The sequence below is a fragment of the Gymnodraco acuticeps genome, unplaced genomic scaffold (assembly GCF_902827175.1).
Source record: "Gymnodraco acuticeps unplaced genomic scaffold, fGymAcu1.1, whole genome shotgun sequence".
NCBI lineage: Eukaryota > Metazoa > Chordata > Actinopteri > Perciformes > Bathydraconidae > Gymnodraco > Gymnodraco acuticeps.
The window spans coordinates 7,853-79,941 of NW_022991810.1; the positions used below are offsets into that span (position 1 = coordinate 7,853).

Consider the following 72,089-nt stretch of genomic DNA (forward strand, 5'->3'; position numbering starts at 1 on the left):
AATGTATCCATGTTGACCCCTGGTTCTTCATCCTTATATCCTGGATGTATGCTGGTGTCCCTGGAAGAATGCAATGAGGAGTTCCAATGCAAATCGGCTTAAGTCCAGTCAGGGTCTGGACATGTTGCCATGACTGTTACCCTGCTAAAGAGACACTATTTCGGGGTAAAATGTATCCATGTTGACCCCTGGTACTTCATCCTTGTACACTGGATGCATGTTGGTGTCCCTGGAAGAATGCAATGTGGAGTTCCAATGAAAATCGGCTTAAGTCCAGTCAGGGTCTGGACATCTTCCCATGACTGTTACCCTGCTAAAGAGACACTATTTCGGGGTAAAATGTATCCATGTTGACTCCTGGTTCTTCATCCTTGTACACTGGATGCATGTTGGTGTCCCTGGAAGAATGCAATGTGGAGTTCCAATGAAAATCGGCTTAAGTCCAGTCAGGGTCTGGACATCTTCCCATGACTGTTACCCTGCTAAAGAGACACTATTTCGGGGTAAAATGTATCCATGTTGACCCCTGGTTCTTCATCCTTGTACACTGGATGCATGTTGGTGTCCCTGGAAGAATGCAATGTGGAGTTCCAATGAAAATCGGCATAAGTCCAGTCAGGGTCTGGACATCTTCCCATGACTGTTACCCTGCTAAAGAGACACTATTTCGGGGTAAAATGTATCCATGTTGACCCCTGGTTCTTCATCCTTGTACACTGTATGCATGTTGGTGTCCCTGGAAGAATGCAATGTGGAGTTCCAATGCAAATCGGCTTAAGTCCAGTCAGGGTCTGGACATCTCCCCATGACTGTTACCCTGCTAAAGAGACACTATTTCGGGGTAAAATGTATCCATGTTGACCCCTGGTTCTTGTTCCTTGTACCCTGGATGCATGTTGGTGTCCCTGGAAGAATGCAATGTGGAGTTCCAATGAAAATCGGCTTAAGTCCAGTCAGGGTCTGGACATCTTCCCATGACTGTTACCCTGCTAAAGAGACACTATTTCGGGGTAAAATGTATCCATGTTGACCCCTGGTTCTTCATCCTTGTACACTGGATGCATGTTGGTGTCCCTGGAAGAATGCAATGTGGAGTTCCAATGCAAATCGGCTTAAGTCCAGTCAGGGTCTGGACATGTTGCCATGACTGTTACCCTGCTAAAGAGACACTATTTCGGGGTAAAATGTATCCATGTTGACCCCTGGTTCTTCATCCTTGTACACTGGATGCATGTTGGTGTCCCTGGAAGAATGCAATGTGGAGTTCCAATGCAAATCGGCTTAAGTCCAGTCAGGGTCTGGACATGTTGCCATGACTGTTACCCTGCTAAAGAGACACTATTTCGGGGTAAAATGTATCCATGTTGACCCCTGGTTCTTGTTCCTTGTACCCTGGATGCATGTTGGTGTCCCTGGAAGAATGCAATGTGGAGTTCCAATGAAAATCGGCTTAAGTCCAGTCAGGGTCTGGACATCTTCCCATGACTGTTACCCTGCTAAAGAGACACTATTTCGGGGTAAAATGTATCCATGTTGACCCCTGGTTCTTCTCTCCTGGTGTCCATTTCATGTACATTTCCTCGTGTCCATTTCATGTACATTTCCTCGTGTCCATTTCATGTACATTTCCTCGTGTCCATTTCATGTACATTTCCTCGTGTCCATTTCATGTACATTTGATGGGGCAGTGACATGTGGATGAAATGGACCCAATTCCCGGAGGTTCCGGGCCGAATTTGGGAGCTCATATGCGGCCTGCCGTGCACCCCCACCCGTGGAAAGCAAAACAAAGTAAATAAAACGGTCAATTATATCTTAAATTCATCAAAAACTACGTTTTTAAAAATTCTCGAAAAACGGCTAAGTGCCAACGGGTGAGGGGCTCAACTCTTCGGCGCTTCGGGCGGAAGCCCCGGAGACATTTCCACTGACCCGTTGCACTTTTCAACGTAGAGGGGAATTCAGACCTCCCCTCCTCCGTTAACAATTTTCATTCATCTTTTCCAAGCTACCTTCTGCACGAAATCGGAAACCCGGTTTTTGAGAGCACTTAGAAAAAAACGGCCTATTTCTCATGATGGGGAAATCATGGAGGAATGCGTCCGATGAGTGAGCACTTTGGATCGGACACAATTGTTGCCCGGAGGACCCCCAATCACGGTTCTTACAAAACTTTAAGTTTTTGAACTGGCCTCTGGAGGAATGCAAGGGGAGTTTCGACGGAATAACGAGACAGTATTTTCGGACACATTTTCACCATTTTAACCCCTTTCTCTGGTTCTTCCAAAAGTTAACTTTAACTTTTTCTGACTCTGGAGGAATGCAAGGGGAGTTGCCAGGGGACTCTACCTGCATTATGAGGCACTATTTTCGGACACATTTTCACCATTTTCAACCCTTTCTCTGGTTCTTCCAAAAGTTAACTTTAACTTTTTCTGACTCTGGAGGAATGCAAGGGGAGTTGCCAGGGGACTCTACCTGCATTATGAGGCACTATTTCCGGACACATTTTCACCATTTTCAACCCTTTCTCTGGTTCTTCCAAAAGTTAACTTTAACTTTTTCTGACTCTGGAGGAATGCAAGGGGAGTTGCCAGGGGACTCTACCTGCATTATGAGGCACTATTTCCGGACACATTTTCAACATTTTCACCCCTTTTCTGCGGTTCTTCCAAAAGTTAACTTTAACTTTTTCTGACTCTGGAGGAAAGTAGGGTGAGTTGTCAGGGGACTCTACCCGCCTTAGGAGGCACTATTCCCGGATACATTTTATCCATTTTAACCTCTTTCTCTGGTTCTCTGGTTGCATCCGTCTCTGGATCATGGAAGAATGCATCCGCTGCATGAGGACTTTGGATCGGATACAATTGTTGCCTGGATGACCCCCAATCATGGTTCTTACCAAACTTAACGTTTTGAACTGGTCTCCGGAAGAAAGTAAGGGGAGTTGCCAGGGGACTCGACCCGCCTTAGGAGGCACTATTTCACCCAGTTTTGGCTCCCGCCTTGCCTGGATGATAGGACCGATAGATGACAGGGATCTCTGCCCGCCTAACGAGTGCCTAAATGGGACACCTTTCGCACGATGATGCAAATGGGTTATTTATTGAAAATAAACCGGAGAGATTTGACATGGGGTCTTTCTAGTTCGCTGAGTGCAACTTTCTTATTTTCACCTATCCTTCTTTGTCCCCCCCGGTTCTATACATTATACTGGTGACACTTCCCGGTACCGAAATGCTCAGGCATACAAAAATGATGGCGATCGGTTGTCCTATCTGTAATAGTCCCTACCGTGCCCTGAGCAAGCACCTGCTGAGGAACCATAGTGTGCGTAATTTAGTTGAAAGAAGAATTCTGCTGTTGTTGGCGAAAGGACGGATAAACATTAGGCTCCATCCCTGCATTATTGCAGGATGCGAGTACAACGGGACAAGGCTGGACCGCCACTTGTACAGAAACCATGTTGAGCTGTCCCGGCAGGAATTACATGTGGTTTTAACTAAACTAAAAATGAAAGTGGCCACGAAGAAGCTTCATGAACTCAGTTTGACAAACCCCACAGTAGCAATGATTACCTCTTGGGATGTGGACACTGTGGGTGATGATGTCCTGTCACAACCTCCACCCTTGTCCCCAGTGATTAAATGTGACAACCCGGACTGTAAGGAATGGAGGATGGATGCAAACAGAATGAAGGCTCAGAGGGACATATATGCTGCTGAGGTGAAATCCCTGCGCTGCATGCTGCAGCAGAGGATTAAACGTAACCGAAAGAGGATGAACCAGAGGGCCGAGGACCAAGAGCGGGTGTTTCTAAGGAAACGATCCCGAACAGAGTCAACACCAAAGAGGCTGTCCAAGTCCAAAGGTCCCTCCTGCAGGAAGTCCCCCATTGCCTCTCACACACCTGTATCCAGCTCCTCAGAACCTGCATCCATAGATACCGAGGCCTCGTCATCCTCCCCTCCCATACATTCCCCCTGGTTCAGCGGCAGGGGCCGGGGGAATCGAATGCGGGACATTACATTCCCACGCATCATGGAGAAGTATCTGCAAGGCTACCGGGACCATTATGAGGGCATCGATCCAACAGTGAGGCTCCAAGAAAACGCAGTCTCCAAAATAAGCAGAGTCAAATCATTCCTAAGCTTCATGGCACACGGTTTCAATCGCCTGTCTGACTGGCTCTTTTTGAGGGATCTGAAGAGGATACGTGGGTGGTCCCGGAGCCTGATAAAGTCAAGCCTACAGGTCACGACATCTGACTTCTATATAAAAAATATATCACACTTTCTCAAGTACATGAATGAAACACCATGCAAGGGGAGCAGGCTCAACCAGAATGACATGATTGTAATCACACGGGAAGTTGCTGCCATCCTGAAGTCCATGAGAAAGAAGGTGTTTATCCACCAGATGCAGGTGAAGCGGGACAAGATGGAAGGTCTGCCAAGCCATAAAGACATCATGGCATGTTTGACTGCGGCCAAAACTCGCATCCCTCAGCTCCTGGACGTGATGACCAGCAATCCGACTCACGCAACCCGGAGCCTGCTCTATGGGTACATGACCCTCAATTGGAGCTGCATTTATGGGCACCGTCCGGGGGTCTACTCCAACATGACCAACACGGAGGTCCTAAAGGCGGAGATAACTGGCACTGCCTTTGGCCACCTCATCCACGTGAGTGAGCTATTAAAACATGTGTTTATTCTGGCAGTGATACACATGTTGTGGATGATTGATACTTGTATTGACGCTCTCTAACTCTGTCATAACAGGTAAGCAACCACAAGACGGCCAACGCGTTCGGGGAAGCGCAGATGTACCTCACCATAGAAGAATTTGGATGGATGAAGAGATGGCTGGAAATCAAGGGGACGCTGACCGGCACCAACAACCGCTACTTCCTCTGCATAGCGGGGAAGAACCCATCGAGGAACCTTGCCACCTTCCTGAGGTTGGCATGGGCTGATGTTGGACTAAAAGGTCCCATTAACTTCACCGACCGCCGCACAGTCCACGCCGATAATGCGAAGAGGTTTCAGGACATAAGCAACCGCCAAAGAGTGAGTGATTTCATGTGTCACAACACTGCAACTGCAGACAAATGTTATGCCAAGAATCCTTCTTTGAAGGAGGCTGCGGACATACAAATGCTCTTCACAGAGTCACTGCAAGCAGCGGCCGCAGCAGCATCAGGGGTGAGTGAAGACAATTTGGGGGACATTGACATCCACAGTGACCGTGACAGCTCTGGAGAGGAGCATAGCCCTACTCCCTACCAAGACTCCACCGATACCGAGACGTCAGATGAATTATACAAAGACTTCAACGCTTGGAGAGCGGCGAAGAGGGAACAGTCAATGGCCGAACACAGTCCCTCAGACACGGGTGAAGAGAGGGTGCCAGCCTCTGCACCAACTTCACCCGATACGGACAATGTTGCCAGTGACCAACTTGTAAATATGCAATGTTTTGTTGTACTCAGTCCGCTTGTGCTGGATGAGTTAATAATGTTATAATGTTATAAAGTGTCAATGTATATATTTCTGTAAATAAAGTTTGTTAAAATTACTTAATTTGTCCTCTTTTTTATAACCCAATATGGGTGTTTCCCCATTAAGATCCCCAGGGGCACGAGGTTCTGGTGGTGTGCATGAAGGGGTTTAGTCCACGTGAGGAGTGCTCAAATGTGGGAGGATGTGTAAGGCAGCGGAGGGTAAAACAAGTTAAAGTGTGAACCTCCAGCAGGGCAGGTGGTGCTGCTGTGAATAAGGCCGACTATGGAGTCCGATGGGCGGACTGTAAAGCACCGCAAAATACACCCCCTGATAGGTTACCAGGGCCATGAGAACATCCTCCATAGGAGGGTGGGTGCTGCTGTGAATAAGTCCGACTATGGTGTCCGATGGGCGGACTGTAAAGCACCGCAAAATACACCCCCTGATAGGTTACCAGGGCCATGAGAACATCCTCCATAGGAGGGTGGGTGCTGCTGCTGTGAATAAGTCCGACTATGGTGTCCGATGGGCGGACTGTAAAGCACCGCAAAATACACCCCCTGATAGGTTACCAGGGCCATGAGAACATCCTCCATAGGAGGGTGGGTGCTGCTGCTGTGAATAAGTCCGACTATGGTGTCCGATGGGCGGACTGTAAAGCACCGCAAAATAGACCCCCTTATAGGTTACCAGGGCCATGAGAACATCCTCCATAGGAGGGTGGGTGCTGCTGCTGTGAATAAGTCCGACTATGGTGTCCGATGGGCGGACTGTAAAGCACCGCAAAATAGACCCCCTTATAGGTTACCAGGGGCACGAGTTTCTTGAGGGTGTAATCATCTGGGTTTAGTCCGTGGGGGAGTGCTTAAGTTCGGGGGCCCGGGGTCCCAAGGTGCGCGAGGTTATGGAAGTACGCATGTCAGGGAGATATGCTGGAGGTCTGTAGTCCGTGTTTTGGGTCTCTGTGAGCGGCCAAAGTGAGGTGGTTTTCCCGGTGTATGTCATGGAAGTCTGAAATAGCCTGTTTGCCCATGTCAAATCTTATGAGGCACTATTTTGGGATACATTTTATCCATTTTAACCCCTTTCTCTGGTTCTTCCAAAAGTTAACTTTAACTTATTTAGCCTCTGGAGGAATGCAAGGGGAGTTGCCAGGGGACTCTACCTGCATTATGAGGCACTATTTTGGGATACATTTTAACCCCTTTCTCTGGTTCTTCCAAAAGTTCACTTATACTTATTTAGCCTGTGGAGGAATGCAAGGGTAGTTATCAGGGGAGTCTACCTGCATTATGATGCACTATTTTGGGATACATTTTATCCATTTTAACCCCTTTCTCTGGTTCTTCCAAAAGTTCACTTATACTTATTTAGCCTGTGGAGGAATGCAAGGGTAGTTATCAGGGGAGTCTACCTGCATTATGATGCACTATTTTGGGATACATTTTATCCATTTTAACCCCTTTCTCTGGTTCTTCCAAAAGTGAACTTTAACTTATTTAGCCTGTGGAGGAATGCAAGGGTAGTTATCATGGGACTCTACCTGCATTATGAGGCACTATTTTGGGATACATTTGATCCATTCTGTACATTTGGCTTACCGCGACTGGTAGTTAATGTCGCTACGGGGGACGCGTATATCCCTAAGGTATGTAAGGGATGCTCCGATCGCCAATTTCGGGGCCGATCGCCGATCACCGATCGCCGGAATCAGTATCGGCCGATACCGATCGCCGATCCGATCGAGTGGGCGGGGCCTAAATGGAAGATTTAAACATCACTTTAAATCTTCCATTTAAAATGATGTTTAAAACTCAGTTAATGGGGCTCATTCACTGGAGCTTCCACAAACAACAATCAACTTAATTATTACATTCAAATGATGGATAAGTTTACATTCACTTTGGATAATAACACGGGAGAAATTAGCGGAAGCGCTCTCTTTTCCTCTCTCCCTCTCTCCCCTCTCCTGACAGCCTGTCAGTATCTCATGCAGCTCACTGATCCAGTAATGAGTGACCCGACAATGAAGAATAAATATATTTATAATAACTAGTTTAGCTTGTTCCAGAGGTAGATAAAATAGCTAAGTGTGTTAGGTCTAACTCTTACGGTACGTCCACACAGCAGCTTTTCAAAAATCTTGAAAATCTTGGAGCTGGGCGTGTCTGAAAGCTTGGGGATTTTTTGCGAGCAATGCGACCAACAACCAATCACATGAATCTCCCGCCCCCGACATACAAAGCAAAAAACCCCGGGGATTTTATGCGAGCAATATATATATATATATATATATATATATATATATATATATATATATATATATAAACTCCCCAAACAGGCGAAAACTTACCAGTTTCACCCACTGTCTCTGCCACCTCCCTCCATGCCTGGTTCCTCCGGTTTGTATCCCGTTAATAGTTCTCGTCGTAAAGAACCGGGTGATTTGCTACCGTAATTTCTCGTTTGGAATATGAGGAAATGAACTGCGGTCTGGTTCTCCCTGTGTGTGTGTTTCGCTGCGCTTACCTGTCCGGCGGGCGGAGCTGCAGGATTTCTGCTTCACACACGTTGCATACCGCTATTTTACTGTCTTTTTCGGACACCTTAAAATAATGCCAGACCGGTGAAGCCATTTTGGCGAGCTTGTTTTGCCGCACACAGAGAAAAGTGTCATGTATTTTACGTCATGCGATCGGCTCTCGCGATCGGCATGTTTAGAGAGCACCGATCGATCGGTAGAGAGTGAGTATCGGCCGATATCGATCGGTGACCGATCGATCGGAGCATCCCTAATAAATGTTAAATTAATTGAGCAATTCTTTAAAAGTATAATGTTGCAATCTCTTTAAAATAAGTAATTAGTTAAAAAATAGATGTTTTCCAAGGGCCTCTCTTTCACAGGCCCACACTTTGAATCATAACACTTCCAAGTCCTACAGAAACTCAGTATCATTTTGAGTTGCAAGTCAAATCCAGGGGTTCTACTCGAGCCCAATTTTAAATACCATAAGAAAAGTATTGAACCCAGCTCGTGCTAAATGTCAAATGTATTTAATTAATGTGCAAGTGTTTTGATTTATTTAAAATGTTTCAGTCTAGCTTCCTTCGAGTTTAGTGTAAACAACATATTGGTTCTCATAACATTCTCACTGCTGTGCTGTCCCAAATGTTTTAAACCTTGGACACACACACACACACACACACACACACACACACACACACACACACACACACACACACACACACACACACACACACACACACACACACACACACACACACACCACACACACACACACACACACACACACACACACACACACACACACACACACACACACACACACACACACACACACACACACACACACACACACACACACACACACACACACACACACACACACACACACACACACACACACACACACACACCACACACCACACACACACACACACACACACACACACACACTTTGGATGAGTAATCACTTTATCCAAATTGTAAATTGTTGCCTTCTTTAAAGTTATTAGTAATTCAAGATCAATTATTAAATTAAATGTGGTACATAACAAATAATAAACAAAATAACTTTGACTTGATCATTTTGTTCACAACATTAGACCTTGTCCTCTAATCTCTACTAGAATAAGATAAGTGTGCATGTGTGGGTGTTTTAACACTCCTGTAATGTACCTAATCTTGTTATCCTTTTCATTACAGAGCTGGAAAAATGGTGTATTGATTAGATTCTGATCCGTGCAAGTCCAATTTTGACTGATTTTAGTTCTAATGTTAATTTGATTTCAACTCATAAGTAATTATTTAGATTAACTCAACATTTCACATGATGGATTAGTGTTCCACATTTTTCCCACTAATGTGTTGTGCAATTAGGCCAATGGTAAAGAGAGACATTGATGACCTTGTGTCCCTTTTGTTGGTACGTGGTTCCATTCTATCTATGGCCTTGGACGATTTCACTAAGAGTCACCCAGTTCTGACAGTCCGGCTGAGTGCAGTCACAGAGATGCTATGGCTGCTCTACATGAAATGACATTGATGGTCTGGTCCGAGAATGGACACCATTCCCTGCTCCCAGAGACAATGCCGCTCCTCAAACTGAACAATACTGTCTCACGTGGGCCACTCCCCCCACCAAGCCATGAACTGAAAGCTTGAAATCGGCTTTGAACACCTAGAAGCCTCCCGGTCACACCAGCACCAACCCTTGGGTCAGTCAGATGGGACTAACGGCTTAATTTAGGGCATTTGGTTCAGAAATATGACTCTCGTTACCACAGAGTGGGTTGTTTTTTTAAGGCTATTGATACTGCTATGCAGAGGATGCCTGTAAGTTGGCAAGCTGTTAAAAGCCCCTACTATTTTTAAAAATAGGCCTAATGTCAGGGGCCTCTTAGTTCTACATGTATTCACATTATATGGACAATGTTTCCACCTGGTAAAACTAAAGGCTGCACGGTACTCAGGCTACAATACCACCATTCTGTTCTGCTCTAACGATTCAATTGATATATTCTACATCAAAACAATTAGCTTTTATTGTTTCCAATGATAACGTCATTTTAAGTGGAGGAATGCAAACCTGTTTTCAAATGTAAGGTTTTGAATTTGTTTGACATTTCTCAGTAATAACACCCTCAGACACCCACTATCATTCATGCTATTCCTTCAGTGGTAACTCAGATGTTAAGGGGAAGAAGCTTTTCCTCCCAAATCAGATATGCTTTGTTTTTCAACAAAGGTATACAGTTCCTGCATAATATATGTTTCTCACAATTGTTTTTTTGTAAGCTGCACACAGGTGATACTGAGTCTTCTCGAGTAATAGATTACACCATGCTTAAATAGACTCCTAAGTTATTATTTCATATATGACATATGTAAGAAAAGGGAGGGAAGAGTCAATTATATTGAGTAATTGATTTTATATTGGAACATTTATTTCTCAAACCTGTTTTATGGAAGAGGAAAATATTTCTGATAAACTAATATGTTATCAAACGGTAAATGGTGAATTAATATAACATTTAGAATCATTGAGAAGGGGTGATATCCACAGGGACTAGCTCACCTTTAACTTAAAAATAAAATCTCTCTGCTTTGGACTGATGAGTATATGATTCTTGCATGTTAAATGACTAACACAAACCTTACATTTATGCATGTGCATGTGTCAGAAAGGCTCCCAAATAATTCTGAGGGGCCTATCCTATTTTTGTAATTAAATGATAATGTGCTAATCCATTACTTTGAGTTGTCTGCACTCAGGAAAACATCCCTATCAAGTGTTAACCCAATAACTAGGACAGCTCTGAAGGCCAAGGGTCAGAGAGAGAGGGTCACACTCTCCGGCTGCAGAGGGCACCCCCAGCCACGGGCAAGGAGGCACGAGGTCGTTTGAGATGAGAGGATTCTAATCTTCAACTATCTGAGGAGATGGGATGCTTCTTCACCATTCTGCTCGGTGGGCCCAGGCAGACAACCATGCGGGACGAGCGAGGACTTCAGAGGCTTCATACAAGGTTCCTTGTTTCAAAGATGATCCTTGAATTGATTTTATATCTTGGATGTTTACATATGTACAATTAATGACTGTCTTTATATTTCCAATGACCAGACATGTGTTGAATAATGGCGATTAATATATTTTTGCCGGATCAGATTACACTTTCGCACTAAACAAAATTAATTCAGATTATAAAGTATTGAATCATAAGATATTTCTACTATTATCACAGATTACACTTAACACTTAACAACACTACTCTTTAATGTATTATCCATGCACAGAAAGACCTACAATGTTTCAAGTACTGGATTAATTTCAGTTTTGGCCCAAAACAAATATTTATAATATTTCATATAACAATTATGTAGCATATTTGATCCTCGAATTAGAGAAGTATAATTTAAAGAAATTGATATTCTATATTCAACATTAGATAAACACAGAAGAATCCTTTCCAAGTACCATAAGTAGATGCTCAGGTAAGTATGGCTAATAGGAATAATTGATAGACTTAATTTGGTACAGATCAGTGGTAGCATTTACAAATGTAATAATTCAAGTTTTAAGAATGTTTAATCCTTCCTTTCCAGGTTTTTACAAAAGTCTTTGAATATTTGCCTAACTTTTCCTTTTCAGATTTTGAACAATGTACTTGACTAAAATGAATGTATTGATTTCACTAAGTGCCTTACTCTTGACTAAAGCGTATTTAAGTAAGCGTAAAAGTAATCCTAAAATTGAGGACACTGCACTTTTGCAGATTACAGATTGATCAAATCACCAGTGTGAATTCTATACTCTAACTGTGAATTTTTAGCTGGATCTCTTACGATCCTGAGTTTTAAAATGCTTTTGACTAGTGATTGCCTTGAAGTAAATCTTTAAAGCGGCAAGCTGGTTTTGATTTTATAGTTTGATGAATTAAATTAACTAATGGTAAATGATAAAAGATATAAGTTTAAAACAAATATTTTTGCTATTGTGCACCTGTGTTTTATGTGTGTTCATTATTATGATTTTGACAAAGGATGATCAAACACTGATGAGAGATGATTTTTCTATTATGATTGGCTGTATCAATCATTGTGATTGAATGTTTCAATCTTAATGTGATTGTTATTGATGTAATTGATGTTGTGTAAGTCCACACTCAAATCTGAAGATTCCCATTGATTTAAGTATTGAACTAAATATTATTAGACTAAGGGTTTTAGATTATCAAAATTGATAAAAAGGAAGAAACTGTTGTGGAAATATTTTCCAAGGCCCATAACTTTGACCCAGTTTATCAGTTCAAACTGTCCTGACTGAGCACACGCACTTCGTAACCTTGGCTGCTGTGCTCTCAGTGTTCTGTCTCCATGCTCCTGCCTGTTGACGTCAGCTGATAGAGGTGTTATGATTTTATCTTGTTATGCAGCAGTTTGATGATGTTCTCAGAACTAGTTAAATACATGGGTCTGAGGTAGAGTTCTTTAGAATTGACGTGGCAACTCACCCGTGCAGTCTCACCGGGACTGCTGTGAATGCTCCGGCCGAAAACTCCAATAAATCATCAGTGTTTTGACATCAAAGCTACTGCTCCTACCGTGTCTCCTTCCTGAGTCGGTGACTCCCACTGCATAGCTACACAGAAGTTTCCCTTACAGTATTTGTATTTGCACTCCTTTTGTCCATTATTCTTACTGAAAATGTTAGATTACACATTCACATCTGACTGAAGATTGGCCCCATTTATTTGTGACGTTGCAAAACAAGGTACATGTTGTGAAGCTCATAAAGTGGGGCAAATATAAATAATCAGCTGATGGAGTGTAGATGTGGAAATAGCTGCATTCGATTAGCTGACTGTTTTTACAATAAAGTAGTTTCTTAGTGAATGTCCTGTTCTGGTCTTAAAATCTCATAACATCAGCTTTTAATGTTCCTCTTGGATGTTCTTCTTGACCCTCAGAGAAGGAGAAAATGTCGTGTCTTTCAGGCATGTCCTTTCCTAACAAAAATGACAGGAAACATAAAACATATTATTGCAGAACAAGTGTGTTATTTATGAAAGCGGTGTGGTTTGTGTGTTTAGGGGCTGTAGATATAATTATTTTGTAATTGTAATGTTTTTTTTTTATTTCAACAATGAGCTACAAAGACAATCAGATTATGATATGAACAGTATGAAGTTCATCAACATTGAAATATATGTTATTATCAAAATAATATTGAACTGTTATCAAAACGTAGTGCAACTGTAGAAGCTTGCTCTGTTGTCTCACTGAAAGAATAACTTTCACCACGTTTTTTTACAGACAATATTGAGAGATAAATAGTAGCAGTTCTCACTATGTGTTAAATATCTTTGCCTTCAATACATTAAATTAGAAAGCTGACATTCATATTGCTTGTCATCATCTAAATGTAACTTTTTGCATGGAAAAAACCCTCAACTTAACTGATGTGTAGGTGATCTAGTATTTAGTATTGTTTAATGGAATGTATATCAGTGTATTCAAGTCAATACTTCATTCATTTAAACCAATATCTTTCTTGATTCTTTGTACAGTATGAAAAAAGAGTCTTTAGGCGCATTCACACTGCGGTACTTTTCCCACAAAGGTTCATGTGAACTTAGTTCATGTGAACTCTTTTATCGCGTTCACACCCAAAAAGAGCCGGTACTAAAATTTGTTCATGTGAACCTTTTTACCCCCTCGAAAGTCACTGCTAGAGAGCAGGGACTTTCGAGCGACTCTTTTGTGAGAAAAGAGCTACATTTCTGATTGGCTGGAAGGATTGCAAACCACGCCCCGTAAAACTCCCAAAAAGTTTTGTGAAGCCGCCATTTTATTATCCTCGCATTAGCATTATTAGCATTAGCCTAGCGCAGAAACGCAGAGAGACTAACTTATGGCAACACAAAATAAAACATGGGAGTGGTGGAGATGAGGAGGTGTCGGCGTTCTGGCGATTTACTCGGAAGGCTTCAGTAGAAGCTGCTGGGAGTCCCAGCAGCTTCTACTGAAGCCAGTCCCTAACTCCGGGGACTTCCGGCCGGGGACTTTGGGCGGCAGTATACGCCGTGAAGTGGTTTGCGGCTTGCCAGTAAGCCCAAAGCAGAAGAAGAACAAGTGACGTCAGCGGCTTCATTTGCCTAATCCACCCCCAGGGACTTTTTCCAGTGTGAACGCGATCTGTACTTAGTTCATGCGAACTAAAGAGTTCACATGAACTAAGTTCACATGAACCTTTGTGGGAAAAAGTACCGCAGTGTGAATGCGCCTTTTGTACCTGTGCTGAAGTTCACTGCTGTGAGGAGTCCAGTTCTGTCTCTCACTCTCTGGTCCAGCCTGTCTGCATCACCTGGACACCTTAAACCAGGGGTTTGCAACCTTTTTGACCAAAAGAGCCATTTTGCTCCTTTTTCCCCAACATTTTTTTGTCTGGAGCCGCAAAACATATTTCATAGTTTTTTATTGTTATATCAGACAAAAACTACAGTTTTTTTTGCATTTATTAGGCTATTTATTACATGATATAAAACTGTTAACCTCTAATAAGAAACAAAGAACTCTTATAAGGAGAATTAAAAATAATACACAGGCCTACTTTAAAATAAATTAAACACAGCACTTGGGGAGTCCTCTGCACATTTGAAGGGAAAAAAAATATTATTAAAATGGGCCCACTTTGAAATACATAAAACATATAGCTGCACCCTAAAAATAGTTAAAGGTAGGGTAGGTAAGAATGGAGAAACCAGCTCAAGTGCGCTAGAATTTGAAAGTACACAACCGGAAAAAATATGCCTCTTCCTTCAGACTTTCTTACAGAGTCCCTCCTCCAACACGCACGAACGCGCACATGACCAATGAGGGCACGAGATAAGTTTGTGCACAGATGGAAGGCTGACAGGCAGGTAGGCCATCCAGTTATTTTAGCCGGGCCGGCTCAGATGATTGGTCGTGCTTTTTACAGCGCTACGGCTTCCAGAGATACATTTTTGTATATTTATTGTCAAAGCATTTCATATATTCATTGCTATCGGGACGTTAAGAGCATTCCATGGAATATAACAAAAAGTGTTTTCTGAAATAAATGACATACCCCATTGAATTATGACTGAAGATCGTCAGCTGTCTTCCTCTCCCTTGTTGTTCGTCGATACGTAAAGGCTGCACCATCGTTGACAACTTCTCTCTACATATCAAACATACCGGTAAACCAGCATCGTTTGCTGTGAAAGCAGATAACTGTCCACACAGAATTAAATCCTGTGTTCCTCCGGTACTTTTATTTGATTTGATTTATCCATAGTTCGCTCATCGAGCCGGGGGTCAGGTTATTCGCCTCCAAGAAAAGGCGCTCACGCGGGACCGTAGCGGGATGTGACGCATATTTTAGTTGACCTAATTAAAACCGTTTTGTTTTTTATTTATGTGTCACAGTATCACCTCAAAATACAAGATACGAAACATTTTCAACCATGCAACAAAATATAAATAGTCCTACAAATACTTTTATTTTATTTCCTTCTTATTTTTGTGTAAGCTCAAGGGAGCGAGCAGAGGGCTTAAAGGGCCGCATGCGGCCCGTGGGCCGCGGGTTGCCAACCCCTGCCTTAAACAAACATATATATATATATATGTAAAGTACCATGTGTACAAACAATATAACTGATTCTCTTCTGTTGAACATGTTGGATTGTGTATTGTCCGAGTCAGGGGGCTTTTTATTTTACTGTAACTTTGGAAGTTGTGTTACCAATGCTTACTGTTTATTTGATACCCATTTGGTAATGCAATTAATAAAAACAACAAGGTTTGGGTTCGTTCTTCTAATGAACTCCAGCTCAACCAACCATATTGTAATATCTAAGTAATCATCTTGAAATATGACATTAATAATTGTAATATACACACATCTTATTGTGAGGTTGATTTCACATACACTACTTCGACATTAGCTTGTCTACATACTTGAGCATAGCCAATTTAAATTAACCTTAGATGCATACAGTTCTACCTACATAATAAAATATCTCTAAGTTACAAGGATGTAACCTTATTTTATCAACCTCAAACAGAAGCCGTTTGTTCAACAGTATTATCCCACTTAACACTTGTCTATTTCGCTTTAACCTTTATATATACAGTCTATGATTTTAACTTGGAGGCTACGATTACTACGATTATTAGCACCGATGTAGCTACCACTAGCTTACATGCTAACCCAAGCCTTACCATTCATTATGTAGCTGATTAAAATCATTAACACATAAATAAAGCACTACAATTTCACTTACCGCAAAACCGCATTCATGCACCGTCTGTTTTAACCGCAGAGCGAGTCACAATAGTCCGATATATAAGCATGAAGAACAAACAACCACGGCCTGCTACAAGTTGTGTTTCCTGGATGAGCTGAGCAGGCAGAGTCCCTGTAGCTAGCTTCACGGAGCAGCTAGCAGAGAGACAAGAAGCTAACAGCGGCAGGCACTTGACAGAGCCGTTGTCAGTACCAGATATGTTCGGGCTACAAGATATGTTCGGGTGTATTTCCGTCGCATCCGTGATCCGTCATATTCGTCATATTTTACGGCAACTCAAGAGGGCCCTCACGGTCAAATTCCGAACATTTAAACATAGCCGACACTTCATTCTTTACTTTGTCCGTTATTATATATAGAACATTATACTTTTTCTCCGTCATGTTGTTTCCTTAGCAACAACTTCAAACAGGCATAGCCTACACTTCATTCTTTACTTTGTCCGTTATTATATGTAGAAGATATTAATTTTGTCTCCGTCATGTTGTTTCCATAGCAACAACTTCAAACAATAACAACTAACCGCTAGCCGCAAAGCTAGCATCACAGCCACTGCTCCGTTTCGGAGACTTTGCACACGTTTTTCACAAACATTTTTCACACGCTAGGAGTACTTCCACTAGCTTCGTCTGGATCTGTAGATGTGATTTGATGTGTCGTGTGTCCCCCAACTCCTCTCCAAAGTTCAGATATTTAATAAAATACTCAGGGGAGTTTCCTGAATTTTCATGCCCAAAGCCAAGCACTAGGCCCTGGGTAAATTTAAGAGGCTGATCTCGGGCACTTTTGTCCACTTTCCTTGGTGGTCGAAACTCAAGCCAGACATCCCTAGAATCGTCTCGGAGAGTAGATGATCAGTGGGGCCTTGTTTTTACTGAATGATGTGTTTTTTTATGGGGAATTCAAATATGAGCTTATTTTTAGGATTTTCGGAGACTTTGCACACGTTTTCACAAACATTTCCACGCTATGAGTATGGGAGTACTTCCATTCGCTTCGCCTTGATCTGTATATGTGATTTGATGTGTCGTGTGTCTCCCCAACTCCTCCTGCAAAGTTCAGATACTAAAAGGTAAATAAAACATTAAACATAATGACAAAATAACAACCTGAAATATATGTATTCTATCTACACATTTCATAATTATCTAATCTAGTGGCCTTATAAAAGTGTTGGCTAAAGTAACGCAGAATATATATATATTTTTAATTGTAAATAATTAGAAACATTATTTATGTGCACAAGTACATGGGACCCCACCATAGCACCCCACACATAACAAGCTGTCCCGAGTTCCTCCGGCTGCAGTTCCGCAGACGGCCGGTGTGTGGCAGCAGAGCGCTGGGAGCAGAGGGAGGTGAGTATATGACGGATGACGGATGCGACGGAAATACACCCGAACATATCTGGTAGCCCGAACATATCTGGTACTGACACCGTCACTCAATGTGACCACATTTATGCACAAACTTTAAGACCTAATATAAATAAAAGGGTCGCGTTAGAAAACAATTCACTCACAGATCCATAATCATGAAGGTGGAATCTAACTATATCGATAATAAAAATGTATGGAGCCAGGGGTAGAAACATGTTTTTTTCTGCTGTAAAGTTGAGCATTTTAACATGGGGGGTCTATGGAAATTGCTCCTTTCTGCAGCCATCGCCTATCGGCCAATATATGAACTGCAGTGTGTGGCACTTCCGTATTGGCTTCCCGGCTCTACCCCACAGTTTGCCGCTTGGTGCTAACACTTAACCATAAACGTTATTGTTTACTTTCTCCATCTTTATATGTAGATATGACTTTTCTCCGTTAATCTCCGTCACGTTGTTTCCATAGCAACAACAACTTCCTGTCAACAGCGCTAACTCTTCAAAATAAAAGCATGTCCATAAATAGGAAGCCAAGCCAAATTACACTTAAGACATATACAACTGCAACAAAAGTAACAAACACAATGCAATATCCTTTTCAATTTCAAAGAATAGAATTGGGTTACATTAACAAATAACTATAAAACAACAATACTGTAGAATAACAAAATGAATGTAGTGAATACACCGAAATACACGTGCCCCCCGCGCGGGCCGAATATTCGCTGCTGATTACTACCGAATATCCGGAGCCCGACAAATGGTATTCGGGACAGCCCTAGCACACGCACATAAACACACACCTAATGAGTGCTCACACACCCTTAGAATCAGTGCATGCTATTTTTCACACCATTGATACTGCAGGCCAGAGGAGAGTTTAACTTCATTGCCAGGATAACATAAATATATGTGGGTGTGCTACATGAGTAATCCTATCTGATGAGCGCTATGGAGAATGACAGAGCCGAAAAATAACAGCTTCCAGTTTTTCAGGTTTGAACAGTCGACTTATGAGTGGAGTTCATCTTGTACAAAGGACTTTATGTTTTTTTATAATGTTATAATATCCCTTTGGTTGATCAATAAAGGTCCATCTTATCTTATTCCGGAGCTCTTGGCAGATATTAGTTTTGAGCCACAGTAGTTTTTTGTTTTTTTAAATTGGTCTAATGACATCTCTATGTACCCATTTGGTGGATGTATCTATGTGTTTAGCCTAGCTTAGCACAAAGTCTTGAAGTTACATTATGTTACTTAACCTTAAGGTGAAGTTCGGTCAGGGTTACGTTAATTTGTTGGATGTATGTGTTCAGCCTAGTTTAGCACAAAGTCTGGCAGTTATGTTACTTAAAGGTGGGGTAGGTAAGTTTGAGAAACCGGCTCGGGAAACACTTTTTGTTATATTCCATGGAATGCTCTTAACATCCGATAGCAATGAATATCTGAAGTGCTTTGACAAAAAATCCATAAGAAAATGTCATCTGTGGAAAGCACGACCAATCATCTGAGCCGGCCCGGCTAAAGTAACTGGATGGCCTACCTGCCTGTCAGCCTTCCATCTGGGCACAAACTTATCTCGTGCCCTCATTGGTCATGTGCGCATTCGTGTGTGTTGGAGGAGGGGCTCTGTAAGGAAGTGGCAGATTTTTTTCCGGCTGTGTATTTTCAAATTCTAGCTCACTCGAGCTGGTTTCTCCAAAATTACCTACCCCACCTTTAAACTTTAGATTAGGTAGGGTTAGGTTAATCTGGTGGATGTATCTATGTGTTCAGCCTAGTTTAACACAACGTTTGTAAATTACGTTATGTTACTTTAAGTTAAGTCAACAATTATTGCAACTTTGAAAACTTTGAAAACTACATTAAGGTCATTTGAACATAACTAGACCAAAACTACAATAAACACACACATAATACAATACAGGAATGAACCTATAAGAGTTAGCACTAGAGTTTTAATGTCTTTCAGCGCACTGTGTTGGTATCCCAAACTTTACTATTTTGGTTCATTCTCAAGGCTCTCATCAACCCAACTAGTCACCTTATTCATAGGCCTGCTGACCAAAAAGGAAACCATTGTATCACACAAAAGATAATTCTTTATTTTAGTTTTTATCCCGTTATGTCTGGAAAAACAATCTTTACAAGACAATGCAAAATCGTTGAAAACTTAATCCAGTCATCTGCAAAATGATGACTTTCCACCAGAAATGGAATAAAGATAAGTTTAACTCTTTGATTAAAAGAACAAATGATCACATTTAAATTGTTATATTATTTTAAATCACAAGAAGGGTTATCGCTAATTAAAACATTTCAGTTATATATCTTAAATCATATGTTCTATTTTCGAACAATTAGGGCTCATATCAAATCAAGTGAATGAGCCATTTGGACACAGAAACCCTAAACTTATCTTACTTCAACATCTCCATGTTTATATGCCTCCGACAAGCGCATAGAGAGACATAAGGAGAAGACCGAGTGAGGAGATCACTCTCTCACCACTGCCAAACACACTGCCGTCATCGGTGGTATGGGGGTGATGGGTGGTGGGATAGGGGTGTTGAGTGGTGGGATAAGGTTTGGGGGGTTCGGTGTTTGTAGTTATTTCAGAACAGTCAAAGGTTAAGTCGGTGTCAACTCCTGAGGACATGGAGTCAACAAAGCCTGGTTGGCTAGAGCCAGTGTGATTTTTGATCCAGTCTTCGTAGTTGGACACAACGGCGTAAACTCCAGGAAAATCTGGCAAGGCACAGCGTTCTCCAAAACTCACAACACCACTCTGGACCCAGACTGAACCAGTTTTGATCATCATTGGTCCACCTGAGTCTCGCTATAGAAAGAAATTGATGGTTGAGGTTATATGATAGAACCATCCACCCTGCTAAAGCATGGCAAGGCAAGTTTATTTATATAGCACATTTCAACACAATACAATTCAACGTGCTTTACAAAAATGAAAGAAATTAAGAGCATTAAGAAACTTATTATACATTGGCATTTAAAAACACTAATTTAAAAGCAAAGATAATAAAACAAGAATAACAAAGGTACATGAATAAAAGTTACAGTGCAGCGGAATATATCAATAAAAAGCAGCGGCAAAAAGGAAAGTCTTCAGCCTGGATTTAAAAGTAATCAGAGTTGCAGCGGACCTGCAGGTTTCTGATAGTTTGTTCCAGATATTTGGAGCATAATAACTGAACGTCTCCATTTTTAGTCCAGTCTACTGAAGATAAAAGCATGGACAAGTTTTTCCAAATCCTGCTGTGACATAATTCTTTTAATCCTCGATATATTCTTTAGGTGATAGTAGGCTGATTTAGTAATTGTTTTTAATGTGACTGTTGAAACTTTGGTCCGAGTCCATGACTACACCTAGATTTCTGGCTTTATCTGTTGTTTTGAACATTGCAGACTGAAGCTCAGCGCTGACTTTTATTCATTCCTCCTTGGCTCCAAAAACAATTACCTCAATTTGAATGGAGCATAGTCTCCTGGTGAAATGTAAATGTACATGTGTGTGTCATCTGCATAGCTATGGTAACTTAAAGAGAAGAGGCCCCAGGATGGAGCCTTGAGGAACCCCACATGTCATATGTGTCTATTCAGATGTGAATTTACCTATAGAAACACAATTGTTTCTGTCCCTTAAGTAGGATTCAAACCAGTGTAGAACTGTTGCCGAAAGTCCCACCCAGTTTTATAGTAGGTCAAGTAATATGTTGTGGTCAACAGTGTCAAACGCAGCACTGAGATCTAATAATACTAACACTGAAGTTCTGCCACTGTCTGTGTTTAAGTGGATGTCATTGAAGACCTTTACAAGAGCAGTCTCAGTGCTGTGGTTGGTTGAAAGCCTGACTGGAACACATCAAAACAGTTATTTAGATTCAAGAAATGACTCGGCTGTTGGAAAACAACCGTTTCAATGATTTTACCAAGAATTTGAGATTTGATAAGCTTGTTGTTTGATACAGCCTGACTTCCTTTAAAATACATTTACTGGACATACTTTTAATCAATGCAGTGGAAGGCTTGCTTATTTCCTTCTGTCTTAATCAAAGTCATGAGAACTTCATTTGGCTTCAACTCTGTGTTTATTTGGTGGATGTATCTATGTGTTCAGCCTAGTTTAGCACAAAGACTGGATGTTATGTTATGTTACTTAAAACTTTAGGGTAAGTCAACAATTCTTGCAACTGGGACAAACTTTGAAAACTACATTAAGGTAACACACACATAATACAAATTTTAATTTTGGGTAGTCAAAGAGAAGCTTGTAATTAGCATGACCGATAGCTCATTTATATAATCTTATAGATTTCTGGGATGTGTATTGAGATTATTTTGAAACCAATCAGCCACCCTACTACTGAATTCAATTCAATATTCCCACTGCGTCTTTTTGCACATTTTCCTGCTCCCTGTAAAATCAATTTCTGAAGAAAGTGTCACAAAGTAAATACACAAAAAGTTGGTTACCTGACATGAATCAATCCCTCCAGCTCTTAACCCAGCACAGATCATGTTGTCTGTGAGATATGGGTAGGCACATGTGCACTCATTGTTTCCCACGATTGGGACCCTCACTTCCTGCAGGGTGTCGGCATTGGGGCCACCTAATCAGAGAGAAATTGATGTTTTAAAAAGACAACAGACATATGCACCCATCAATGTGTGATCAAGTGTGGAGTCAGTGAGCTTACCAAAAGATGTAGCACCAAAACCAACGACCCAGTTGTTGTCACCGGTGTAGAAGGTGCTGTTTGCAGAGGCCAAGCACACCGGCTGGATGTAGTCGGTAAAGTTTACGGGACTCGACAGCTTCAGAAGAGCCATGTCGTTGTCGTCGCTCAATGCATCGTAAGCAGGATGGGTTATGATCTTATCAACTGCCCTTGACACTTCGTTCAAGTTTTTACCTTTCATGCTTTCGCGGCCCAGAACAACAGTCATGTTTGTGAGATACCTTAAGACAAAATAGTACATTTAGGTTTATTATTTAAATTTGCCAACAAAATAGAAACAATTCCTGTAATATTTCTAAGAGAAAACTTGATTCCTTACCCTGGGATGCAGTGAGCAGCAGTCAGAACCCACATATTGCTGATCAGGGACCCTCCACAACTGTGATCCTCATCAATTTGTAAACTGGCTATCCAGGGCCAAGTTCCTGCAGTCGCATTTTGACCTCCCCACATTCTGGGGTTGTTTGGTGCCCGGCCACATGCTGACAGAGAAAAGAGAACAGATTAGACATGGACATGTAGAACCAGTCCTTTTCATAACTCACTGAAGGAATCTTGAAGAACTTGTTATGTTGCTCATATACGCTTACCTGGCTGCTTTTGTGAATGACATCCTGAAATTGAGAACAAAATGTTATGCAAACGTCTTGCTTGAAACCAAGGATGGCAAGCATTTAGTGGTGGAACAATTTATCTTCAACAACAATCTTTTATTTAAGTACACTTACTAATACCACACTGTGAAAAAACTACACGCATAGCTCCTGTATTGGCATTTTACTGAGGTCAGATGATTGACTATAGTTAGATGAATGTGTAATTGATAATTCATAGAACATGGCTTGTTGATTGATTGACTTTGCTAGTTCCTAAATAAATTCACTTCTTTTTTTTAATGTAAAAATCTTATTTTGTAAACTACCTAATATCTAGATAAGAGAAAGTATTACAGTACACAATATATTCCCATTGATTTGTAGTGGAGTTGAAGTTTAAGGTGGAATGAAAAGATAATACTCAAGTAAAGTACTTCATCAGTGTACTTCAGTAAATGCACTTACGATCCACCCTTGCATGCCTTTATGAGCACATCAACAACAGACATGAGATGTGGTAGTTTAACAGAGGGCTTGCTTTATTGAAGGCAGAAATTGACTCTTCTGAAATATTTTGAAAACTAAAAAATATCTTATCAGTTCACTTTAAAGTCTGCCTTGTCGTGTCACCAAATCTGCAGTCTAGCCCATCCCAAACTCCTGATGTACTTACTGGTAATGCTTTACTTTTGACTTTAGTTTGATAAACTTCACACTTTGTCCAATAACACACTCGTGCTCATTTTTTTCTCAGCAACCAAACAAAACAAGTGAACACGAGAACACCAGAGAACTCATGAGTGCAAAATAAAATACAACAACAAAAAATCAGCTCAACCAGTTTAATTTTCTATTAAATCCCATTATTTTTGGTGGTTTTTTCGACTAATTTGCTGACGACGGGGAGACAAAATATTCCTGTTGTGTTTTTGTGAGGATTTAAAAAACCAAAATGACTACAATGGGTTTCATATTACTTTATGGTCCATTGACCCAGATGGGTAAACCTGGTTTGAAATATTTCACTTCTGCACTGCCTTTCCAGCAGACAAAACTAATTCAAAGATTAACCCAAATCAAAGTACTAATACTTTTGCTGACCATTTTATTAATACTTTATTAAATAAATAAATAGAAAGACTGGATCCAATCAAAAATAGTGCAAGAAAGAAATCCAAATCAAGGCCGCACGGTTAGCACTGATTACAATTACTCCAACACTTCAGTGACTTTAATTGATTGTCCTTCACATGCACTTGAACTCCTTTTGATCACATAATAAAATCAGTAATTTCCCAGTTATTAGTAGATGAAATATTTACTCTTTAATTTGAAGGAAGATTTAGAGATCAGCTACACAATCTCTACTATTTTGGTCCCTTGAGATACCAACATCAACTCAATACATTAGCATAATATCATTTAACAACAAAACATTTGTAATTGCTTAAAGAAAAATCACATGAACGTTCTCACCATTGGATAAGAGGATGATCATCACCGCTGAACCACACAGAAATTGGTAGAGAGCCATTTTCACTGTGCCTTCTTCCCTCTGTGATCACTATTTAATACTTCATACCTAGCTTCGCCCACAACTTTATACCGTAGCTTTCATCTGCATTTTTTAATTTCTAAACGTGACAACCGATCACACACAAGTCAACACATATTTTAAGAAGCTATTAACGGGAACATGTGAAAAAAATCCCCAAGTCAAACTTGTTTTTCTTGATGCCTTTGTGTTTTCAGCATGCATGATGAATGAGGTATCTCATCTGCATGCATGAAGCTCCCAGTGTTGCAGAGGTATCTCAAATAAAAGTGCATTCAGATATAAATGAAATAGTTTACATTCATTTCTTTTTTGTTTTAACTTTAACGATTCCTTTTAGTCTAACATGAAAACAACTATAATTCTCACCATAACAAAGTTCAGTCATACATTACATTAAAAAAAGAAAAGTGACTTTTGTTTTCTTCTGTCTTTTGCTCTATTGGACGTCACTGTTCAATAACCCAAGTTTATTAGATAAAAAGTGTTGCGTAATGTTTGTCAAGCTGCCTATAGGTGTTTTCCTTTGTAATGGCTGATGAGACCTCTTCTCAGCACTACGTCCATGCGTTTAATGACTGTGGTTAATCGACAAATTCCTTTTTTTGTGCCTGTTAGGAGTTTCAATTCAGTGAGAATCTTCTGCATCAAGTGCAAAATTGGTGATTCTATTCTAAACCAATAGAAAGCTCTCCTCGATTTACAATTTACACCACTGAGAATAAAGTAATCCCATCCACGGAATAACAATGAGACTGTTGCTCCGGGCTGCTTGCTAGTTAGTTTTCCGATTAGCGACGCAGAACATATTGCAGGTTTTTCACAAACGATGCACGGCGGTCTGCTGGGGATAGGAGTCGCATTCCTGTGTGAATATTTGAAAATTAACGTTTAGAGTAAAAAAGGGAATGAAAGAATAACGTACATTTGGCCCAGTTAGGTTTTCATTTCATCATCGGAAGTTTGTGAACCTTGAAAGGCATTTAAAGGCACTGTGATGTACACAAAGGCCAGATTCACACATAACACACACCGAATGAGTGCTCACACACACTTAGACTCAGTGCATGCTATTTTTCACACCATTGATACTGCAGGCCAGGGGAGAGTTTTACTTCCTTGCCAGGATAACATAAATATATGTGGGTGTGCTACCATGAGTAATCCTATCTGATGAGCGCTATGGAGAATGACAGAGCAGAAAAATAACAGCTTCCAGTTTTTCAGGTTTGAACAGTCGACTTATGAGTGGAGTTCATCTTGTACAAAGGACTTTATGTTTTTTTATAATGTTATAATATCCCTTTGGTTGATCAATAAAGGTCCATCTTATCTTATTCCGGAGCTCTTGGTAGATATTAGTTTTGAGCCACAGTAGTTTTTTTTTTGTTTTTTTTAATTGGTCTAATGACATCTATGTACCCATTTGGTGGATGTATGTGTTCAGCCTAGTTTAGCACAAAGTTTGGAAGTTATGTTACTTAATCTTTAGATGAGGTCGGGTTAGGTTAATCTGGTGGATGTATCTATGTGTTTAGCCTAGCTTAGCACAAAGTCTTGAAGTTACATTATGTGACTTAACCTTAAGGTGATGTTCGGTCAGGGTTACGTTAATTTGTTGGATGTATGTGTTCAGCCTAGCTTAGCACAAAGTCTGGCAGTTATGTTACTTAAAGGAGGGGTAGGTAAGTTTGAGAAACCGGCTCGAGATACACTTGTTGTTATATTCCATGGAATGCTCTTAACATCCCGATAGCAATGAATATCTGAAGTGCTTTGACAACAAATCCATTAAAAACTATCATCAGTGGAAGCCGTAGCGCTGTAAAAAGCACGACCAATCATCTGAGCCGGCTCGGCTAAAGTAACTGGATGGCCTACCTGCCTGTCAGCCTTCCATCTGGGCACAAACTTAACTCGTGCCCTCATTGGTCATGTGCGCGTTCGTGTGTGTTGGAGGAGGGGCTCTGTGAGGAAGTGGCAGATTTTTTCCGGCTGTGTATTTTCAAATTCTAGCTCACTCGAGCTGGTTTCTCAAAAATTACCTACCCCACCTTTAAACTTTAGATTAGGTAGGGTTAGGTTAATCTGGTGGATGTATCTATGTGTTCAGCCCAGTTTAACACAACGTTTGTAAATTACGTTATGTTACTTTAAGTTAAGTCAACAATTATTGCAACTTTGAAAACTTTGAAAACTACATTAAGGTCATTTGAACATAACTAGACCAAAACTACAATAAACACACACATAATACAATACAGGAATGAACCTATAAGAGTTAGCACTAGAGTTTTAGTGTCGTTTTAGTGTCTTTCAGCGCACTGTTTTGGTATCCCAAACTTTACTGTTTTGGTTCATTCTCAAGGCTCTCATCAACCCAAACTAGTCACCTTATTCATAGGCCTGCTGACCCAAAAATGAAAAAATGTATAAACACAAAAGATAATTCTTTATTTTTGTTTTTTATCCCGTCATGTCTGGAAAAACAATCTTTACAAGACAATGCAAAATCGTTGAAAACTTAATCCAGTCATCTGCAAAATGATGACTTTCCACCAGAAATGGAATCAAGATAAGTTTAACACTTTGATTAAAGGAACAAATGATCACATTTAAATTATTATATTATTTTAAATCACAAGAAGGGTTATCGCTAATTAAAACATTTCAGTTATATATCTTAAATCATATGTTCTATTTTCGAACAATTTGGGCTCATATCAAATCAAGTGAATGAGCCATTTGGACACAGAAACCCTAAACTTGTCTTACTTCAACATCTTCATGTTTATATGCCTCCGACCAGCGCATAGAGAGACATAAGGAGAAGACCGAGTGAGGAGATCACTCTCTCACCACTGCAAAACACACTGTCGTCATCGGTGGTATGGGGGTGATGGGTGGTGGGATAGGGGTGTTGGGTGGTGGGATAGGGGTGTTGGGTGGTGGGATAGGGGTGATGGGTGGTGGGATAGGGGTGTTGGGTGGTGGGATAGGGGTGTTGGGTGGTGGGATAGGGGTGTTGGGTGGTGGGATAGGGGTGTTGGGTGGTGGGATAGGCGGTGGGACAGACAAAGTCCAAGTCGCTATCAACTCCTGAGGACATGTAGTCAACAAAGCCTGGTTTGCTAGAGCCAGTGTGATTTTTGATCCAGTCTTCGTAGTTGGACACACGGGCGTAAACTCCAGGAAACTTCGGCGCGCCACAGTTTCCAAAACTCACAACCCCACTCTGGACCCAGACTGAACCCTTTTTGATCATCATTGGTCCACCTGAGTCTCCCTGTAGAAAGAAATTGATGGTTGAGGTTATATGATAGAAGCATCCACCCTGCTAAAGCTTGATTCCCCTAAGGCTCTTTGTTTGTTTCAGTCTGACCTGACTTAAAATAAATGTATGAAGCTTTATCTTAGTCATTATGTCGAAAGCTGGTTTTTTCCATGTCTGAATGAAAGTTACGAGAACTTCATTTGGCTTCAACTTTGTGTGTTTATTTGTTGGCTGTGTCTTTGATGTTTTTAGCCTAGCTTAACACAAAGTCTGGAAGTGTTTCCCTCAGTGATGTTATATTGCTTAAACTTAAGTCAACATTTCTTGCAACAGGAACACACCTTGTAAGTAAAGTCATTCTAACATAACTAGAGCAAAAGCAAAAAGTCAAGCTTATAAACGTGCATGACCTGCAGCCCATTTATATATTACAGTTCATAATTCAGGGATGCATATTAAGATTATTTTGAAACGTATCTACTGGTTATAAAAGCCACCCACCTTTTTAGATGTTCCTTCTCTCTTTCATCCCCCTGTACAATACATTTCTGAATAAAGTGTCACAAAGTAAATACAAAAAAAGTTGGTTACCCAACATGAATCATTCCCTCCAGATCTGTACCCAGCACAGATCATGTTGTCTGTGAGATCGTGGTGGGCACATGTGCACTCATTGTTTCCCACGACTGGGACCCTCACTTCCTGCAGGGTGTCGGCCTTGGCACCTAATCAGAGATGATTCAAACGTTAATATTACAATTGGTGTTGAAAAAGACAAAAGACATCATTGTGTCTGTAGTCAGTGAATTTACCACTTGATGTAAAACCAAAACCAACGACCCAGCTGTTGACACCGGTGTAGAAGGTGCTGTTTTCAGAGGCCAAGCACACCGGCTGGATGTAGTCTGTAAAGTTCACCGGGCTCGACAGCTTCAGAAGAGCCATGTCGTTGTCCAAATTGAGGGAGTTGTACATAGGATGGAATATGATCTTATCAATTGCCTTTGACACGTTGTTCAAGTTTGGACCAGACATGCTTTCGAGGCCCAGAACAACCGTCATGTTGCGACTTGAAGACAAAGAATCAACATGGTAAATGTATTTTTGTGACTTTAAGCATCCAGAGTACTGATTGATATAAATTATCTCATTCCGCTCTCAACTAGGAAGCAACAAATGAACAATTCCCTGTAAAATATCTAAAAGAAAACTTGATCAACGGTGATTCCTTACTCTGAGATAGAGTGAGCAGCGGTCAGAACCCACATAGCGCTGATCAGGGACCCTCCATAATAGTGCTTGCCATTCACTTGTATACTGGCTACCCAGGGCCAAGTTCCTGCAGCCGCATTTTGACCTCCCACAATTCTGGGGTTGTTTGGTGCCCGGCCACATGCTGACAGAGAAAAGAGAACAGATTAGACATGGACATGTAGAACCAGTCCTTTTCATAACTCACTGAAGGAATCTTGAAGAACTTGTTATGTTGCTCATATACGCTTACCTGGCTGCTGTTGTGAATGACATCCTGAAATTGAGAACAAAATGTTATGCAAAGGTCTTGCTTGAAACCAAGGATGGCAAGCATTTAGTGGTGGAACAATTTATCTTCAACAACAATCTTTTATTTAAGTACACTTACTAATACCACACTGTGAAAAAACTACACGCATAGCTCCTGTATTGGCATTTTACTGAGTTCAGATGATTGACTATAGTTAGATGAATGTGTAATTGATCATTCATAGAACATGGCTTGTTGATTGATTGACTTTGCTAGTTCCTAAATAAATTCACTTCTTTTTTTTTATGTAAACATCTTATTTTGTAAACTACCTAGTATCTAGATAAGTGAAAGTATTACAGTACACAATATATTCCCATTGATTTGTAGTGGAGTTGAAGTTTAAGGTAGAATGAAAAGATAATACTCAAGTAAAGTACTTCATCAGTGTACTTCAGTAAATGCACTTACGATCCACCCTTGCATGCCTTTATGAGCACACATCAACAACAGACATGAGATGTGGTAGTTTAACAGAGGGTCTGCTTTATTGAAGGCAGAAATTGACTCATCTGAAATATTTAGAAAACTAAAAAATATCCTATCAGTTCACTTTAAAGTCTGCCTTGTCGTGTCACCAAATCTGCAGTCTAGCCCATCCCAAACTCCTGATGTACTTACTGGTAATGCTTTACTTTTGACTTTAGTTTGATAAACTTCACACTTTGTCCAATAACACACTCGTGCTCATTTTTTTCTCAGCAACCAAACAAAACAAGTGAACACGAGAACACCAGAGAACTCATGAGTGCAAAATAAAATACAACAACAAAAAATCAGCTCAACCAGTTTAATTTTCTATTAAATCCCATTATTTTTGGTGGTTTTTCGACTAATTTGCTGACGACGGGGAGACAAAATATTCCTGTTGTGTTTTTGTGAGGATTTAAAAAACCAAAATGACTACAATGGGTTTCATATTACTTTATGGTCCATTGACCCAGATGGGTAAACCTGGTTTGAAATATTTCACTTCTGCACTGCCTCTCCAGCAGACAAAACTAATTCAAAGATTAACCCAAATCAAAGTACTAATACTTTTGCTGACCATTTTATTAATACTTTATTAAATAAATAAATAGAAAGACTGGATCCAATCAAAAATAGTGCAAGAAAGAAATCCAAATCAAGCCGCACGGTTAGCACTGATTACAATTACTCCAACACTTCAGTGACTTTAATTGTTTGTCCTTCACATGCACTTGAACTCCTTTTGATCACATAATAAAATCAGTAATTTCCCAGTTATTAGTAGATGAAATATTTACTCTTTAATTTGAAGGAAGATTTAGAGATCAGCTACACAATCTCTACTATTTTGGTCCCTTGAGATACCAACATCAACTCAATACATTAGCATAATATCATTTAACAACCAAACATTTGTAATTGCTTAAAGAAAAATCACATGAACGTTCTCACCATTGGATAAGAGGATGATCATCACCGCTGAACCACACAGAAATTGGTAGAGAGCCATTTTCACTGTGCCTTCTTCCCTCTGTGATCACTATTTAATACTTCATACCTAGCTTCGCCCACAACTTTATACCGTAGCTTTCATCTGCATTTTTTAATTTCTAAACGTGACAACCGATCACACACAAGTCAACACATATTTTAAGAAGCTATTAACGGGAACATGTGAAAAAAATCCCCAAGTCAAACTTGTTTTTCTTGATGCCTTTGTGTCTGCAGCATGCATGATGAATGAGGTATCTCATCTGCATGCATGAAGCTCCCAGTGTTGCAGAGGTATCTCAAATAAAAGTTCATTCAGATATAAATGAAATAGTTTACATTCATTTCTTTTTTGTTTTAACTTTAACGATTCCTTTTAGTCTAACATGAAAACAACTATAATTCTCACCATAACAAAGTTCAGTCATACATTACATTAAAAAAAGAAAAGTGACCTTTGTTTTCTTCTGTCTTTTGCTCTATTGGACGTCACTGTTCAATAACCCAAGTTTAGTAGATAAAAAGTGTTGCGTAATGTTTGTCAAGCTGCCTATAGGTGTTTTCCTTTGTAATGGCTGATGAGACCTCTTCTCAGCACTACGTCCATGCGTTTAATGACTGTGGTTAATCGACAAATTCCTTTTTTTGTGCCTGTTAGGAGTTTCAATTCAGTGAGAATCTTCTGCATCAAGTGCAACATTGGTGATTCTATTCTAAACCAATAGAAAGCTCTCTCGATTTACAATTTACACCACTGAGAATAAAGTAATCCCATCCACGGAATAACAATGAGACTGTTGCTCCGGGCTGCTTGCTAGTTAGTTTTCCGATTAGCGACGCAGAACATATTGCAGGTTTTTCACAAACGATGCACGGCGGTCTGCTGGGGATAGGAGTCGCATTCCTGTGTGAATATTTGAAAATTAACGTTTAGAGAGTAAAAAGGGAATGAAAGAATAACGTACATTTGGCCCAGTTAGGTTTTCATTTCATCATCGGAAGTTTGTGAACCTTGAAAGGCATTTAAAGGCACTGTGATGTACACAAAGGCCAGATTCACACATAACACACACCGAATGAGTGCTCACACACACTTAGACTCAGTGCATGCTATTTTTCACACCATTGATACTGCAGGCCAGGGGAGAGTTTTACTTCCTTGCCAGGATAACATAAATATATGTGGGTGTGCTACCATGAGTAATCCTATCTGATGAGCGCTATGGAGAATGACAGAGCAGAAAAATAACAGCTTCCAGTTTTTCAGGTTTGAACAGTCGACTTATGAGTGGAGTTCATCTTGTACAAAGGACTTTATGTTTTTTTATAATGTTATAATATCCCTTTGGTTGATCAATAAAGGTCCATCTTATCTTATTCCGGAGCTCTTGGTAGATATTAGTTTTGAGCCACAGTAGTTTTTTTTTTGTTTTTTTTAATTGGTCTAATGACATCTATGTACCCATTTGGTGGATGTATGTGTTCAGCCTAGTTTAGCACAAAGTTTGGAAGTTATGTTACTTAATCTTTAGATGAGGTCGGGTTAGGTTAATTTGGTGGATGTATCTATGTGTTTAGCCTAGCTTAGCACAAAGTCTTGAAGTTACATTATGTGACTTAACCTTAAGGTGATGTTCGGTCAGGGTTACGTTAATTTGTTGGATGTATGTGTTCAGCCTAGCTTAGCACAAAGTCTGGCAGTTATGTTACTTAAAGGAGGGGTAGGTAAGTTTGAGAAACCGGCTCGAGATACACTTGTTATTATATTCCATGGAATGCTCTTAACATCCGATAGCAATGAATATCTGAAGTGCTTTGACAACAAATCCATTAAAAACTATCATCAGTGGAAGCCGTAGCGCTGTAAAAAGCACGACCAATCATCTGAGCCGGCTCGGCTAAAGTAACTGGATGGCCTACCTGCCTGTCAGCCTTCCATCTGGGCACAAACTTAACTCGTGCCCTCATTGGTCATGTGCGCGTTCGTGTGTGTTGGAGGAGGGGCTCTGTAAGGAAGTGGCAGATTTTTTCCGGCTGTGTATTTTCAAATTCTAGCGCACTCGAGCTGGTTTCTCAAAAATTACCTACCCCACCTTTAAACTTTAGATTAGGTAGGGTTAGGTTAATCTGGTGGATGTATCTATGTGTTCAGCCCAGTTTAACACAACGTTTGTAAATTACGTTATGTTACTTTAAGTTAAGTCAACAATTATTGCAACTTTGAAAACTACATTAAGGTCATTTGAACATAACTAGACCAAAACTACAATAAACACACACATAATACAATACAGGAATGAACCTATAAGAGTTAGCACTAGAGTTTTAGTGTCTTTCAGCGCACTGTTTTGGTATCCCAAACTTTACTGTTTTGGTTCATTCTCAAGGCTCTCATCAACCCAAACTAGTCACCTTATTCATAGGCCTGCTGACCCAAAAAGGAAACCATTTTATTACACAAAAGATAATTCTTTATTTTAGTTTTTATCCCGTCATGTCTGGAAAAACAATCTTTACAAGACAATGCAAAATCGTTGAAAACTTAATCCAGTCATCTGCAAAACGATTGACTTTCCACCAGAAATGGAATCAAGATAAGTTTAACACTTTGATTAAAGGAACAAATGATCACATTTAAATTATTATATTATTTTAAATCACAAGAAGGGTTATCGCTAATTAAAACATTTCAGTTATATATCTTAAATCATATGTTCTATTTTCGAACAATTAGGGCTCATATCAAATCAAGTGAATGAGCCATTTGGGCACAGAAACCCTAAACTTGTCTTACTTCAACATCTCCATGTTTATATGCCTCCGACCAGCGCATAGAGAGACATAAGGAGAAGACCGAGTGAGGAGATCACTCTCTCACCACTGCCAAACACACTGCCGTCATCGGTGGTATGGGGGTGATGGGTGGTGGGATAGGGGTGATGGGTGGTGGGATAGGGGTGATGGGTGGTGGGATAAGGTTTGGGGGGTTCGGTGTTTGTGGTTATTTCAGAACAGTCAAAGGTTAAGTCGGTGTCAACTCCTGAGGACATGGAGTCAACAAAGCCTGGTTGGCTAGAGCCAGTGTGATTTTTGATCCAGTCTTCGTAGTTGGACACACGGGCGTAAACTCCTGGATAATCTGGCAAGGCGCATTCTTCTCCAAAACTCACAACACCACTCTGGACCCAGACTGAACCAGTTTTGATCATCATTGGTCCACCTGAGTCTCCCTGTAGAAAGAAATTGATGGTTGACGTTATATGATAGAAGCATCCACCCTGCTAAAGCATGGCAAGGCAAGTTTATTTATATAGCACATTTCAACACAATGCAATTCAACGTGCTTTACAAAAATGAAAGAAATTAAGAGCATTAAGAAACTTATTATACATTGGCATTTAAAAACACTAATTTAAAAGCAAAGATAATAAAACAAGAATAACAAAGGTACATGAATAAAAGTTACAGTGCAGCGGAATATATCAATTAAAAGCAGCGGAAAAAAGGAAAGTCTTCAGCCTGGATTTAAAAGTAATAAGAGTTGCAGCGGACCTGCAGGTTTCTGGTAGTTTGTTCCAGATATTTGGAGCATAATAACTGAACGTCTCCATGTTTAGTTCTGACTCTGGGGACAGAAAGCTGACCAGAAGACTTGAGAGTTCTGGATGGTTCATAATTTAGCAGGAGGTCTGAAATGTATTTTTTTCAGATGTGAATTTACCTATAGAAACACAATTGTTCCTGTCCCTTAAGTAGGATTCAAACCAGTGTAGAACTGTTGCCGAAAGTCCCACCCAGTTTTATTGTAGGTCAAGTAATATGTTGTGGTCAACAGTGTCAAACGCAGCACTGAGATCTAATAATACTAACACTGAAGTTCTGCCACTGTCTGTGTTTAAGTGGATGTCATTGAAGACCTTTACAAGAGCAGTCTCAGTGCTGTGGTTGGTTGAAAGCCTGACTGGAACACATCAAAACAGTTATTTAGATTCAAGAAATGACTCGGCTGTTGGAAAACAACCGTTTCAATGATTTTACCAAGAATTTGAGATTTGATAAAGCTTGTTGTTTGATACAGCCTGACTTCCTTTAAAATACATTTACTGGACATACTTTTAATCAATGCAGTGGAAGGCTTGCTTATTTCCTTCTGTCTTAATCAAAGTCATGAGAACTTCATTTGGCTTCAACTCTGTGTTTATTTGGTGGATGTATCTATGTGTTGAGCCTAGCTTAGCACAAAGACTGGATGTTACGTTATGTTACTTAAAACTTTAGGGTAAGTCAACAATTCTTGCAACTGGGACAAACTTTGAAAACTACATTAAGGTAACACACACATAATACAAATTTTAATTTTGGGTAGTCAAAGAGAAGCTTGTAATTAGCATGACCGATAGCTCATTTATATAATCTTATAGATTTCTGGGATGTGTATTGAGATTATATTGAAACCAATCAGCCACCCTACTACTGAATTCAATTCAATATTCCCACTGCGTCTTTTTGCACATTTTCGTGCTCCTGTAAAATAAATTTCTGAAGAAAGTGTCAAAAAGTAAATACACAAAAAGTTGGTTACCTGACATGAATCATTCCCTCCAGCTCTTAACCCAGCACAGATCATGTTGTCTGTGAGATTTGGGTTAGGCACATGTGCACTCATTGTTTCCCACGATTGGGACCCTCACTTCCTGCAGGGTGTCGGCATTGGGGCCACCTAATCAGAGAGAAATTGGTGTTTAAAAAGACAACAGACATATGTACCCATCAATGTGTGATCAAGTGTGGAGTCAGTGAGCTTACCACTTGATGTAGTACCAAAACCAACGACCCAGTTGTTGTCACACCGGTGTAGAAGGTGCTGTTTGCAGAGGCCAAGCACACCGGCTGGATGTAGTCGGTAAAGTTTACGGGTCTCGACAGCTTCAGAAGAGCCATGTCGTTGTCTTTGCTCAATGCATCGTAAGCAGGATGGGTTATGATCTTATCAACTGCCCTTGACACTTCGTTCAAGTTTTGACCTTTCATGCTTTCGCGGCCCAGAACAACAGTCATGTTTGTGAGATACCTTAAGACAAAATAGTACATTTAGGTTTATTATTTAACTTTTGCAAACAAAATAGAAACAATTCCTGTAATATTTCTAAGAGAAAACTTGATTCCTTACCCTGGGATGCAGTGAGCAGCAGTCAGAACCCACATATTGCTGATCAGGGACCCTCCACAACTGTGATCCTCATCAATTTGTAAACTGGCTATCCAGGGCCAAGTTCCTGCAGCTGCATCTTGACCTCCCACAATTCTGGGGTTGTTTGGTGCCCGGCCACATGCTGACAGAGAAAAGAGAACAGATTAGACATGGATATGGATATGTACAACCAGTCATTTTCATAAATAAACTTGTAATGTTGCTCTTGGACGCTTACCTGGCTGCTGTTGTGAATGACATCCTGAAATTGAGAACACAGAAAGAAAAATGTTATGCAAACGTCTTGGTTGAAACAAAGGATGACAAGCATTTAGTGGTGGAACAATGTATCTATCTTTTAGTTAAGTAAACTTACTAATACCACACTGTGAAAATACTACAAGCAAAGTTCCTGTATTGAACATTTTATTAGGACATAAGGATATAAAGTATAGTCAGAAGAATGTACTAACCCAATCTAAAATCAAAGAAACAAACCAAATAATTGATTGATTTGATTTACTTGTACATACTGTTTGCTAGTAATAATATTTTATAGACTCTTGGGATTTTTTGTTCACAAATGTTATTTTGTAAAGTAACTAAACTTTAAAGTACAATACAAAACGGTGTAACAGTTCTCTTAGACTTGTAGTGGAATTGAACTATAAAGTGGCTTGAAATGATAAGTACTTTGATGTTGTACTTAAGTATTTGAGTAGATGCACTCCATAGATCCACACAGGATATACTCTATGATAGTTTGACTGTGGCTTGCCACTTCATTTCCTTTCAATTCACTTTAAAGTCGATATTCCACATATTTCCAATGGAGTCTGCCTTATCGTGTCACAGAATCTGCAGCCTAGACAAACCCAAAATCCTGATGGACTCATTGATAATGCTTTACTTTGGACATTAGATGGATGAACTTCAGCACGCCTTGCCTTGTCAAATAACACATTTCTTCTAAGCAATCTCACAAAATAACTAAACACACGGAAACACAATAGAACTCTCAGTGCAAAGAAAATAAAACGTGAAAATACGGCAACAAAAAATTAGCTTAAACATGAACAAATGCGATTATTTTTGGGTTTTTTTCCAACTAAATTGCTAAGAAATGGTTTCTTTCAGTGCAGGGAGACACCATGTTTTAAGCTTCTTGTTGTGCTTTTAGGAAAGGATTTTAATACCACAATGTTGATAAGGGTTATCATGATAAATGATGGTCCGTTAACATTGATGGGTTAACCCGCCCTGACATATTCTAGTTCTGCATCGTTTCTCCAGCAGATAAAACAATAAGGAATTACCTTAATAACAGTACCAATACTGTTGCTGTCCATGTTAATTCATCATAGTTTTAAATAAAGAAATATCAAATACTGGATCCAATCAATATAGTTGTAATCAAAGCAGAACGGATTGCAACTGATTACAAGCACTTTAAGCAAATTAGCCTTTTATCCTTTTAACAACCAAACATTTGTAAAATTGTAAAGATAAATCACATGATCTTTCTCACCATTGGATAAGAGGATGATCATCACAGCTGAACCACACAGAAGTTGGTGAAGAGCCATTTTCACTGTGCCTTCTTCCCTCTGTCCTGACAATTAAATACTCCACACCTCATACCTAGCTCCGCCCACAACCTTTGACGACAGTACGTTTTTCACCAGAATCTTTAGTTCCTTCTCATAACAACAACCCCCTTCATACCTTAACACATATTCTTAGAAGGTATGCATGTGAAAAATCCCCAAGTCAACTGTTTTTTTCTGATGATGTTGTGTTTGCAGCAGGCATGTATCTCCCAGTGTTTTGTAAAATGCAATCGTTCACATTCATTTCATTCATTTTGCGTTAAATTGTTCTGACGCAATGCCTTTTAATGTCTGAGTATTAATTCAATCATCCCGTATCACAAATAATTTTGAACTGTAAAGCTCTTTGAACTACTTTTATACTACTTCACTAGTTGTGTATAGTAACCAAATACATGTTCTCAAGTACTGTACAATTGAGGTGCTTTTACTATAACTTAGTATTTTTACATTATGCTGCTACGACATACTTTTACTCCACTAAATTCTGTAGTCAAACGCTGTACTATTACTCCACTAAAAGTATTGTACATATTTAGTTACTAGTTGCTTTGAAAATGTAGGTTATTAATAACAATTAAGTCAACCAATACATTATCATTCACACCTACATTATAATATGATACTTTAAGCTACCCAGTTGTATATAAAGTCATTCAAATAAACCATACCCAAGTTTAACATTGAAGTAAAAGATGCATAAATTATCATAATACAAACATTTAAAAATAAATGGTGTTTTAATGTGCAATTAAGCATAATGAGTATTTTAAAGGGGACCTATCATGATTTAACCCCGCCCCGAGGGGCTCTGTAAGGAAGGGGCACATTTCTTCTGGTTGTGTACTTTCAAATTCTAGCGCACTCCAGCTGGTTTCTCCATTACCTACCTTTAAGTGATACAATGTTTTTTTTAATGTTTTTCGATTTTTTTTTTAGTTATATCTCTCAATTCTCAATAACTGCTTACTTGCTGCATGATTGACAGTTACACATTCTACCAAACAGGAACCAATTGTTTCTTCCTGGTAAAGTGCAGGGCTCGTTGTGTGTGGAGTGTGCCAACGTTAAAAATAAAAAAACTCATTGAACTTGTTTTAAATAATTCACATGACATGGACACTTTGAGCAGATCGTACAGCCCCTGATGGAAAGGAACAGGGAGAAAGTCTTATTTTACCTGCCCTTTACTTAAAAATAGATCAATCAATCGTATATATATATAACATTATTTAACATTATCATGAAAACCCTTCAATAGTTCTCTCCATGAGAAAGTTCAGTGTTTTTATAAACGTATTGTCTTTTGTGTCACACTTTCCGAGCTCCATTGAGCGTCACTGTTCAATAACCCAAGTTTAGTAGATTTAAAGTGTTTGTAAAGCTGCCTATAGGTGTCTTCTTTTGTAACAGTGCACTAAGGTTTGTGACAGACTGTAAGACTTTGACTCATCATTGTACCCTGTATACAAGGGCAGGGTTGCTTTCACTTACTGTACGGCGGCTAAATCACTGGTATCTTTTTATTTATAAAGCAATGTTAGGGAAACTTCCGTCTTACATCTGTTCCCTGATCTCACAGCGTATTGTAAATGGCTACTGCCTGAGATCTAAAGCTGTGGTTGTATTACATGCGCCAACTGCTAGGACTGTATTAGGAAATACAGCTTTTAGATGCGCAGCGCCGCTAGCATGGAACAGTCTACAAAAGGAATGGAAGCTAAGCAGTTTGATTCCATTTCATGTTTTTAAAGCTAGGATAGACGCTATACAATCAGAAAATATTGGTGTCTGTAAATGCTACTAGTATACAAACTGTAGTATCATATAATGTCCTTTGTTTTCTGTCATGTTTGTATTAATGTTTGGAACTAATTGAAGCAGGTCACCATTGTAAAAGAGGTCTATGATCTCAATGGGTTTTATCTGTATAAATAAAGGTTTTGAATTTAATTGAATTGAATAGGTGATAAAAGCTCTTCTGAGCACTATGTGTGTAAGTGACAAGTTTTTTCATGTTGTTGCTCTTGTTAGGGCGGGGTTAAATCATTCAGTGCAAATGTGAACTTATAGTAAGCTGTTTTAATAGTGTCAATCTTGATTTTTTTCAAATATACATTTTGCAATAACACTATTCTTGGTTACGGCCGCATTGGTATATTAAAGCAACTGTTTTTTTTCATATACGATTACAATGATTTGAAGGAATTCATATACGTCAATGGGCGAGGTTAGAAAAGAAAAGAACATTGTGTACAACAATAACAACGTATATCTGATCACCGTTTCCAAGGGTAGAGAGAGCATGAGATGACTAATAGAGGAATCTTTGGCATCCTCTTTGCTGTCTTATGTCATATGTTCAGAGCAATGGTGTACAGACAGTTCTGACACATGGAACAATGCTACAAAAATGTCCTGAACAAACCGTGTGAACCTATTGTATGGGTAGCGTCAAACTAAGCTAACAAGTTCTCTACCTGACTATAAGAAAGCTTGTTATGTTTGAGAGCTTTATTCTTCCAATTCAATACCTTTTTGAATTGGGGAATAAACTCAAAGGAAAATTACATTACATTGCATTTAGCTGACACTTTTATCCAAAGCGACTTACAATAAGTGCGTTCGACCAACAAAATACAAACTTGAAGAAAACAGAATCATATAAGTACATCAGGTTTCATAGAGCAAAAACATTTCAAGTGCTACTCAACTGGCTTTAGATAAGCCAGCCCTTTATTAGTATATAAGTGCTTTGTTAATAATTCTATCGCTCGAAGTGGAGTCGAAAGAGATGAGTTTTCAGTCCGAGCCGGAAGGTGTGTAAGCTATCTGCCGTCCTGATGTCAATGGGGAGCTCATTCCACCATCTTGGAGCCAGGATAGCAAACCCACGTGTTTTTGCTGATGGGAACTTGGGTCCCCCTCGCAGCGAGGGTGCAGCGAGCCGTTTGGCTGATGCAGAGCGTAGTGCACGCGTTGGGGTGTACAGTTTAACCATGTCCTGGATGTAGGAAGGGCCAGATCCATTCGCAGCATGGTACGCAAGTACCAGTGTCTTGAAGTGGATTCTAGCAGTTACCGGAAGCCAGTTAAGGCAGCGGAGGAGCGGTGTGGTGTAAAGCATAATAGAAGAAATAAAGAGACCATCGCTAACGTGTGCATCTACAGTATTTAACATGTTCCCATTTTTATGATCAGATTACAGTAACCTCACGTATTCCCAGATTCAGTGTAAAGCAAAAATAATTGAACACAGCTGTGTGAGTTGTGTTTATGGTTGTGAAAGAAAGCAGATGTCAAGTTGCACAAGTTAAGGAAACAAAGGGACCAAAGGAATCTTGATTATCAACACAATTCTCTCTCAAAAGCAAATGTCACAAGACACTATTAAAACAACACAATAGAAATATCATGGCGATAAGCCTATGGCAGCTCCTCACATTTTTTTTTTTAAAGCAGGTGAAAGGTACATTGTGTCATGCAATGGATTGCATAATATTCCTGTCACTATTTTTTATCTTTGTTGCCTATGCCACTGTTAACGGTGTGTTAACAGTGGCATAGGCAACATATGTTCTAAATAACTTGAACTCAATCGACAAAGTAAATCAATGTCATCTAATTTGATTTCATGTGGAAAAGGAGCAGCTGGCAGCATATTTGTCATGTTTCATTTTTTACCCCGGAGAACTATTTGAAGGATGTGTTTTAAAAAAGAAAACTGATGAGTTTATAGTGTTTACTGTACATTATTTTAAGTGTTTAAGTTTTACTGAATCGATTTAGAGATAGTCCAAAGTCAAAGTCTCGAGGTGATGATCGGCTTTTTCTCACAAAAATCTTTATTAAAACAAACCATTACATCACGCTTCATATTGAACACAATCCTGAGACTAAGTTGCATTAAGTTAAGTAGTTTTTAAAGCATGGATGTCCATGTCTGCCTCATCATGTGCGGTTGTTGTTTATACGACACATTTTACATGTTAAACCGTTTGGTGGCACCTCAGCAAATAGACTGCTGCTGTTTCCATAACTGAATACAAAAGTAGGATCTTATTGTAAAACAAAACAAAATAGTGTGAATTAGGGTGTGTTGGCATCAGCGACACGTAGAGATGGGAATCGTTTTAAATTTACCGATTCCGGTTCTGCTTATCGATTCCGATTCTTATCGATTCCCCGTTTCTATTCCAAAATTGTAAAAGAAAGAGGTCAAATGTTTAGATAACAAAAATATCTTTATTCTTTTAAGCTTTAACTGACATTTTTACAAATAAAAAATATAGGCCTGCATGCAATACAAATGTATTGCACAATAGCTGTGCTTTATTTTAACTGAGCCATGCCTGTGGCAAGCTATTGACAGGCATTACACTGCCTTGTCTTTTTCATTTTTAGTGCAGTGGAGCCTCACTTCAGAGCGTTTACCGCGATCCATCTTTGGTGTTATGAAGTGACTGAGCTCGTGAACTGTCCACGGGAGGGCGGGGGGAGCCTCGCTGCGGGGCAACTGTGGACCTCTGTCGCCGTAATTTACATGATGCCGTTTAAAAAAATGAAGGGCGGTGCCGGCTGTCAGCGTACCGAGCCGGCCACCAACGGCCCGCTGACGACCGGCCGTTCTGTGATTCTCCAGAACACACAGATGGCCAGTCCTCCCTTACCCTGGCTGTATTCCACCGGGTCACCGCGGTGCAGACGGACCCGGTGGAATACAGGGTTTTCGGAACCGTTAAGCAGAACCGAAATTGTGTATTTTGTATGGGTACCCGGCATTTTCTTATCGGTTCTCATCTGGAACCGAGTATCGGTTCCCAACCCTAGCGACACGGTTTGTTTATTTATTTTATAGTATTTCATATTTTATTGTATTTATTTTTGTCATCTTCCTTTTAGTGAGTGGGTTATCTTCCTCATCCATTTGACTTTAAATGCTTATTATCATAACTATTTTACCTCCTTGAAATCTTATTTAACCTGTTAAGCAGTGGCGAGCCGTCAGGGCCCTCTAGGCCCTCTGTGAGGGCCTAAGATATTCTAAAAAATAATATTTGAAAACATTTTTTCTTAAAAACGTTTTATTTTATTTTATTTAAAATATTTTTTTGTTGTTACATTTTTCATTAGTTTTACCAAAATAACTTGATTTAATTGTATTTAAAATAATATTTCCAAAGAAATAAATCCTTCGAATCTGCCTGTTCAGTTTCTGTTGGAATGTGAAGGGTTAAATGCCGTCTCTGCGAGTTACTGTGAAGACGGGAGAGCTTGTTGGTCCCTCTCTACATTCACAGAGGGCCAGCTATAGTAACTCAATGAGAGAGTAATGTCAAATGACAGTACAATTGACCAATCATATCTTCCCTCTAAATGGGTGGGCTTTATTTTCGCGGACTTTATGACAAGTTCCGCCCGCTGTGAGGTCTATGCAAGTGGTGCAGTGACACGTCCTAAAACCCGGAAGTAAGCTTCGCTCGGATTCCCTCGACAGAAAGCAACGGGATTTCTCCATAGGGTTTTGGAAAATAGCTCGAAATAAGGTCTGTGGAAAACGAACCTGTTAGATAAATGCACGTTTTGTTCAGCCGGATAATATCCACATGTCTACCCTACTTTTATTATTTTCGATAGATCGATAGATTTATGATCGATATATTTATAATTAGCATAAGTTCATTCATGATGGCTCACTTCAGTGATAGTGAGGACATCGTTGCGAAATTATTAACCGAGTCATTTTCAAGATTGAATTACAATGATAAACTGGAGTGGCAAAGGATCAGCTGAATGACCCGCAAGTGCTTCATCCAAAAGGACAGGAGGATGGACTTTGTGTTTCAGTGATTTATCATCAAAGGTAGGCCTAAGTCATTTTCAATGCGGGCCGCCGTGCCGACTTAATTCATTTGTAATTGTTACTTGTCTGTGGGTGCCCTGTCATGATAGGTGTTTATATAAATGGTGTTGTTTTGTGTGGTAGAGGGTCGCTGTCATTGATGCGTTTTGCACCCCGGGCCGCTGTTTTGATATTCCGCTGAAGTATACGCTGTGACGTAATATCTCTTATTTTTTTTCTCGAGGGAGGGGGGGTCAGAGGGCCTAGGTATAAAAGTCACGGCTCGCCACTGCTGTTAAGCAACATCTTGCAAGAAACAACGTCTGAGGGCTTCTTAACATTTAACAAACTATGAATGTGTCATACCCACTTAACGGGAAGAAACTCAGCTAACTGACGATATGAACAATTGTTACCGAAACAAAACACAAGTCTAACGCCAAGCCTCTGAATTAGCACTAAGCGAAAGAGTGCTAACGCACTTAGCACATAACTCACGGTAGAAATATGTTATACTTCATCGGATCTGCACACACCAGATATCATATGAAAGCTGATATTCCACAGATTCCAATGGCATACGTATCATCACTGAGACCAAAACTTGCGTCAGCGAAAGCCAGCAAAGACAACACACAACTTCACTTCACGGGGCCAAAGCGGCAAATCCGTCTTACTTTTGCTTGTAATCCATAGGTTAATCCAATGCCTCCGTGTCACTTTGAAATGATTACTGATAATCCATCATCATATTTATGTCAATAAGAGTAGTTTTCATATATAGCTGCTATGAGTGCAACGAGAGTGTATGAGAGCTTCCGGTTTTGGGCATGCTAGCTGCGCATCACTCTCATTCACCAATGGAAATGTGTAGATGGATTTAGGAACTCCCTCTCGATTCTATTGGCTCTAACGGTTACAAAGAGGTGTCAATCATCAAAATCGACCAATGGGTTCCAGAGATATGGAAAATCCACCCAAATGACCCCAGAAGTGTTTTTTTTTTCTTCTAAATCTCTCTAAAAAAGTCAAATGTCACTTGTTTTGCATCAATCTTGATACAGGGTATTTATTATATGTTATAGTTTAGATTCCTAAAGCTTTTTGTCTACTATCCCATCATTCAAGGGTGGTTTTCACTATAAGTAATGTTGTTTTTTTGGACGGACACTATCATTTACATGTTAAATCTGAATTTACTTTAATATAAAAACGTATGTATTGATTCTGACTCTTCTACATCCAACTCACAGGTTTATCATTGCTTTGAGAAAAAAGTTTTTAATTTACCCCTTTTAGAAGGGAAGATATGGTCATTTGTTCTGGGCAGAGATGGGGACTCGAGTTTGTGACTCGGACTCGAGTCGCACTTAAGTCGCACACACAGAGACTTCAGACTTGACTTGGACTCCTGCTCAAAAGACTTCGGACTCGACTTGGACTCGTGTTTTGGGACTCGTGAACAATCATTGTGTTTTCTATTTTTGGCGTATTAAAGGTGGGGTAGGTAAGTTTGAGAAACCGGCTCGAGATCGCTAGAATTTGAAAATACACAACCGGAGAAAATCTGCCACTTCCTCACAGAGCCCCTCCTCCAACACACACGAACGCGCACATGACCAATGAGGGCACGAGATAAGTTTGTGCCCCGATGGAAGGCTGACAGGCAGGTAGGCCATCCAGTTACTTTAGCCGGGCCGGCTATCGGGATGTTAAGAGCATTCCATGGAATATAACAAAAAGTGTATCTCGAGCCGGTTTCTCAAACTTACCTACCCCACCTTTAACATTAACATTAACATCATGGTCACACCATGGCGACCGGCAGGACACCTGCAGCTGTACCGCTTGTAATTAGGTTCAACCAGGAGTGGACTGGGGGGGAAAAGTGGACCGGGGATTAATTGACAGACAGGCCCACTTAATGCGCGGCATGTATCGGCCGGCCGGGGACGAAAGTATGTTACGAAAAACTCTATGCATTTGATGTTATTTTGGACCATTATTCATATAGTAATCACATTACCTGAGCCCTTGGGTTGCCTATAGAGCAAAATAGTTACAGAATATATTTAGTGATTTTAATGTTAACAGATCATTGATGCAATAACATTTTGACCCAATTTGCCTGACTTGACACATGGAATAAAACATGGGCGTAGGAAGCATCCTCAATGTGGGTGAGACAATTTAACAGGGGGTGTGGGCAGGTGGTGAACCTCACCTCTTCTAGGGGGGGCCGGGGGCAAGGTCCCCCGGGAAGATATTTTTTTAAATGTTGAAGTTAAATGCATCAATCTGGTCCATTTTGAGAGCAAAATTAGGGACTAAATCTATGGCAGTCAGTAGGGGCTTGGACTGTGAGCCGTAGGGTCGCCGGTTCAAGTCCCCGACCAGACCTACATTTGGAGTGTGGACTTCTACTTGGAGAGGTCCCAGTTCACCTCCTGCCCTGCCGTGGTGCCCTTGAGCAAGGCGCCGGGCATCCCCCTTCCCCCCTCACTCCCATTGCTCCCCGGGCGCTGTACAATAGCTGTACTAGGATCCTGGATCCCCCTGGGTTCAACTATAAAAACTTCGAACAAAACGCCGGCGGCACCAACAAAAGGAGCGCACACTGCAAAGTCTGCAATATTAAAATCAAGGATGCTGGTGCAACAACGTCAACATTTAATCAGGCACTTTAAAACTCACCCGTAGAGGTCAGTCACATTAACGCATATGGACGGTTAGCAAACATGTTTAGCTCAGCATCAGCTATGTAATGTTAACTTAGCTTGCTACTAGCTTTGTAACTGAATATTTGAAAAGATGAGTGAATGTTTGCTTGTCACACTTGTTTGCGTTGAGTGGCGTTGACATTCAACTCTTGACATGACATAAAGGTCGGTAACGTTAATCATTACGTTCCGCTGCCACCATCTACTGGCTAACGTTAAACGTAGAAAAATACATAGTTACATACATAAATACATCTGTCGGTTTATAGGCAGGTTACAGGTTTATTGTTGACCACGTAACGTTAATGTTACAGGTTTATCAGGTTACCATTACACTGGGTTTGAGTGAGAGGATAGAGGAATATGTTTATTTATAGTAGACTTAAAAGATGTCATTAGAGACCCAGTGTAATTAAACAATACGGTTGCAGAGGTCAAATTTTAACATGTTTGTCCACTGGCCAAATGGCTAGCCTAGTGAATGTTGAAATGTTACCAGCCACTCAATAGATTGCCATTGTTATTTGTGGCTGGTGCGCGCAACATACAGTACCAGCCACTTGCATGATTTACCAGCATTTGGCTGGTAAATGGTGTTAATGGTAGATATCTCTTTTGGAACAGGTCATGTTTTAATATCACCAGTTCAGTATATTTCAGATAATATTGCAGCAATAGTTTTTTAGTTGCAAATGGCACAGTACTTTTAACACAGTTTCCCTGCGGGGGATTAATAAAGTATTTGTGATACTGATTTCTGATTCTGAAGTGTTTTGCTTATAAGTTGTTTGCATTTAGCTAAAGTGTGATGTTTGTCCTCATATTGCATTGCAATGGCCTGTTTAAAGTGATCATATAACAAACAACTAATCAGTACTGATACTGTATGCTAATAGATATAGGAGTGATACTAATACAGTAAATGCTTTGAATGTCTTAGATATAGCTGTGCAGTATTCTTAACAGACTGGATAGCAGCAGACAATAGAAGGCTTATTACAACCAGAAGAGACATGAGACTTTTATTTTTTAGAGACTTGAGACTTGACTTGGACTCGTGACCAAAGACTTGAGACTTGATCAAGTCTCACCCCACAAAGACTTGAGACTTGACTTGGACTCGTGACCAAAGACTTGAGACTTGATCAAGTCTCACCCCACAAAGACTTGAGACTTGACTTGGACTCGTGACCAAAAACTTGAGACTTGATCAAGTCTCACCCCACAAAGACTTGAGACTTGACTTGGACTCGTGACCAAAGACTTGAGACTTGACTTGGACTTGCAAAAAAAGACTTGTGAACATCTCTGGTTCTGGGAATGTCATTTTCGAGCCTAACGGCCCGTACACACAGCAGCTTTTGGCGATTTGTCCACCGCTTCCAGCGCGTCTCCGCCCATTGACTTTGAATGGGGATGACGTCACTTTCCCTCGCTTGTCGCCGAACTGCATTGTGGGGGGGCGAGGCGAAGATTTCCAGGATTTCCAGGATGTTCAGGATTCCAATGTTGAACAATGTTCAACTTTTGAGGCTGAGCTGGAAGCGACAGCCAATCAGATCCATTTATGCAAATCTGACAGTTCAAGCGCTAGCCAATCAAACCGCGTGCAAGCTGGGAGAGCCAGACCGCAGTTCATTCTATATTCCTAACAAAAATGGAGGAGAAGTTAGTTATTGCGGTAGTAAATCACCCGGTTCTTTATGACCAGTCCCTATTTACTTACCGGGATACAAACCGGAGGAACCAGGCATGGAGGGAGGAGGCAGAGACAGTGGGTGAAACTGGTAGGTTTTCGCTTGTTTGGGGATTTTATATCCAGTTTACTTGGTTGCTAGTTTACTTCGTTGCTAGCAAGCATAGACAGTATCATTAGCCAGCATGGAATGTAGCATAAAATAGCACCATAGACATTGATCTCATAAATGTTTAAAGAAATAGTGGAGAAGAACCGGGGTTTTTTGCTTTGTATGTCGGGGGCGGGAGATTCATGTGATTGGTTGTTGGTCGCGAAATCCCCAAGCTTTCAGACACGCCCAGCTCCAAGATTTTCAAGATTTTTGAAAAGCTGCTGTGTGGACGTACCGTGAGGCCCGAAAAACAGGCTCAGGGCTTAAGCTGCACGGTCGGCATACAAAGGTCTTAACGTTCGATCTGACTTGAATTTCTTGTTTTCTGTTCATCTTGTATTGTTAAAGCACCTTGAGTGCTATAGAAATAAACGTACAAATATACCAATACATATTATTATCACTATTATTATTATTATTATTATTATTATTAGAACTCCGTGTTCTTAGTGGCACACCTGATTTCTGACCTATATAATCACTTTAGTTGGTCTCTAAAATCACGATTGCAATATCATTAAAAATAAATCGCAATGAAATATATTTCAGAATTGTTCTCTACTTTGCACACATCAAGTTCATTTGTCATTATTCTTTGATAGAGAGTTCAAAAGAAAATGTATACCAAACTTTATCCAGAAGCGCTGGATTCTGGAGCAACAACTACACACATCAATTTCTTCTTTTAAGGCTGGCAGAGTTGGAAAAGCACCTCCCAAGAAACCACATTTAATGCACCTGTAGTTCAATTAAGGTGAAACTAAGGGAGTCAGGTCATGAATCCCATGCATGTTTCATCAAATGTAAAGGGGACCTATCATGCTATATTGGAAAAATATATTGTAGGGCCATTCCTATACAAAACATGTCTGTGAAGTTTTTTGCTTAAAATACCAAACAGATCACCCGTTGTAGCCATGCCTCATACTGCTCAAACCCCTCTTTTGAAGCCATGTTAGAGAAACACGGATTTTGGGTCCTTAGCTAAAAAAGAAAAGAAAAGAGGAGGCGGAGCTAATGCCTGATCAGAATTCTACCGGAGATAAAGTTAAATTCTGCTGTGATAAAACGCCATCCTGTTCTAAACCACATCAAGGATTATTTCTGAAACAGTATGGAGCTCAAATGCTTTTTCTCTTGCAGGTTTATCACAAGGTGAGTTCCTTTTTTTACTTCCTGCTTTTTAAACACATGTGCTCTCCAGGACAGGTTAGCTTTGAGTGTTAGCGAGGCTTGCTAATGTAAACAAAGACCAGATTACGTCCAAAACACGTCAGGCATTGTTTCTGATAGCAACTTTCTGTGGGTCCGCCGCCGATTTGACGTCAGATCGACAGCAAATCTGTATCCGCTCGTTGTACCCCCGTTTTTAAAAAGATTTGGGTACGGAGGAAAAGAGAGAGTGTTTTATTTTCTGACGCTGCTTGAGTTCCCCGACACACCGGGGACACATATTTATGTATAAAAGACATCACAAAGTGCATTTTGCATGATAGCTCCCCTGCAAGATAAGATAAGATGCACTTTATTGATCCCAATTTGGGAAATGTTTGCGTTGCAGCAGCATAAAAAGAAGGCATTGCACATAAGAGAAATTTAAAGTAGAAATAAACAATTTTAAAATGTAAACATCTCAAAATAGGAATAAAACAGCAATACAAAAAGTAGAAAATATACACACAATTTACAGTAAAAAATATATAAAGCAGGATATTATAAACATTAAAGGGGACCTATCATGCAAAATGCACTTTTGTACGTCTTTTATACATGAATATGTGTCCCCGGTGAGTCAGGGAACTCACCAAGTGTCAGAAAACACAACCCTCTCTATTTTCCTCCGTACCCACATCTCTAAAAACGGGGCTGCAACGGAGCTGATTATTATTTGAATTGTTCTGACGTCAGAAAAGGGGTGCTCCGCCTATATGGGCAACTCTCCACCTATCAGGGGAATGAGAGACCGCTCGAAAGCGCTGGAGATGCTGTAGTACATATGCCAGGCCTGTAGGTGGCGCTGTAGTCTGCCACAAACACAGCGAAGAAGACTTCTCACAGAATCAGCCCTCGCAAAAACAGGGCTGGAAAAGAGCAAATAGAGCGAAATGAGGCATGGCTAAAATGCATGATCTGTTTGGTATTTTGAAAAAAAAACTTCACAGACATGTTTTATATAGGTATGGCCCTACAATATATTATTCAAATATAGCATGATAGGTCCACTTTAAGTGTGTGAGGAATGGACTATTAAATGAAATATAAGTGTAACATGTACATTGTGAGTTTAAGCCATTTTAGTCAAGATTATAGACTGAACAATGGAAAGTCTGTAAAGTGAGGGGAAGCGTAGATTGACAGGTGGAGCTGTGATGGTGCCGAGAGGTTGATTGTTGCAGGTTTGCAGCAGCTGGATGGTTGTAATGAATCTGATTATCTGATGCAATCACATAAAACCTTCTCATCCTCTCAATCAGATGGACGGAGCGGAGGATATTGATTGAGGTGCAGTGATTGGGGCAGGTCCCCTCTGTGTGTGTGTGTGTGATTTGAAGTCTAAATAAAGTAGTGTGTGATTCATTCAAGCACTGAATCCTCCTTTCTTGCAATACATTCCTCTTATAATCGTGTATTAAATATAAAGTCGATAAAGCTCAGTGTTTGACTGGTGACGCATGATGAAATGTGACGAGTCATCCGTGCTTAATGGCTAATAACTATAATCACAGAGCTTTCCCAACACACAGTGAACAATCAGATCGACATGTTATTAAAGCGACCTTTAATAAAACAAACATTGGTACACTTCTGGATCTAATCCAACCAGTCCAAAAGGTTTGAGTTGAGATTTTTAAATGGTGTTTCAATTAATCCTGTTTTTACACTCATAGAAAAAGTTTCAGTTCTTGAGATATCTCAGAACATCCCACAAAGTAAAAGTAAACTTTCTCCAAATCGAAATATTGTTTTCTCTACTTTGTTATCCAATCAGAATCAGAATAGGAAATACTTTATTTAGGGAAATTGGATGAATTATAATCATATTTTGACCATTGAAAGTTGTTAGTTATAGTGGCACCATCAACAATTTGAATACATAAATAGATTAATTGACTAGCGATGTAAAGATGAATTGGATTAATGTCAAAATAATCCAAAATATACCTGAATTCTCCTGTTTTAGTGTATTATATTTATTTTCCTATTAGCCAATATTAGCATGCTAACACAATAAAATGACACAATATAACAATAACACAATAACACATAAGACAACACTCCACAAATTGCTACATGCTACACATACTGTGATCTTGGAAATGTTTTGCATGCTAACAGTAGCATTTTAAAAGGTTCTACATCCAGATAAGTTATTGGGCAGGCAGCACTTAACTCTCTTTTGTAAGTATGACAAGTATTTAATCGTAATTTTAGATGAGTGTTTAGAAGTGTGAGTCATGAAATTGTGTCTTAAATGCACCTGTGTAACTTCAGTGCTTTAATGATGGAGTAAAACTGACACCTATACTTAAACATCAAACATTGCTACTGTTCTTTTCCTCCACTAAGTGATCACAAATGGAGGTTTGTCAAATACTTTGAATAATAAGTTTGCTTCCAACTGTGTCAAAGACGTCAGGAAGGCATTGTTATTGTTCACTTTCATCCTGATTGAGATATACAATTCCCTAAAACGTTATTGGAAAGCATCCACTCTCCCCCCGTCATCACAGCAGCACACGGAGCCAAGTTTTTAACACAAACATTTCCAAATTCTTGAATAGTCTGTCCCTTCTGCAGACAGCTGCCTCCAGTGCTGATGAATCACATCCACTGCCAATTTCCATATTTCTCTCCCCAACACTTTCACTCAGAACAGCATTATCACGATTGAGTCATTTCTCAAATGCTAATGCACCTTTTGCTCTTCAGTACACGAGGAAATCTTAAAACCATAAATGACTTAAGGTTTTGCAAAACATTAGTTGCTCTTTAGAGGTCGTGGAATCGAATGTAGGTACATCACGCTCATTTTTATTTTACGAAAAAGGTCTTGGGATTTAATATCCGATGGCAGAACTCAATATCTTTGTCATGTCAAGGCTGCCTGGGACACAGTGCTAAGAAATTGTGTTTCACCTTGGCTTTTAAAGGATGGCTGTAGCTCAGAAGGTAGAGTGTTTGGTGGTAAGTCAACATTTTTAAGTGTCCTAAGGTTAGGTAAATGGGAATGTACCAATCAAAAGGGTCAGTAATTTCGATGTATAAAGCGAACTGGACGTTGTTTAGTGGCACATGAAGCCAAAATACTAAAATCATCGGGGGTCTTGGGCCCATAGAGCAGGGGTTCTCAAAGTTTTTATGAGTGAGGGCCAATTTAGGTACCCAATATTGAGGGCCGCCCAAGAAAAAACGGAACACAAAATAATTCCAAAACAAATCCTTTCTTTATTGTACTAACCAATTACCGCAACTCGCGAGATGCCTAGTTGCCATGCAACCAGTAGTCTAGCAAACTTTCCACAAGCTGTCATTCATAATTTAGGAATGACAACCCAGGGGGCGCAGTTTTACCATTCTTAACCCTCTGGAGTCTAAGGGTATTTTCTCGATTTTTAGATGTTTTCTTAAATCACCTTTTAAATGTATTTCTTCTAACATGGCACCCCATGTGTTCAATATCAAAATGTTCAGGACAATCTCTGGTCTTGCTATATATGCATATTGCTCACCTTAGAGCACTGTTTGATGAGATAAGTAGCTCAAAAGCTTAAAATGTGAAATCCGATTTTTGGAAAATCTTCAAAACTCTTGTGAAAACACAAATTTACTCATGTGATCGAATTGTTTTGGTGTTTTAGATTTGGTTACCAAAGTCTTAGGATCACAAAAGCAGTGAAATATTTGAATTACACTGTATATAAATGTGTTATTCATGTCTAAAATGAAAAACATTAAATTCAAATTTTGAGTAAAATAGGTGTTTATCACTCTACTTTCACCACAGCAGGGACTGAGATACATCAGGACTGAATAATGACTTCATATTACATACCAAGGTTCATGTGATGTGTACAAATACAAATTGAGCATTCAACTTTTTTTTTCAACCAACAATTTATTATAAATATGTTTTTTTCAACCAAGTATTTATATAAATATAAGAAACTGGAAAATCTCACTATTTACAATATTGAACATCAGAACTTTCAACCAACTATTCATTCTAAATGTCAAGACAGTGTCAAGGTCTTTGTCTGTCTTCCAAGACAGTGGGTCTGGCTGCTGTGAAGATGGGGGTGATGGTGCATGGGCTGCTGTGTAGGTGGGGTCAGAGCCCTAGAGAGATAAGAGTTACGACACTCCCATAGACCTCCGTTGTAAAAAATGGCGGCGCCTACTTCCGGGGTATGGACATCGAAATAGTTCAAAATATTGTCATTTGGGCGTTCGACCTCATTCACTTACATTACGGCGCGTCGATTAGTTCCAGAGGTAAGTTGCTGAAATATCGAACTCTTTTGAATTGTCAACTGTCTATATTGTATCAGAGGCCCTTTATGATGCGTATACTGGTCTTCATTTGTATATGCACAGCGTAATTATCTATATTTTATCTTGGTTGTTACAACCAATTTAGCTAGCATTGCCTGCTAGTTAGCTAGCGCGACTTCGTCAGCTTTGAAGGTAAGATTTCAGTAATGAATCGCTAGCAGCTTATATATCAATGATGCTGGGTAACTAACAAGCAGGATTTAGATTGATTATGTGTTTTTATTGTTATTTTGGTTTTTATCTGCTGAACCTGACCGTGTCAGCCATCCTTAGTCGGCTTTTTCTGTATGATATGACTTAACTGCTAGCACTAGTAGAAATGAGGTGGCGTTTGTGATAAATATTTCATTTAATATTTCATTGAATTTTGGGATATACTAACATTTCATTATGTGACATGTTGACTGTACTTTGTTTTTTTTGGTACTGTTCCGTGTTAACTCATCTGTACTGTACAACTAGCCTAGCGCTACTTTTTAATACTTGATGGCATGCTAGGATAGATTCCTTTGTATTGTAATATACACACTAGTTTAATGATTGTTCTTCAAAGGTATTATTCAGTCTTAAACAAATAATAGCCTACTGAATAGGCTACTCTACAGCAGTGAATGAAGGATGAGCCTTTTAGGCTCATCCTTCATTCCTTCATGCATCCAAAATGTTTATTTTTAACAAAATGTGTTGGGACAGAGTTCCTCAGACGAATGGACGAAAATGTGTTTTCCAGGCAGTCTTGAGTGAAGCGGCTTGTGAGAACAAATTTGTGCCCTTGTCTCAACAGGTCATGCTGGACCTCCAGGATTGTTGTTGTGGCCATCACCAGTCCTATCTGGACTGGTTTCCAGCTGCCCTTGGGACCGATCTTCAGGCCCCGAAACAGATGGATGGAGTCCCGGAGGAAGCTGATGGCCTTATCATACTCCTCCATCTTGAAATGACTTAGGGCAGTAACAGTGTTGCGTGACGACATGAGGTCAAACTTTTTGGTGTCCAATGTTCAGTCACTGTATTGGTAAGCAACCATTTGTTTTGGCCAAAATGTGTTATTCACACTCCTGACTCCAGTTTGATGTGCTGCATTCTCCTCTGAGTGGTCCTGATTTCAGGCAGAGGTCATGGCTTGGAAGGTTTTATATTCTGTAGTGTCTCAACAGAACCTAATATGAATTGCTTTATTGTCTCGTCGCTGGATCACCTCCCCCTGGCAAAGTGGCCTCGTTATTGTTGACAAACCTGTTTTTGTTGCTGGTTCAACAGGAGCTTCTGTAAATAGTTTTGTAAATAGTTTGAATATTTATCATAGTAATCATTTTCAGTCTCCCACTCTCTCAATTTAATTTATCGTTTCTTTGCCCCACCATATGTTTTGTTGTCCAAGGGCACTAATTTGGTCTGTGTTGAAGATTGTTTTACACTTTAGATTAATTAAAATTGTGTTTTTTGGCTGAATTAATCTTTTTCTGTTGAACCCTAACCCTCTTTGTTCTCCTTCTCATTCATTTGACTTTGTTTTGTTCTAACACACATCCCACATCACATCACTTTTTCCATACACTGTTCTTAATACTTGTTCACACATTTGTTCGTCCCTTTTACTTTGTTCTTCCTGTTGTTCTTGTTCAAACACATATATCAATTGTTCATCCACTGTTGTGGTAAAATGATATTCATAGTCTTAACATGATCATGCTACCCATGCTAACATGAACACAAACGTTTCCCTCCAAAAATGTAAAACGTATCTAAGTAATAGGCTACCAAGCTTTCCGTTGTCACCCTGCCTCTCCAAATGCAAAACTGTCAATAAAAAGTATGCAATAATGCAATTACAGCTGAAAAAGTACTTGGGTGTGTGTGTTTTTTTTATATATATATTTACCATTCAATAACGCAATCGCTGCTGTCTGTCTGTCCCATAGAAGAACATGACAGCGCAGCGCAACTATACTACGGACGTGACTGCCCTGGCAGTGACAGCAACATAGCCTGCTTGTGCTGCCACACTTTCCCCTCAAAATATCGTTAAATAACGAAACTTATAAATAGTGCCAATCCATACAAAGTGTAACCACATCATGTAAATATGAAAGCAATCTTTAAAAAATAACAGCGTTGGTTTAATCTATGACTTTTTTGACCATGTTTGTGCTGTTTTTGCCATAGAGAAGCATTGCAACGGAAGTGCGTTTTGAACTATCCCGGCATACATAAACCACGTGACCGGCTGGCGGCGACATCAAAGAGTGTCGTAACTCTTATCTCTCTAGGGCTCTGGGTGGGGTGTACAAGTGCTATACGAGACCTCCACGAGACCTCCTTGCTGGCTGGGTTGAAGGTGATGGCTGTGGTGGAGCCTTTGTGCTGAGGTGTATCTTGACCTGGTGGCAGCCGCAGATGGAGGTGAAGGCAGCTGTAGTGATGCTGGTCTGCTGGTCCTTGGTGGTGATGGCTCTGGTGAAGGCCCTTGAGCCACGGTAGATCTTGACCTGGGGGCAGGCACAGATGGATGTTCTGGCTGCTGGATAAACGCCGCCACCTGTGGGCCACTAGGCCCAGACAGCTGTGAAACATCTCTGTAAAACAAATTAAAATGTAGGACAATAATTACAACTAATTTCATTGAAATAAAGTTCAAGTAAAATGTTGCTCAAGCACAAATAACAATGCACACATACAAATAAAGTTTGGGAGGTTGCAGAAGGAGTCTCTCTCGATCTCACACACACACGTATTTCCAGTTACTTTACATTCAGTATAAAATCACAGACACACATATACATAGAATACATCTGATTACAAAGTCTCATCTGTACAGGACGGTAAAATAATAACAGGCACACATATAAATAAATCTATGACAAAGTCTCATCTGTAGGCTACAGAACAGTATGATAACATAATCGATGGCAAAAACATGTCACTGTAAATGTCTCCGTTGTGGGACGAATAAATGATTAATTTAATCATCTACACATGTAATCTCACTTTTACACACCAAAATAACGTTAACACAGAGTAAACGTTTGCTAATGGAGAGTCTATTTTGTCCCAATAAAAAGTTCATGACTATCGATAAAAAATATATATCAATACACCTATTGTTCATTTTCGCGGTATTCCCCACACATTGCCAGTACACTATTACTGTAATATTTACACTTACCCATGTCCAAATGGATCCTTCTTGCTGTCTTTGTATTCTTCTTCTTCTTCTTCTTCTTCTTCAGAAGAGTCGAAGACTTTAGGTTCTGAGGCTCTATCTTCACTGCTGCTAGCGAAAAAAATCTCTAGCGAAGTCGGCAACTGTAACGTTTTTTTTAGCCATTTTATCTGTCTCTTTCTCTCTCCTCACTAAAGGAAACTGATGGGAGACACGTGGTTTATGTTTTTTTTACTTGGTGGGTAGGCCCTTAGTGATTTCTCGATGTCCATTGGTCATTTCAGACCCTGATGGCTGCCGGCCGAGATTTCCTTGACGGACACACAAATCCACCAATCCCACACAGTGTAAAGTCAAGCTGCTTTGAGCAGCCATATTGGCTGCTGTGCCCTGGTTACAGTCTCACAGGAGATACCGCTGTAAAGCTACTCATTCTAATTCTTACTAGATACAACCATGGAGGATTAAAATATAACGCATGCATTTCAGCGTGTCACATTAACTATCGCGGGCCGCCAGAAACATTTCCGAGGGCCGCCATTGGCCCACGGGCCGCACTTTAAGAACCCCTGCTCTAGAGCATCGGTTCCCAACCTGTGGGCCGCGGCCCCCTAGTGGTCCGCGAAGGCATTGCAAATGGGCCACCAAATAATTTGCAAAACATGATTTGTGTGGAAACATTTCATTATCACGATTTTTTAAAAATTTTAACCCATTTTCCTTTCTCTTTCTTGATCCTCCTTAGCAACGGTTATTACAGTCCTTGACAGCGGTTTTTCTGCTGGATTAACAATGTGTCATATGTTCTAAATTGACCAATCAGAATCGAGTAGACATCTAAACCGTGTAATACACATATCTGTTTGTTACTGATGGCCAGCTCCTTTTCTAATTAAAATAAAAAGTACTTTATTTAGCCTCCGTATTGTTTATGGTTGAATGTGGGCCGCAAATCTTTTTAGATTCTTAAGTGGGCCCTGAGTTGAAAAAGAAGCCGCTGACATAGAGCATTCGCACTTGTGTTTCCTTAAGCCGGAAAATAACTTGGATATATAAAGCGCTTAAAGATTGAGCTTTTAGTGCATTATACAACTCTTAAGACCTAAAATAAGGGCTAGTCAAATTTAGATTAGATTAGATTCCTTTTATTGTCACTACACAGAGTACAGCGAAATTCCAAGCATTCCCGTCGGTGCAATCACACATACCAGACAGTATCAGTGTCATTTTGACAATTCAAGCTAAAACTTTTAATATATAATAAATAAAGTGACTATAGTGTTAGCTCAGCTTAAAACAAATAATATATGGTGATCTACAGACACATCTTTCCAGGTTGGATTATCACCATTTGACCCCTACGAAAAATTCCTTCAATGTCCGGTATACTTCTTGGGGCTTGATCCCCTTGTAGTCATCTTATTATAGTGCACTTATTGAAGATACTTAACCCGAGTATTGGTCCCGTAGGCATGTCTGCGGTATTGAAGATTATGAAGTCACTTTGGATAAAAGCACCAGCAAAATGACATTTAATAAAGAGATGCTTAACCACAAATTGTCCCAGATGGCATTGCAAGGAGCCTAGGCCTCTGTATGTGCAAATGGGTGAATGCTGTCTTGTAAAAGCCCTTTGATGGGACTCAAGAAGCATTATAATGGCCTTAATGGCATATCCATTAACTCTTGTGATGAAACATAAAGAAGAACATCTCATCAGATTGCTTCCCTGATGGCTCCCACAGGATTGCTGATATCCTCCTGGACTCATCTTCCTATTATACACACATGCATTTCCAAACATTTGGACTACCTATGTTGTAAATGTATTATCTTTTCAATTTACACACGGCATCTATTGCACGTCTGTCCGTCCTGGGAGAGGGATCCCTCCTCTGTTGCTCTCCCTGAGGTTTCTCCCATGTTCCCTTTAAACTGTGGGTTTTCTCCGGAAGTTTTTCCTTGTACGATGTGAGGGTCTAAGAACAGAGGGTCTAAGAACAGAGGGTCTAAGAACAGAGGGTCTAAGGACAGAGGGTCTAAGGACAGAGGGTGTCGTATTGTCATACTGATATTCTGTACAAACTGTAAAGTCCACTGAGACAAATGTAACATTTGTGATATTGGGCTATATAAATAAACATTGATTGATTGAAGGTCTATATGCTGCAAAACAGGTGATTCCTTTTTTGTCCACCAGGCGTCCTCAGACAGTCAGACAACCCTCTGCTCAATCTTCCTTTACTTTCAATTGGCCAATTCTCTTTGATGCTGTTTGTCTCCCAGGGTTATAAAGACCTCTTTGTCTCTGATTATTACAGCTCACCACAACCCAGAATATTATCTGTCTACTTTTTAAACAATTGAAACTTGAAATAGGGTTGTCGACGTGATGCAACACTTGAGTTCTCCACCCAAACGATTTTTAGAAGATAATCTTTTTTCATTCTTCACCGTGATGAAACGGAGACCAGATCACTTTGCTGTGCTGCTGCATATCATACTTGACTCTGCTTTCATTCCCTCTCTCTGCTGTGATGGAGAATGCAGCTCATTTATCTCAGCTTGTTCATGTGTCTGGTCGATATATTGACAGCGTCTTGAGAGATGCTAACAGCAGCTGTACTGATCATCCCCAGGCTAACACTTGTATTCAGAGTGTCCTGTTGACTGAGTGTGTGTGAACAAAGAGTGTGTGTTGCATTTCTCGGCATCTGATTGCTTTTTTTGTGGAATTGAATACGCATCCAGAACTGGTCTGCTGTTTGTGTGTCAATGTCGTTTAAGGTGTGTGGGGTGATAGCAATTTCCTAGCATTCACTCAAACACCTGTGCACAAAGTAGGCAGGACATTAGATATTTTAAACCAATGTAGGAATTTTGTTAAACACTCTTTGAGAAAGTTTGATGTAGCAGCGTGTCTGTAAGTGGCAGCCATTCATTTCACAATTTGCTGTGTCAATAGCAATCACAAATGAAATGGCAAATGTCCATTTAAGGGACATTTTGTTTGAGCTAATTAATGCTAAGTGTGTGTCTGCTTCAGAAAGTGTCGAGTACATTAAGTGACACACGCTGTGCTCCCTTCAGATCTCCTCGAAAAAGCTCTCGTTAGTTGGAACCCCTCGACACAAATAAAAGCAAAACAGACCGAGACGGAAATATATTCATGGATCGATTAGTTTTTCAAGCCTATTTGAGATTAGCAGATTAGCAGCTAACAAGATTATTTACGCTGATAATGAGAAGAAACCGTTGCTGTACAGCCTTGTGAGGAAGACATTTACATAAAGAGTGGAAGAACGGGAAAGTGTGTGTGGGAGAAATCGGGGTGTGATTTGTTTAAAGGTGTGAGTGTGTACTGGAGTTGATAAAACGTGTGTTTACCGGGATATGAATATGACAAATAAATGATGTGTGTGTGAGACTAAAGGTTGTTTTCCAAGTTTGTTTATTATTCATGAAGGTGCGTATAATGCCTCAGAGTGTGTGTGTGTGTGTGGCCTGTAGGTGAAGCTTTAAAACCAGAGCACGTAGAAGCAAATATTGAATATTAGTTTTACTTCTTGGCACCGATTTTCTCACACGGAGGAACATGATTTCATTCATGGCAGCACGCTGTGATAGGAGAAGCAGACATTTCTACACATTTCTACAAATTTCCATTTCTTTTTTTCTCTGCAGCTCAGTGAAAAGTCAGTGTGTTCAAATTTGGGTTTAGCAGCAGGGAGGCGTTTGAAATGAAGCTTCACAAAGACACACACACACCAGAGTGCATTGACATTTTACAGCTAATTAATCATGATCAATATAATCTCTTTAAAGGCTGTTCAACCCGCTTGTTGCTGCAGTAAAAGCAGAACAAATGACCCACTCAGGAGTCAATGATACTTTGCTTTCATTACTTATTCTATCTCTTCTCTCGCTTCAGTGTGATTTTACTGTTCACACATTTTATGGTTTCGCATTTTAACGGGAATGCTTGAACAAAAGTTACTCTCTGGTGGGATGTATGATAAAATAGCAATATTGGCATCAGTGTGGCAGAGATATAATTACATTTAATGACTTCAAAAGCCAAATAAGTTATGCAATCTAAGAGTGGTAGGCGTAATAAGCTGGAGTTAACACTTTTACAGCCTTTAAGAAAGTATATTATCTTGTTTTTTGGGGAATTATTGCCTATTTTCTTGTTTTTACATGACAATTTGAAACATATAGTGCATATGAATTGATAAAAGGTGTTAATCAGGTGATATTTAGTAGATAAATCATGAACTAGCCACTCTAACCAGCAGAAAAGATAATTAAACTCGATGGGTTTCAAGTTTGAAATAAAGATAGAGGCTAAAGTTAGCTTAGCATCGTTTTCTGGACAAGCTCTTGCTTTTCTGGTTTTTCCACAGTCATTCCTTTATAATCCTTCCTTCATCCTTTGTGTTTCTGACATTTTGTCTTTTTTGACAAGTGATGACTATGCATGTGCTGCTTTGTGAGAGTGACCTTTAAGAAAGGTTTTAGACATTTTTAAAACCTCCTACAATGTTTGCCAATATCCTAAAAAAAATCCCATGAATGAGAACTTACTTCCTTGTCCTCAGAACTCTTTGTTGCTGACTGACTGCCTCGCTGACTGACTGATGTTGTATTTCTTGTGTTTTATTGTCCTTTTTCTTTCTTCCCTGATGCTTTTGTTGTCTCATTTGTCGCTCAGCATCTCCACATGTCAATACAGACAGCTGTGAACTTTCAGTGTGCACGGAAGCTTCTTTGTGTGTGTTCCTGGGCGTGTGTGTTGCATAAGAATGTTCTTTTAGTGTGTGTATCTAATAACTTGTCATTCCATCTCTGTGTATAAATCAGGTGTTGAGTTATACACATGCACGCGCACACACACACACACACACACACACACACACACACACCCCCCCCCACACACACACACACACACACACACACACACACACACACACACACACACACACACACACACACACACACACACACACACACCACACACACACACACACACAAGGCAAGTTTATTTATATAGCACCTTTCAACACAAGGCAATTCAAGGTGCTTTACAAAAATGAAAGACATTCAGACAAAGGCATTTAAAAACAGTAAAAGAAACATTAACATAAAAAATACATGAATAAAAAGTACATGAATAAAAAGTTACAGTGCAGTTTAAGATATGAATAGTTCACACAGAAGTTCCACTTTACTGATGAACACAACAGCTCAGTTTCAATTAAAAGCAGCGACAAAAGAAAAGTCTTCAGCCTGGATTTAAAAGTAGTCAGAGTTGCAGCGGACCTGCAGGTTTCTGGGAGTTTGTTCCAGATATTTGGAGCATAATAACTGAACGCTGCTTTACCGTGTTTAGTTCTGACTCTGGGGACAGAAAGCTGACCAGTCCCTGAAGACCTGAGAGATCTGGATGGTTCATCATTTAGCAGGAGGTCAGAAATGTATTTTGGGCCTAAACCATTCAGTGCTTTATAAACCAGCAGCAGTATTTTGAAATCTATTCTTTGACACACAGGAAGCCAGTGTAAAGACTTCAGAACAGGAGTGATGTGATCCACTTTCTTAGTGTTAGTGAGGACTCGAGCAGCGGCGTTCTGAATCAGCTGCAGCTTCCTAATAGATTTTTGAGTGAGACCTGTGAAGACACCATTGCAGTAGTCGAGTCTACTGAAGATAAAAGCATGGACAAGTTTTTCCAGATCCTGCTGTGACATTAGTCTTTTAATCCTAGATATATTCTTTAGGTGATAGTAGGCTGATTTAGTAACTGTTTTAATGTGACTGTTGAAACTCAGGTCAGAGTCCATGACTACACCTAGATTTCTGGCTTTATCTGTTGTTTTGAACATTGCAGACTGAAGCTCAGCGCTAACTTTTATACGTTCTGCCTTGGATCCAAAAACCATTACCTCAGTTTTATCTTTGTTTAATTGGAGAAAGTTCTGACACATCCAGTCATTGATTTGTTCAATGCACTTACTCAGTGTTTGAATTGGAGCATAGTCTCCTGGTGAAATGGTTACGTAAATGTGTGTGTCATCTGCATAGCTATGGTAACTTATTTTGTTGTTTTTCATTATCTGAGCCAGTGGTAGCATGTAGATGTTAAAGAGAAGAGGCCCCAAGATGGAGCCTTGAGGAACCCCACATGTCATATTTGTCAACTCAGATTTGTATTTACTTATAGAAACAAAGTTGTTTCTGTCCTTTAAGTAGGATTCAAACCAATTCAGAACTGTTTCTGAAAGTCACACACACACACACACACACACACACACACACACACACACACACACACACACACACACACACTCACTCACACACACACACACACACACACACACACACACACACACACACACACACACACACACACACCACACACACACACACACACACACACACACACACACACACACACACACACACACACTCACACTCACACTCACACTCACACACACAGACCACAGCTCTACCAGACGAGTCCTTTGCTTGTATTGGTGTTTGTGTGTAAATACATTTCCTCTTATTGTGTGTATTTTTCTCACATAAATGCGTGTGTGTCTAATCCAGCAGTGTGTTTGACCCTTGACCTGCTTATCTCTTCATAACACACAGCTGATTTCCTTCACGGTGTGTATGTGTGTGTGTGTGTGTGTGTGTGTGTGTGTGACAAATACAAATTACGATATGCCCTTGTCACAGTGGATATGTTGATGTCATGGTGGGAAAATATGTAAATAAGGTTAATGATTGCTGCAGATAGCATTTTTTGCATGGCTGTTGGTGAACTGCTACTTGAATTTCCCCCTATTTTTGTTAAAACAGTGTCGACAAGCAAGAAATGCTAAATATTCACCGGTTAAAAAATCTCTAATGTGAAGATTAAAAAGCTTTTTGTTGTTTTTATACCATAAAACACCTTTCATTTTGGGTTCTTTGTTGGACCGGATCAGACGTTTAAAGAGGTTATTTTGGTCTCTGGAAGCCTGTCATTTCATATTGTTATTTTATCATGAAATTCTAGTGTTTCTACTTCACAATTTTCAACATTTTTAGACATGAGACATCAAAATGCCCCAAATCAACAAAACTAAATCAAAGACAGGTGTAAATGTAAATCCTGACTTCATCAACACATTGTACTGCAGAACAAAGTTGGAGTTGGATGAATGGAGAAAGCAGAGTGAAACAACAGAGAGAAACAATTAAAGAATTATAATGACTTCTGAAGGCAGGGACGTGCTTTCCTTTTTGCAGATGCCACGCTGTCAACAAACAACGCCACGATAATTAGTAGTGAAGATCTTTTGCAATGATAATGACTAACATGCCTGTAGTTATTTTACTGTTGGGAAATTGAAATATTTTTTGTGACTCAACAGACCTGTCGGTTTTTTACATTACATTACATTACATTGCATTTAGCTGACGCTTTTATCCAAAGCGACTTACAATAAGTACATTCGACCAGGAAGACACAACCTTTTAGAAAACAGAATCATATAAGTACATCAGGTTTCATAGAGCCAAACATTTCAAGTGCTACTCAACTGGCTTTAGATAAGCCAGTCCTTTATTAGTATATAAGTGCTTCGTTAATAGTTCTAACGCTCGAAGTGGAGTCGAAAGAGATGAGTTTTCAGTTTGCGCCGGAAGGTGTGCAAGCTATCTGCCGTCCTGATGTCAATGGGGAGCTCATTCCACCATCTTGGAGCCAGGATAGCAAACCCACGTGTTTTCGCCGATGGGAACTTGGGTCCCCTTCGCAGCGAGGGCGCAACGAGTCGTTTGGCTGATGCAGAGCGTAGTGCACGCGCTGGGGTGTACGGTTTAACCATGTCCTGGATGTAGGAAGGGCCAGATCCATTCGCAGCATGGTATGCAAGTACCAGTGTCTTGAAGTGGATTCTAGCAGGGATTTGTTTGTTTTGTTGAAATTAGTTTATACACCTGCCACTTAAATATGAACTCCAGTTAGACAAATGTGTTATTACGGCTGCTGCTCATGTATTATTATGGTAATCAGTCAAATGTAAATGTACATTTCTATTCCTGGTAACGCATGTCAAAGGTAACAAAGCTGGAAACACTTAATTTTTATTTTTATTAACACAGGTAAACAAATTAAGACTTCAACAAATGACAGTTTTATAATTTCTTATACAACTTGGTTACTGCAATTAGGAGAATGCCTATTAAACATTTGAAGCTGTATATTTGCATTAAAGAGGCCTTATCATGGTTTTTAGGGTTTTTCCTTTCAGTGTGTAATATAGGTTTTAGTGGTCTGCAAAGGCTAAAATCCCTGAGTTTCTCGATGTAAATGTATCATTTATTTTCCCCCTGGAGATAACTCACTATTTATCATCGCTCTCATTACTCATTTTACTGAAGCACTTGTTGGCATGTGTATGTTCCATTACTTTTAATGGCTTGCTCCTCCTGATAAACAGAGTCTGCAAACACAAAAATAAGCCTTTTGCAAATTGTTTTTATTTTGGACACAGACACCAAAGAGCCGTACATCTAGGAGTGAAATAGCATGAAACAGTAAATTGACAGCTGGCGAGTCACACACATGGTGAATGAGTGGATGTCACACTGAAGGATTGTGGGGCAAAGTGAATGGATTTGTTAGTGTGTGCACACGGCGGGATATTGGCTGTCATATTTTTAGTCTGGCATTCATGGATGTCAACCATCTGTTACACCGCAGTGCCAGGTGGGAAACTTGAGGGAGGTGTGCAGATATTTCTGTGTGTGTGTGTGGCCTAGCATTACTATCATTGTGGGGACCTACATCTGTTTACATGTGGGGACTCGCCTACCCTATGGGGACATATTGGGGAATCATTCATTTTAGGGTGAAGACTTGGTTAGGGTAAGGGTAAGGGTTAGGCATGTGTTGGTTATGGTTAGGGTTAGGATAAGTCTCCAGGAAATGCATATAAGTCAATGTAATGTCCCCTGAATTGATGTATACATGGTATGTGTGTGTGTGTTTGTGTGTCCAACACAAAGAGGGTTTTCCTTGAGGAAGCATTTACTAGTGATACACACATTTATTTGGGGATGTTTGCTTTTACGGAATTTTTTTTTTTTTAAAAGGGTGTTCTGCTGCCAAATCATTTCAAAAGCTTGGCTTGGCAATGTTTCAAAGAGAAATAAAGGGACGAGAGCTCACTGATGGATTTGCAGCCTTTAAATGTGCAAAGACTAATATTTCAACATATAAAAGTGTCAATATTTACAATAACACAAGGCAAATACATTTGAAACAAAAGATTGCAGATATATCTTAAAGGAATGGTTCAACAAAAATACATATTTTCCTTTATAATTCTAGTTTTCTGCTTAAAAACAAGCATGGCTTTTTTCACCACACACATGTCATTACTGTTATATCCTTACCTTCTCTAACTGAAACTGATTGAGCACTTGATTTCGGAGTTGAACGTGGGTCTGCATTGCGAGCAAACACTCAATAATGTAATTCCAATTATAATATTCAGAGTTAAATGTATTCATCACATTTACATAGCTCTTTATCTGAAAGCAAGTGCTTTTTATTTTTGGGGCTTGATTGGTGCAACCATTTCACGATAAGCAGTACTTCATGGAAATACAAAATGCAAATGTTAGTGTTATTATGATAAGATAAAGTGTGCTTACATAAAACAAATCATGACGGAAATACATGCATGTGTACATTTATCAAACATTTCACGTAACAATTTAAAAACAGCAGAGACAGATAAGAATGGTTGCAGAAATATGTGTATTTTTTAACAGAATTGTTGTAAGTCAAAGCATGTTTTCTAGCAAAATGTGTTTTGTACACAATGTACAATGAGAACCACCAAAAAACCCGCCAAAGTTGAAACATTTCCCACATCTGTCTGTGTTTATCGCTGCATCGTTGGCAGTCTGCCTATGATCCTGTGGCTAAGTGTCAATGACAAAATATGACCTGATTTAAACAATTGATTTACAGCTGTGGCATAAACAGCCATTGATATTTGGACCGTCACCAACTCTTGCAGAACTAATTGGTTTACACTTAACACTGAAGCTGCAAGGGCGTCTCCCTCCTCTCTTTCTCTCTGGTCCCAAAAGTCACTGAAGGAGAAAGAGACAAACAACCCACTTCCCTGATGAAATGAAGATAATTTAAACAAATGCTTCACCTTGAAAACTCATTGTGAACGCAGAGGCAATTAGGAAACAGCCATGTTGAAGTATAAGGGGCGTCTGTTGTTTGCCTGCTTGCAAACTAAATATGTTTTTTATCCGTGTTTTGGATGGGGTTTATGTTCCTTCCCATGTCTCGATGAATAGATTAACCTCAACCCTCCCCTTGAATCACCCACTTCCGCTTTGTTAAACCAACTGGGACAACCCAGGCGATTAGCAACGACGGGATCAGAACCGCTGACCTGATGAGTTTCGAGGAACCTGGACCAGAATTGGTGATTAGAAAAGGAAAAGCAGAGGTGCAAGGCAGGGACTAGGAATGAAATGGATCGATGTCCAGGTTAAAACCCCGGATCGGAAACAATCAAAGGAGGATCATGGGCCGGGAACGTGGTGGCTTTGAAAAGTGTTGTCGCGGTTCAAGAAGTCTTGGAGCATTTAAAGGTCACCTATTATGAAGAATCCACTTGTACCTGTCTTTTCTACATCAACATGTGTCCCCTCTGTGGAAAGAGACTCTGAAGGTTTCAGGAAAAAAGATTCTCTCTTTTTGTCCTGATCCATTTCTATAAAAACCTGTCTGAAAATGAGCCGATTAGATTTTGGCCACTTTATGATGTCATAACGATGTTTTGTCTTGTGTAACCATTAGCCAATCAGCAACCAAGGTAAGCCCCCCCCCCCCCTTATCACCTGAATCTCCTCCTAGAGCTCCATTGAGTTCTTTGTAACCAAATCTCTCTCAGAGGGGCGTGGAGAGGGGCTCCTTATTTTCATCTAAAGTAACAGACAGAGAATCAGCACTTTGGAAACAGGGCTGAAACAGAGGGGATTATGGGTAATGCTGCAATGATCCGTTTGGTGTTTAGAGCCAAACACTTCAGAGACATGTTCTGTATATATCTGAGACCTGTAATATATTGATGAAAAACAGTATAATAGGGGACCTTTAAGTATTGAGATAGGCCTTGACGTTTGCATAGTTTGAGCAAGAAGTTAAGATGTTACCGGGTGTTTTATTCCAAAGTGTTTGCACCCCATTCACCAGTTTATTTCCATCTCGATGAGTCATTCTCTGTTTGCACCATGCAGAGAGTCGGGTTTGTTGTTAATGGTCTTCTTCCGGCCTGCAGACACAGCGGCGGTTCCTAATCTGTAGCTCAGACAAATAAAGAAAGTGTATGTGTGGCCTTCTCCAGTTCTCATTGTTATCAAAGAGCTGTTTGACGGATAAAGCTAGATTTTTAAGGTTTGGATTGAAAATACCAGGATTTGGTCGAACTACATCTTAACAATGTAGGTTCAATTCAACATAAAATAAAGGTGATTGAGGTGTAAAAGGGGAAAATAAGGGCAGATCAGGGAAATGGCAGACATGGACAGTAGACCAAACTACGAAGCCACCAAGTTCCCAGACATGAACGTAAAAGCAAAGCCCTTAACCCAAAGCATTAATGTTGTCTGCTTTTTAATGTGGCTCAAATTGCTTTGGCAGCTTTTCCAGTGGCCTGAAGCCATTAGTTCCTCTAATGCCACAATGACACAGTGACGCTAAGCACAAATAAAATCATTGTCGAGAAACATTACACAAGAAAAGAGACCCACCCAAGAATCCTTAAAGAGGAACTCACTGAACAGTTGTATTCTTGAGAGATCTGTCAGAAGCATTTGCAGTCGAGCATTTCAATTATTTGTGAGATTACTCAAAATGATAGCACCAGTAGAATTCAATTATATTTCTCCACTGTTACAAGAAACCAATAGCAAGACGTCAACGGGTCAGATAACCTTGTTAACCTGCAATATTGCCATGACCCTTGAGAAATCGTGACAAATACCAGCATCAGGACTGGAAATACGAGCAATAAAAGCTTGGAAAAGTGGCAAAACAGATTATCCTTTTGACTTATTAGAGAATATCCACAAGGGCGGTTATGGAAGAGGAGATCGGACTCATAAGTGAGAGGATAATTCCTCAAATAGATGTTTTGTTCAGCTTGCAGTAGAAACAGAGAGACCCCGCTGATCAGAGATTGAGGATATAAAGTCGTTAAACAAGAGGAAGAAGAGTCACTTTCAAGGACGGAAGTAATATGAAGGTCAGAAATATAACCAACTTTGTGTCTTTGAGAAAGTATTCAGGAACTTGAAAAGGACAATTTATGAGCAATGGCAGTTGTCATTGTCTTGTAAACAACTTCGATAATTGGCATTTGGTTTGGGGTCTAAATGCCAGACTCAATCAATTTCTCCAGGAAGGTTTTTACCAGATTACAATCTTGTAGAGAAATCTGATTTCGTGAGGTCCAGTCAGGTTGAAATGTCTCGGCAGCAAAGGGAGAACTGCATTTACTGCGGATACAATGCATGAAGGAAAACAGGAGCAAACATACTTGTATCTATAAAGGCGCCATAGTATTCTCATATCATTCAGCTGCTTATTCTTATTATTCAAACAATAGCTCCAGTATTAGGTGCTTTCACACCGGAGTACTTTTCCCAGTATAGTTCCGATACAGTTCAGAAAATGTTGCGTTCACACCAAAAAAATCCGGAACTAGAACTTAGTTAATGAGAACCTTTCCACCCCCTTTTCAGTCCCTGCTAGAGAGCAGGGACTTTCATGGGAGAAAAAGGTTCCCATTTCTGATTGGCTGGGCGGATTGAAAACCACGCCCCGTAAAACTCAGAAAAAGTGTTGTGAAGCTGCCATTTTATTTTCCTCGTATTAGCATTATTAGCATTAGCATTAGCCCAGCGCACCAACGGAGAGAGACTAATTTATGGCAACACAAAATAAAACATGGGAGCGGTGGAGATGAGGAGGTGTCTGCGTTTCTGGCAATTTACTCTGAAGCCAGTCCCCAACTCCGGGGACTTCCGGCCGGGGACTCCGGGTGGCAGTATACGCCGTGAAGTGGTTTGCGGCCTGCCAGTAAACCCAAAGCAGAAGAAGAAGAAGTGACGTCAGCGGCTTCATTTGCGTAATCCTCCCTCAGGGACTTATTGCGGTGTGAACGCGATCTGCTCTTTAGTTCATCAGAACTAAAGAGTTCTGATGAACTAAGTACGGCAAAGTACTTGGTGTGAAAGCGCCTATAGGTTCACTGCAAACATAGATGTTCAAAACAAGTCGTGTAAACCTACATTTCCCAAAAAGTTCTAGATACCTTCATGATTTTGAGTTTTTGAGTTCATTTAACGGATCATTTTGCGGATTAAGTAAACTCCAATTCAACTATAAAATGCAACTAAACTTATTTCTGTTGTTTATTCATGTATGTAATCAACATATGACATCACAGCTCTGAGAACATTTGCCTTTTTTTATCAACTCAAAAGAATAAACACAATCAATTGCTTTAATTTGTGCGACCTCTGGTAACTTCTCGGGGTTACCAGTGTGTTTTGCCTCAGATATTTATTAAGTCCTGTTCTTTGCTAAAATAAAAAAAGTGTATGACTCACCGGTTTAAAGGAGGCCAACATAAATAACCCCTTTGTCTTCTTTCCTTCTTTCTGATTCTCAATTGGTCCCCAAAGTCTCCACCTTCCCTCCTCCATCTCTGCACTTGCCGTCTTAATATGATCCAGGAGATAAAGTGCTTTATTTTAAGACACACACCCTGCTTAAAAAAGAGTCTCACTCCACAAAGAGGTGTCTGCCGTTGGGAAAGAGTCCTCAGTGATTACTGTCATCATTTCAATTTTACTTATGAGTCACCTTTTTATTTTTGTCGTGGGAACCATCTGCAATTTTGAAACAGAGGTGACATTCAAGTGGAATAATGGGTAAAATGGACTGTTAGTGAAACCAATTTGTACCCAAAGGTCACACACATTCCTCCACTGGCTTCAAATATTAAAGACAGGATTAAAATTAAATAGAGTTTTACTTTTGGAAATGTCAGTATTGTTGTTTTCATTCAACTTGTAAGTAGAAGCTGAGAAATATTTGGCAAAAACAACTTCAAGTCTCCCTAAATGAAAGGCAAAAATACCCTTTTAAGTCCCCTTGCTTGGAGACACACACACACACACACACACACACACACACACACACACACACACACACACACACACACACACACACACACACACACACACACACACACACACCACACACACACACACACACACACACACACACACACACACACACACACACACACACACACACACACACACACACAGACACACACACTCCAAAGAGATTAGCAGGCCATTTCAATTGTCTATCCTTCCCTTCCTCACACACACATTCTACAGCAAAGTCAATTTTCCATACATGGCGACACAGATTGTAATCGTCCTCAGACACGACTCGCATTTTAATAGAAATGTGTCTGAACGCAAGACAATGCTTACACCAAGCAGCCTCAAGATGTGTGTGTGTGTTTGTTTGTGTCTATCTTGTTTAATAGCTCTATGGGGATATGTGACTTGAATTCTTATGCGTATAATTGAAACCTGTTTTATCCTTCATTTACCACAATCATCCATGGAGGATTAAAGATGAAAGGGAGGAGGTAGAGAAGGACATGAGAACATCTATGTTAGGGTTAGTTGTTTTTGTTTGTAGAAATCCACAATTGTGTTTGTGTTGACATCATATTTGGTGTTATTGTCAGTATAATGTAAGTTTCTTTGTACAACCATGTAGCTCACTTAACGCATCATAAACATCCACTTCTTCTTTGGTGTATTCTTTTGACGTCAAAAATAAATAATTTACATTCCGTATACATATTCCTCTCCCATACATTTGGCACTAAACAATTTCTCAGCACACATGCTATAATATAACATGAACAAATGTAATATATTTGTAAATATTTACATTTTCTTAAGGTATATTATTCACAATACAACCACACTGTTATAACAGCGGTTACATAATTAAATCTAATCCAAATGACCTCACCAACAAACCTCATATATTTACTTAAAATGAGATTAAATGACGTTAATTTTTGTTAAC

General features: G+C 39.9%; 3 protein-coding genes across 3 annotated transcripts; 1 reads left to right on the forward strand and 2 right to left on the reverse strand.

Annotated features, from left to right (window-relative positions):
• The first annotated feature begins 2,730 nt into the window (after positions 1-2,730).
• On the forward strand, positions 2,731-5,580 carry LOC117535255. The gene is made up of 2 exons (XM_034199655.1): positions 2,731-4,686; positions 4,785-5,580. Exons 1-2 carry the CDS (start codon positions 3,238-3,240, stop codon positions 5,526-5,528), a joined length of 2,193 nt encoding a protein of 730 aa, XP_034055546.1. The 5' UTR covers positions 2,731-3,237; the 3' UTR covers positions 5,529-5,580.
• A 14,599-nt stretch (positions 5,581-20,179) lies between these two features.
• Positions 20,180-24,800, reverse strand: LOC117535256 (prostasin-like). Its single transcript, XM_034199656.1, has 6 exons — positions 24,569-24,800; positions 23,087-23,110; positions 22,816-22,978; positions 22,455-22,717; positions 22,231-22,367; positions 20,180-20,578 (listed from the first exon to the last, which is right to left on the reverse strand). The coding sequence occupies exons 1-6, from the start codon at positions 24,624-24,626 to the stop codon at positions 20,180-20,182; spliced, it is 1,044 nt and encodes a 347-aa protein (XP_034055547.1). The 5' UTR covers positions 24,627-24,800.
• A 2,638-nt stretch (positions 24,801-27,438) lies between these two features.
• LOC117535257 (transmembrane protease serine 9-like) lies at positions 27,439-37,802 on the reverse strand. Its single transcript, XM_034199657.1, is given in 14 exon segments — positions 27,439-27,933; positions 28,513-28,646; positions 28,734-28,990; positions 29,155-29,317; positions 29,426-29,449; positions 30,908-30,934; positions 33,759-34,176; positions 35,529-35,598; positions 35,600-35,666; positions 35,753-35,786; positions 35,789-36,017; positions 36,117-36,279; positions 36,376-36,399; positions 37,666-37,802. Coding segments are annotated over 14 exon segments (2,163 nt in total). The 5' UTR covers positions 37,724-37,802.
• Positions 37,803-72,089: the final 34,287 nt, after the last annotated feature.

Coding starts and splice junctions, on each gene's coding strand:
- LOC117535256 (XM_034199656.1), bottom strand. CDS start 24,626: ATGGCTCTCTACCAATTTCTGTGTGGTTCAGCGGTGATGATCATCCTC. Junction 22,718..22,815: donor GCTGCTCACTGCATCCCAGG/GTAAGGAATCAA, acceptor TTTTGTCTTAAG/GTATCTCACAAACATGACTG. Junction 20,579..22,230: donor GAGGGATTGATTCATGTCAG/GTAACCAACTTT, acceptor TTCTTTCTATAG/CGAGACTCAGGTGGACCAAT.
- LOC117535255 (XM_034199655.1), top strand. CDS start 3,238: ATGCTCAGGCATACAAAAATGATGGCGATCGGTTGTCCTATCTGTAAT. Junction 4,687..4,784: donor CCTTTGGCCACCTCATCCAC/GTGAGTGAGCTA, acceptor CTGTCATAACAG/GTAAGCAACCACAAGACGGC.